At 45.6% G+C, this 63937-nt stretch overlaps 1 protein-coding gene across 1 annotated transcript; it reads right to left on the bottom strand.

Annotated features, from left to right (window-relative positions):
- Positions 1–23106: 23106 nt before the first annotated feature.
- LOC309554669 (14 kDa phosphohistidine phosphatase-like) lies at positions 23107–37744 on the bottom strand (the record flags this gene model as incomplete). Its single annotated transcript, XM_082256378.1, has 3 exons — positions 23107–23353; positions 29009–29133; positions 37606–37744. The coding sequence occupies 3 exons, from the start codon at positions 37742–37744 to the stop codon at positions 23264–23266; spliced, it is 354 nt and encodes a 117-aa protein (XP_082112504.1). The 3' UTR covers positions 23107–23263.
- Positions 37745–63937: the final 26193 nt, after the last annotated feature.

The following is a 63937-nucleotide window of genomic DNA, read 5'->3' as shown; positions in this document are numbered from 1 at the left end:
AAAAATAATTCAATAAAATACCAAAAAAAAAAAAAACTACTGACACCAGTGGGTGAACTTCCAGGATCGCAAAGGTCACACCGGCCCTGGCATTCCACCACTGTCTTGGGAGGCCCCAAGATGGCAGGAAGGGGGCCCACTGCAGAGCCTGTGAAAGGTTCCCGCTGTGGGACCGTAATAAAGGGCCCCTCAACGAGAGTAAAGGGCCCCAGGATCAGTGGGAAGAGCCCCAGGCTTGAAGAGAATAGCCCCGGCTAAGGGTCCGGGGGTCCCTTCATGGTTTCTTGCACTGGGGCCCTGTAGGTTCTAGTTACGCTTCTGCCACACTGCCAAAATTACCAGCAGATGACAACATGGTTCCCCAAATCATCAGGGACTATGGAAAATTCACACTGGACCTCATTAAACGTGGTCTCTGTGCCTCCCCACTCTTCCTCCAGACTTTGGGATCCTAATTTGCAAATAAAAGGCAAAATGTTCCCCAGTCAGTGATGATTTGGGGAGCCATGTCATCTGCTGGTGTTGGTCCACTGTGTTTTATCAAGTCCAAAGTCAGCGCAGCCCTCTACTAGGAAATTCTAGAGCACTTCATGCTTCCCTGCTGACCAGCTTTATGAAGATCCTGATTTCATTTTCCAGCAGGACTTGGCACCGCCCACACTGCCAAACCTACCAATACCTGATCACATGATCATGGTATCACTGTGCTTGATTGGCCAGCAAACTGGCCTGACCTAAACCCCATAGAGAATCTGTGGGGTATTGTCAAGAGGAAGATGAGAGACACCAGACCCAACAATGTAGATGAGCTGAAGGCCAACATCAAAGCAACCTGGGCTTCCATAACACATCAGCAGTGCCACAGGCTGATCGCCTCCATGCCACACCGCATTGATGCCGTAATTCATGCAAAAGGAGCCCCAACCAAGTATTGAGTGCATATACTGTACATGGACAGACTTTTCACTAAGCCAACATTTCTGTATTAAAAATCTTTTTCTTTTTTTTTTTTTTATTGGTCTTATGTAATCTTTTTTTCTGAGACTGAATTTGGGGTTTCATTACCTTTAAGCCATAAACATCAAAATTACCAGAAATAAATGTTTGAAATATATCTCTCTGTGTGTAACGCATCTATATAATATGAATTTCACTTTTTTAAATTTAATACTGAAAAAATTTTTTTGATGATATTCTAATTTTATGAGATGCCTCTGTATGTCCTTTAAAATTGTAAAATGAATGTACATCAGTTATGGATAAGGTATCTGGCGCATAAAGCAGTCACTAAACTTGTCTGGGCATCTAGGCAACAATGACCTCTTAGTTATAACAGGGGTAAACCTTTTTGGTTCTCAAGGCCTATGCCAAAAAACTAAAACTGCCGCAATTCTGGATTTTCAGATCATTTGTAATAGGAAACATAAAAAGATGTATGGGGAATGGGAACACCCCAAGGTGGACAGGAGCAAATCCAGATCAATATATAAATAAATCACAAGCAATAATAGCTTAAGAAATTCAGAATAAAACAGTGACTTATGGTGCTTAGTTATAAATATACAAATGTCCTTAGTGAAGGTGATTTTTCAAAGTTCAAACAAAAGTGCTCGTGCTCAGGCTTGATTGATATAGTCTCAGCTGTTTCTGATCCCAAGTGGGTAATAGGTTGGGTCACTTACCAAATGAAGTGGGTACTGAATGCCATACGGCACCAGGACCAAACGAACTTTGTAAGCCCCCTGGGCTAGATGGATCTCCTCTGGACGTTATCCCGTGGGCTGGCAACGGCCCCCTAGGCTCCAATAGTATACGGTCAGATCCAATGGGGAGGGAGAAAGAATGCACCAAATAGTGTAGTATTAGGTTTATAAGCAGTTTATTTACCCAATTTTTGGGTTAAAGCATTTAAAAATATGTAGACAATAGCATTGGTGGTCAGCGGTGCGGGCTGCACGTCCTCCTCACGGAGCTGGCTTCCGGCTTCCGGTTTGCTCTCCACCAACGTATCGTAATGACGCTATGCGTTCCAAGCTGACGCGTTTCGTCAGCTCTGAGGACGTCACCGGCTTCCGGTTTGCGTTTCACCAAAGTATCGTAACGAAGCTATGCGTTCCAAGTTGACGCCTTTCGTCACTTCCGGTGACGTCCTCAGAGCTGACGAAACGCGTCAGCTGGGAACGCATAGCGTCGTTACAATACGTTGGTGGAGCGCAAACAGGGAGCCAGCTCCGTGAGGAGGACGTGCAGCCCGCACCGCTGACCACCAATGCTATTGTCTACATATTTTTAAATGCTTTAACCCGCAAATTGGGTAAATAAACTGCCTATAAACCTAATACTACACTATTTGGAGCATTCTTTCTCCCTCCCCATTGCATCAGACCATATACTGTTGGAGCCTAGGGGGCCGTTGCCAGCCCACGGGATAACGTCCAGAGGGGATCCATCTGGCCCAGGCGGCTTACAAAGTTTGTTTGGTCCTGGTGCCGTATGGCATTCAGTACCCACTTCATTTGGTAAGTGACCCAACCTATTACCCACTTGGGATCAGAAACAGCTGAGACTATATCAATCAAGCCTGAGCACGAGCACTTTTGTTTGAACTTTGAAAAATCACCTTCACTAAGGACATTTGTATATTTATAACTGAGCACCAAAGTCACTGTTTTATTCTGAATTTCTTAATCTATTATTGCTTGTGATTTATTTATATAGTAATCTTAATCCAACACTGATGCACTTTATATTCACTGAAAGCTCATGATTTATAGGATTTATACTATTTGTTTTTATATACAATCACAATTTATTTGCTACCAGTATATTTAGTAATTATCACAGCAAGCGCTGTATTTGGTCCTTTTAGACCAATCACTTACAACTACCTCATCATTTTTTACAGCAGCTTCTACCTCACTTATTTATGTATTTAATTATAACCATTTAAATAGATTGCACATTATACTAAATTCACCCCTTCCCAGTGGCGCGTGGTAATATACTAAGTATATTTTTCTACATAAATCCAGATAAAGCTGGGAGATTGAGGCCACTGGAGGACGAATCCAGTAGGTGACAAAGCCCACCAAGCTCCACATAAAGCTGAAAGGTTGTTTTTGGTGGACTGACCCTTTAAACCAGCCTCTCTCAACCAGAGTGCCTTCTTCAGGGGGGATTTAGCAAAATGCCTAAAAATTGGCCAAAATTTGTATACAAGCCCTTGTGTGGATGAAGGCTGCCTTTTTTGTTACACTAAGTCACAAGCTTTCATTGTACACAATTAAAACCTTCTAGCTGCTGGTGTTCTAACAACCAATGGCGTTATCAGTTGATAAGGAGGATGTCAGCCACCTGCATAGAATCCTTTTTTGACCCTCCCCTGCCCCTCTCCATCAGTGGTGGGGGTCACATTAGCTAAGTGATGGAAACATTGGAATACTAGTCAGTACCAGTTTGCAAAAGTATATACTGTGTGTGTGTGTGTGTGTGTATATATATATATATATATATATATATATATATATATATATATATATATTTTTTTTTTTTTTTATTGATTTTGAAACACACATATACAAAAGAACAACAAACAAAAATAACTTAACATACTACTACATACCGCACCTAGAGGTGCAAAAATTACACCCCCCCCCCCAGCCCTCCCTGACCCCAGTGCAATGCCGTGTAGTTCAATGCATACAAGGAAATACAGGTGGAAACCTTCCCGGAGAACCTTAACACGTTGTTGTCTCCCCCACATGGGCTTCAGACCAACAAGTCAGCCTCCTCTACCCATTCCCAACTGTGTAGTATCTGCTAGGCTTAGGTTCAGTTTGCTACCTCCCCAAGTAACGGAGGAACACAACATATTCCCCCAAAGGCACCCACCACCCACACCAGTGATGGACCACAACTACTTCAACGAAGAGTAGATGGGTTCTCTGTCCAACTCTGCCATATCTTTTGAAACTTTTTGAAGCATCCCCTGTTCAGATATGTTGCCTTGTAGAATGGTAGCACTTTGTTCACTAGTGCCTTCCAATACGCCATCGATGGCGCCTCGGCCCCCCTCCAATGCAGAAGAATGGCCTTACACTCATAGAACAGGGTAACTGATAGCAGAATTCTTTGTGCCCGTAGAGGTGCCAGATCCTCCACCAGACCCAGCAGACACACTGTCATATTTAAGGGCACTTTAATTGTAGTAATATCCTCAAGAGTCCCCACTACCCCCTGCGCAAAAGTTTATTTTTTTAAATACACTTTATAATTCACCTCTAACATTGGGTATCCTACTTGGACCTGTAGATGTAGTTGCATTGTGTAAAACTAGTAGAATAGTTTTTTACAGTTTTAGAATATGGTGTTTCAAACCTGTCCATAATTTTTATAGGGGGCCTTAGCTGAAAAAAGGTTGAGAAACACTGCTTTAAACAACTATGAAAACCTTGGAATGTAAACTTTGCCTGACAAGCCATAAATCTCATCACCTGAGGCAGCAGATGTCTTGCAAGACTTGTGGAATATGAATACCGTGACCAAGGGTCACAGTTCTTGGGTATGTTGTATCCTCCATATTGGTGTCATACAGCAGAGCTCTTACTTGTGAAACGTTGATGGATGGAATGCCTTCAATGCAGGACAGAAGATAAAATATTAAGAGGCGGTTGATTACATTATTTGCAAGGTGAAACACCTGACCAGCCATGTTTTGTTAATGAAATAAATTTTCTCCCTTCCCCTTCCAGGGCGGCAACACATGGGAGATGAGAGGCTCCACCCTACAGGAAACACAATCAGTTCACAACTGTTAAAAGGCCCCACCCTTCCCCTTGTCCCTCAGTATTGATTGTGTTTCTCCCACAGCAAAACATTTGTTTTTTTTCTTTGACCAGAAGACCTAGAGCACATGTTTCAAACACAAGGCCCGCGGACCGAATCTGACCCTCCAGGCCATTTTATGTGGCCATTTCACCTCTCATGCAATGCCTCCAGCTTCTTCCCAGCAGCAGCACAAGGTAAGAGGAGTGCAATGTGATTTAAGGGAGGGCGGGGGACCCAAGTTCTGATGGTGGGGAGGCTGGAGGGCGGGGGACCCAAGTTCTGATGGTGGGGAGGCTGGAGGGCGGGGGACCCAAGTTCTGATGGTGGGGAGGCTGGAGGGCGGGGGACCCAAGTTCTGATGGTGGTGAGGCTGGAGGGCGGGGGACCCAAGTTCTGATGGTGGGGAGGCTGTAGGGCGGGGGACCCAAGTTCTGATGGTGGTGAGGCTCTTGACATCCTATGTAAGGGTAGGGGATGCTCTGGACATCTAGTCCTACAGATACATCTGGCCCTTTTGAAGGCAATCATAATGCCGATTCGGCCCGCGATTAAATTGAGTTTGACACCCCTGACCTAGAGAATCGGATGGTAATCCTGAGAAGCAGGTTCAGGAATGCCGGTGAGGGCCGCACTCTCCCTGCACGCCTTTTGGGCTTCTCACAGGTCGCCTCTTGTGGCACAGGCAATTTGGACACATCATGGTTGTCCCTCCGCTTGTTGCCCCACTCAGCAGCTCGGGTCTCCTCCTGTCCTCCCCTGCAAACAGTGGGCGCCATGCTGTAAAGGATCGGCCACATAACATCAGCGATGAGGGGAGGACTCAGTGCGCTCCAAGCCTCGTTCTGAAACCAGAACTTCCCGTCTGAACAGGGAAGAGGCGGAGCATGCACAGCGCAACCCAGGAGTGGGTGTAAGGTGCGGAGGAGTCACCGGACCCGCATAACGGCGGGAAAGTAACAGGCTCTTCAGCTACCAAGAGCCAGAAGGCTCCTAAGAGTGTGAACCTCTTCTGGACCCACCTCATGGAGAAGGAGGATGGAAAGATAGCACAGTTGGCTGCAGGCAAAAGCAAATCGGGGGCCAGGTAAGTGCCTTTTCTGAGATGAGTTCAGAAAACGGTAGAATGCCTTAGAGGGACAGCAGAAGAGGAGAAAGGTTGTCTGCTAGCACCCCCCCCCCTTTCAAAATAAGGTGGTATACCAGAAGGGGTGTATGCTGCTGCTGCAGTGTGAAGCACACAGCCTAATTTTGCAGCTCCCCAGTCGGGACAGCAACTTGCGAAGGGGTGATTTTGGCCGCTATCCTCCTTATGTGACCTTGAGGATAGAACAGCAAGCCCTGTGGCTGTGGTAAAGGGGAAAAACAGTGGTGAGTACTTCCCTTTGCCTTGGGAGCTTAGCAGCAGTACCCCTTATAGCAGCCAGGTGGTTTATTGGGCTTTGACATAGTACTCCCTCCCTTAATGAGGGTGCTACTATCCTTTCCCTTAGACCCAGAAGATTCAGCTAGACCAATGTCCACAGCTTCCTTTTAACTCAGGAGATGCTGTGGTTATTGCAACATTAAGTTGCTAGTCTCTCACTATGCACAGGACTGCATAATACACAGAGCGCTGGGCACAGGACTGCATAATACACAGAACGCTGGGCACAGCACTGCATAATACACAGAGCGCTGGGCACAGGACTGCATAATACACAGAACTCTGGGCACAGGACTGCATAATACACAGAGCGCTGGGCACAGGACTGCATGATACACAGAGCGCTGGGCACAGGACTACATAATACACTGAGCGCTGGGCACAGGACTGCATAATACACACAGCGCTGGGCACAGGACTGCATAATACACAGAGCGCTGGGCACAGGACTGCATAATACACAGAGCGCTGGGTACAAGACTACATAATACACAGAGCGCTCGATACAGGACTGCATAATACACAGAGAGCTGGGTATAGGACTGCATAATACCCAGAGCGCTGGGCACAGGACTGCATAATACACAGAGTACTGGGCACAGGACTGCATAATACACAGAGAGCTGGGCACAAGACTACATAATACACAGAGTGCTGGGCACAGGACTACATAATACACAGAGTACTGGGCACAGGACTGCATAATACACAGAGCGCTGGGTACAAGACTACATAATACACAGAGCGCTGGATTGTAAGATTCTGGTACCTTTGGTACCCTTATTGCCCATTTTCCTTTTCATATTGCGTCCCACCTTTTTAGTTAGGTGGAACGCATATACCTTTAAGCCGGATGACATCATCGCTGAGCGCCGCTCTGAGCGGCTATTTCAATCGCCGGCTTTCTCTCTCACATTGTTCGTTCAATGTTACCGCATGCTCACAAGCCTTGTCTTATGCTGCCGGAGCCTCCAGCTATTCTCTTTACCTGGAACAGACCGGAACCTCGCTACTGATCCCGTATCTCGCTACCGGATCACTCCCTCACTACCGGACCCCTCTACTTACTAACCTTACTAGTGATAAGTACCCCACAGGGGATTCCTCCATAACTAACTTACACTATCTACCTCTGCACATTAAGGACTGTTACTATCTATGCATACTAATTCTATCATCTGCACTGTTACATAGATTGCTAGCTCTTGAGTCTACTACCATCTATCCTTGCACTGGGTTAGTCTATCCTGTATATGTCATCTGCTGTCCTCACCACCTGTTACCATACATGATTACTAACCTATCTGCATTCTACCTATTACCATCTACTACTCTCCTGAACATTACTATCAAGTGCTTATCATTACTGTCACTGCTCACACCTGTCCCTTCGGCACATCACCTCCATACTATCATATACATCCTATCACTCCAGGAACATCTTATTGAGTGTGTGTATATCTGTATGCTGAAGCAGACAGGCCCACAGTGATGAGTCTGGAGAGTTGGATCTGGTATTTCAACACATCTCTACATGACTACTGAGTGGAGATTCTGCAGCTGCAAATCCAGCTTACTATAAAAACTCAGGAGCGTTACAGATTGAACGAACCTAAAAAATGGATTCAGCAGAATTACCCACTCAAGTGACACAATTAACACAACAAGTAAATGCATTAATACTTGCTCTTACTGAAGTAAAAGATGAAAATCAGACTCTGAGACAGCAGGTAACCCGTCTTTCACAGCTTACTGCTGCTCAGCCCCCTGAACCTAAAATAAACCCTCCTCTAGTGTTTACAGGTGATCGGAAAAAATTTTGTGAATTCAAAAACGCGTGTCAATTGCTTTTTTTGCTAAAACCTCGTACTTACCCTACTGATCAAATTAAAGTTTGTACCGTTATTTCATACTTAACGGGTGATCCACGGGCCTGGGCAGACTCTCTCTTTGAGAAAGATGATCATCTTCTCAACTCCTATCCTTTATTCCTAGCGGAACTCGCTAGCTTATATGAAGACCCCAATAGGCAGAGTACTGCTGATATCCAATTGAGGGCTTTAAAACAAGGAAGGAGACCTGTAGAAGACTTTGTAGCTGAGTTCAAAAGATGGACCCTTGATTCAGGGTGGAATGATACATCTCTGCGAACTCAGTTCAGACTCGGGTTGTCAGAAGCCGTTAAAGACGAGCTCGCCCGAGCGGATTTACCTGGCACTTTGGATGCCTTAATACAACTCAGTATCAACATTGACAGGCGACTGCGAGAAAGAAAGGCTGAGAAAATGGGAATGCCATTGTCTAGTCCTTCTCGGATTTCGGCCGTTGACCCTACTCCTATGGAGGTAGGAACCATACGCCCACCTTTATCAACTACTGAACGAGCCAGGAGAAGATCCAGAAACCTCTGCATGTACTGCGCATCCCCGGATCATTTGATAAGCGTCTGTCCCCTTGTCCGCAAAAAAGAGGGTGAGTGTTCACATGTCTTGCTAGGGGGATTAACGACTTCCTTTTCTAATCCCTATCTCTGTTCATTTAACATTACAGTGGGACCAGACTAGGATTACCACCAAGGCTATGATCGACACAGGATCTTGTGGGAACTATATCGATACACGTTTTGTTACTTTAAATAAAATACCTATTATTTCAAAACCTAAACCTGTCTCTGTTAGTTTCATTAACGGTATTCCGTTATCTTCTGGTCCAATCACCAATCAGACACAAGCACTCCTTGTCACTGCTAACGAGTCTCATATGGAGACCACCACTTTTGATGTACTATCTTCACCCCATTTTCCCATTATTTTGGGACTTCCCTGGTTACACACACATCAACCAACCATAGATTGGAAAACACGGACTCTAACTTTCCCTTCTCACTATTGCGAGATTACGTGTAACCTCCCATCTTATGGAAAGATCCTGTCTGTGGTGTCAGATGAGATTGCACCACTATGCTATCAGGATCTGTCCGAAGTTTTCCTTGAGAAAAATGCTCAAGTGTTGCCTCCCCATTATGATTGCACTATCGATCTACTCCCTAACAGCAAATTGCCTTTCGGTCATGTCTATCCTCTTTCACAGGATGAACTCTCTCATCTCAAGGAATACTTGGATGAGAATTTGACAAAAGGGTTCATCAGACCCTCTACTTCTTCCACAGCTGCAGGACTTTTCTTTGTCCGCAATAAGGATTCAAGTCTTAGGCCTATTATCGATTATAGGCAATTAAATACCATTACGATAAAGAATCGCTATCCTTTACCGCTCATCCCTGAACTCATTGAACAAGTGGCTGGGGCTACCTACTTCTCTAAATTGGACCTAAAAGGGGCATACAACCTAATCCGAATCCGTGACGGAGATGAGTGGAAGACAGCATTCAGAACCAGATACGGATTATTTGAATATCTTGTGATGCCATTCGGGTTGTGTAATGCTCCCGCAGCTTTTCAACGGTTCATAAACGACATCTTTAGAGACTTACTTGATGTCTGTGTTGTGGTATATCTGGACGATATACTTATTTATTCTCGATCTTTGTCTGAACATATAAAACATGTAAGACTTGTGTTATCCAGATTACTCGCACACAATCTATACGTGAAATTAAAAAAATGCCTATTTCATAAAGAAGAAATATTATTCCTAGGATACATCATATCCAAAACCGGAATCAAGATGGATATGAGCAAGATATCCTGTATTCTGGACTGGCCTATACCAACAACTCGTAAGGCATTACAGCGATTCCTTGGATTTTCAAACTTCTATAGGAAGTTCATCAAGAACTTCTCTGCTATTGTGAGACCTCTCACACAACTTACAAGTATAAAGAAACCATTCAAATGGTCAGAAGAAGCAAATGGAGCTTTCCGCTTGTTAAAATCAAGCTTTACTTCTGCTCCCATACTACGCCATCCAGACCCATCCCTCCAATATATTCTGGAGGTAGATGCGTCAAACCTGGCAGTAGGAGCAGTTCTCTCTAAACGACCAACAAATACTTCACCACTCCACCCAGTTGCTTTCTTCTCTAAATCACTAAGCAGCCCAGAGGTGAATTACCCAGTGGGTGAAAAGGAGTTGCTTGCCATAAAACTGGCACTGGAGAATTGGCGACATCTACTTGAAGGTACCCGATTACCAATACTCATATATACAGATCATAAAAACCTTCAATACCTCCAGACTAACAAAACTCTTTCCCACCGGCAGGTACGATGGTCATTATTCTTCCTAAGATTCAACTTCCTAGTGACCTACACGCCTGCAGACAAAAATAAAAAAGCGGATGCGCTATCACGATTAACCGAAGATAACTGCGCCGAAATCCCTTCTATTCCTATAATACCCTATGAACGTGTATTATTGGTGTTGTTCGTTCCCTGAAGGAAGAGATTTTGCACAGTATAGGATTGGATTCACCTCCACCACAACTAAGTACTGATGCAGAAGGCTTCCTCTATTACAACGGCAAACTCTACATACCCCCTACTATGCGCACCAAGATCTTGGAGTTGTCACATGATGTGCCTATGGCAGGACATATGGGTATGACGAAAACTCTTAATTTGCTTACCAGGCAGTTTTGGTGGCCTGATATGAAGACGTCTGTACAAAAATTTGTTTCTTCATGTGACATCTGTGCAAGGTCCAAAATTGACACTACAAAACCATCTGGTCTACTCTGCAGTCTACCAATACCCCAGGTTCCATGGGAAGTTGTGTCCTTAGACTTTATAGTAGAACTACCACCTTCCAAAGGATTTAATACCATTCTAGTGTCAGTGGACCATCTGACAAAGATGGCACATTTCATTGCTATTCGCAGACTACCTTCTAAACAAACAGCGGAACTACTAATGAAACATGTGTTCAAGTTACATGGAATCCAAAGACTCTTTTATCCGACCGTGGTTCACAGTTTATTTCCAAGTTTTGGCAAGCTCTATGTCAAATATTACGGATTGAGCGAAAGCTCACTTCTCCTTACCACCCTCAGACCAACGGACAGACTGAAAGAGTCAACCAGTGTATAGAACAATATCTGCGTTGCTACACATCATACCTACAGGATAATTGGGTGGACCTCCTCCCTCTGACGAAATTTGCTTATAACAACGCAACCCACAGTACTACTAAGCAAAGTCCGTTCTACTTGAACTATGGGTTTCATCCCACACTTCTTCCACCACGCATCCTACCATCAAGTAACCCAGTAGCCTCGGATTATCTTACCCAAATAAAAGACTCTCTGTCTGGGTTTACTTAATACCACCATCTCACACGCTCATAGTCAACAAAAAAGGTACTACGACCTTCGTAGAAGACCTTCTCCGCAATATGCTATTGGGGACCTCGTTTGGCTATCGACAAAAAATTTAAGGTTAAAGATCCCTAGCAAAAAGCTTGGACCTTTATTTCTGGGACCCTTCCCAATTAAGAAACTCATTGGAAAAGCTGCAGTGCAACTCACCTTACCGGCAGATCTCAGAATACATCCCATCTTTCATGTGTCGCTACTGAAACCACATGTTCCTAACCAAGGAATAAGGCCTACCATCTTGCCTCCACCTCCAGTACAAGTTGAAGGCGGAGAAGAATATGAGATTAAGGAGATTTTGGATTCTCGTATCCACAGAGGAAGCCTCCAATATCTCATAAGATGGAAGAACTATGGACCCCAAGACGACACCTGGTTGGATACTTCTGATGTTCACGCACCTAGGCTTATACGAAGATTTCACTCTAAATACCTGGAGAAACCAGTGCTATAGGCCTTCCGGAGCCGGCCTTAAGGGGGGTACTGTAAGATTCTGGTACTTTTGGTACCCTTATTGCCCATTTTCCTTTTCATATTGCGTCCCACCTTTTTAGTTAGGTGGAACGCATATACCTTTAAGCCGGATGACATCATCGCTGAGCGCCGCTCTGAGCGGCTATTTCAATCGCCGGCTTTCTCTCTCACATTGTTCGTTCAATGTTACCACATGCTCACAAGCCTTGTCTTATGCTGCCGGAGCCTCCAGCTATTCTCTTTACCTGGAACAGACCGGAACCTCGCTACTGATCCCGTATCTCGCTACCGGATCACTCCCTCACTACCGGACCCCTCTACTTACTAACCTTACTAGTGATAAGTAGCCCACAGGGGATTCCTCCATAACTAACTTATGCTACTAATTCTATCATCTGCACTGTTACATAGATTGCTAGCTCTTGAGTCTACTACCATCTATCCTTGCACTGGGTTAGTCTATCCTGTATATGTCATCTGCTGTCCTCACCACCTGTTACCATACATGATTACTAACCTATCTGCATTCTACCTATTACCATCTACTACTCTCCTGAACATTACTATCAAGTGCTTATCATTACTGTCACTGCTCACACCTGTCCCTTCAGCACATCACCTCCATACTGTCATATACATCCTATCACTCCAGGAACATCTTATTGAGTGTGTGTATATCTGTATGCTGAAGCAGACAGGCCCACAGTGATGAGTCTGGAGAGTTGGATCTGGTATTTCAACACATCTCTACATGACTACTGAGTGGAGATTCTGCAGCTGCAAATCCAGCTTACTATAAAAACGCAGGAGCGTTACATGGATACAGGACTGCATAATACACAGAGAGCTGGGTACAGGACTGCATAATACACAGAGCACTGGGCACAGGACTACATAATACACAGAGCGCTGGGTACAGGACTACATAATACACAGAGCGCTGGGCACAAGACTACATAATACACAGAGCAGTGCCATCTTAAGAGCATTGAAGGCCCCCGGGCAATGAAGTGCACTGGGGCCCTGCCTACACAATCACCCACGGGAATAAAAATGTAAATTATCACACACATGGATGGTAGTCAGACTCGACTGTCCTGTGTGTGCCTATTCCTGTGGAGGCAGACCGGCATTCCTGCAGTTGTGGGCTCCCCCTCCATGGCCCAAGTGGCCTGACAGCAGCGGAGGGCCAATAGGTGCTTGCCACCTGCTAAGTTCGGCAGCAGGATGCACACAAGAGTCGAGACCAATGCTTGGCTAGGGCTGAGTCCCTGGGCAGGTGGGGCCCCCCGAGCAAGTGGGGCCCCCGGGCAACTGCCCAGCGTGCCCATTCGGTAAGACAGCCCTGACACAGAGCGCTGGGTACAGGACTGCATAATACACAGAGCGCTGGGTACCGGACTTCATAATACACAGAGTGCTGGGCACAGGACTGTATAATACACAGAGTGCTGGGCACAGGACTGTATAATACACAGAGTGCTGGGCACAGGACTGTATAATACACAGAGTGCTGGGCACAGGACTACATAATCCTAAGAGCATTGGGTACAGGACTGCATAATACACAGAGCACTGGGCACAGGACTACACAATACACAGATCACTGGGCACAGGGCTATATAATACATAGAGCACTGGGCACAGGACTAAATAATATACAGGAGGATATTAGACATAGAGTGCAGGGTTCAGAGGTTTGCTATGCACAGAGGACACTTCTGCCCCCACATCCATAGCTCACCTCTGCACCCTTCTCTCACAGATTATCTCTGCAGCCACCTCTTAACCCTTCCTCCACAAAGGCTAAACTCTACATCTCTCCATGCAGCTGCCCCGACCCCTGCTTCCCCACTGCCCTCACCTGTGTACAAACACCCCCTCCCCCCCCTCTACTCACCTCCCGGTCTCAGCCCTCCGCACAGTCAATTTATGGCTCTGCCTCTCCTCCACTGAACGGCAGCAGAAGAGGCAGTGAGATCGTCCAGCAGGGGGCATCTGCATCTGAGCCACCAGGCTGTTTCTCAGCCAGCATGGAATGCCCTGTCTACATTAATCCAGCCCTGAATCCGGGGACAGACTTGGATCGGGGACAGTGTCCTCCAACCGGGGACGTCTGGTCATCCTATCTTACGGGCTATTTCTGCCACAGAACAAGTTAGAGATTTCTAAAGGGTTAATTGAAGGGGATGTAAGGTGGTCTGCAGGAACCTTGAGATTCCATGAGTAATACCACTGATTTTTCCCTGGTTCACAATCCACACCAGATAATCTGAATGTATTAGATCAGCTGCTATGATCCTGGCACATATCTCCAAGAGTCTTCTTGCTCTTTAAAGCCTGCCTCCTAAGTTTTTCCACATATGGTGGAGAGGCAGAGTAAAGGGGTATCCTTGGGGAAAATTTTCTTCTTATGGGGTTGCTTGCTATGTGTAACATCTTAACAAGCTCCAACCTTATAACATAACAGGGAGGAGAATCCTCCATCAATTAAGATGTAATATCCCACACCTCGTGTTTAAACGCTGGTTAGTGGACAGGAAGGAGGAGGTAGGGAGGGAGGGAGTGGTCTGTCATTTACCACTGTGTATACACCCACATTTGTGACTCTATAGTCACATGGGCTGCTCAGATTGATAGGGAGGAAACACTCAGCATAGAAAGTCACTGAAAACTGAGCATGTGCAAGGCAGCCAACACTGCTCTGCAAAATCCCTAGTTGAATTGGGGACATGGACAGAATTTGGAGATAGAGAACAGCAGGATCCCCTCATTGCACAACCAATATATGTATTGGCAATTACGTCATGCTAAAAAACAAAACAAAAAAGAAAACAAAATAATTAAAAAGTTGTTTCTTTACATGAGGCATTGTCCCGAGAATGGTACATGCCTCCATCCCTAATGTATAAATGTGGAGGGGGGGGGGGGGATAAACATGGTTGGTACCAGGTAAAAGGCAATCAGCATACTGAGTAAAAATTATATTGATAATTGATATATGATATATATGTAGTATCTGTAAAATAAACTTAGTATATAGCCGATAGGCCAGAAGGTACTGACAGGAAAAATGGGAAGAGGGGGGGGGGGGGAACGGGACTTTGTATGAGGTGTGTGAGGACGGTTGGCAGATAGACAATAAGATATTTAGTACAAAAAGAACAATTTAATAACGAATCTCATCATGATATATAACATAAACAATAAATGCATGTTCTACATATGTGACAATTCATAAAAAAAGTACATGGTATTGGACAATTGATGCAAATCTTGTAGGATGCACATTGGAGAGGAATGTAAAGTAGCAGTCATTGCCGTGTAAGAGATCCAAATATTGGAAGGTTTAAAAAATGCACATTAGTAAGCTCGACGCGTTTCGTGGATCAATTCCACTTCATCAGGAGAAAGTGCAACCCTAATCCCACTTAACAGTGGAGCCATATGGATAAGGTAAAAATATTTAGTGAAAATGTTGTATTATGGACGTCTGTCCAGATCGGCAAGGAGTCTTTATCGGAAGCTGTGGTAGCCTCATCTGCGGCCAGGAGGCACTCCACATGGACATCCCAAGAAAAAGGGAGCATCAGTGGCCGGGGTAAATGAATGGTGGAGATGTCGCTTGGAATAATCCCAAGGGATTGCTGTGTAGATAAAGTAAAGGGTAGAACGTTACCAAAAGATATTGGGATGTTGTAGTGACAATTAGGATGGGAATAGCACTCCAAATCCAAAGTGAAGAATAGACCTGTGATAGCCGCCCCCCTCCCCCCAAAAAAAAAGAAAAAAAAGATTTAAAAAAAAAAAGATAAAAGAAAAAAAATTCAATTTTTAGCCCACTAGGGGGGGGGTTCCACCCCACGTGCAGCAGGCAGAGGCGCCGATTGGCAGCCTTCTGGGGGTCACCGGGGCGCAGAGCAATGCGCCCCGACACTCCCCACTTTTGTGATGTCCTGGCTGTGATTGGTCCAGACTCCAGCCTGGACCAATCATCATTCATCCTGACCGTGCTGACGTAGTTGGGGGCGGTGCCAGTGCGTGCGTCAGTCAGTCACCGTCACCGCCCGATCTCCTTCCCGCCGGACCAATGTAGCATGACGATCTGCCAGAGAGAGGTGGTTTGCCTGCCCGCCGCCGTAAGAAAAGAAGAAGGAAGAAGAGGACTCTCGAGGAGAGGAGCAGCGCTGTGGACGTCTCACTCACCGCCCGATCCGATCTCCGTCCCGCCGGACCGGTTCCCGCCGCCGTCAGAAGAAGGAAGAAGAGGACTCGAGGAGAGGAGCAGCGCCGCTGACGTCTCGCAGGCAGCCCAGGAGAGCAGGTAAGTGATTGAAGCCGCTGCAGCGTGATGCCATGACCTGTGACATGACCTGTGACATGACCTGTGACATGACCTGTGGCATGCCTGTGACATGACTGTGACATGACCTGTGACATGACCTGTGGCATGCCTGTGACATGACTGTGACATGACCTGTGACCTGACCTGTGACATGACTGTGACATGACCTGTGACCTGACCTGTGACCTGACCTGTGACATGACTGTGACATGACCTGTGACCTGACCTGTGACCTGACCTGTGACATGACTGTGACATGACCTGTGACATGGCCTGTGACCTGACCTGTGACATTACCTGTGACATGACCTGTGACATGACTGTGACATGACCTGTGACATGCCTGTGAGATGCCTGTGACATGACCTGTGACATGACTGTGACATGACCTGTGACATGACCTGTGACATGCCCTTACCATGACCTGTGACATGCCTATACCATCACCTGTGACATGCATGTACCATGACCTGTGCCATGCCCTTACCATGACCTGTGACATGCCTGTACTATCACCTGTACCATCACCTGTGCCATGCCTGTGTCATGACCTGTGCCATGACCTGTGACATGCCTATACCATCACCTGTGACATGCCTGTACCATCACCTGTGACATGCCCTTACCATGACCTGTGACATGCCTATATTATCACCTGTGCCATGCCCTTACCATGACCTGTGACATGCCTGTACCATGACCTGTGACATGCCTGTACCATGACCTGTGCCATGCCCTTACCATGACCTGTGCCATGCCTGTACCATGACCTGTGCCATGCCTGTGTCATGACCTGTGCCATGACCTGTGACATGCCTGTACCATTACCTGTGCCATGACCTGTGATATGCCCTTACCATGACCTGTGACATGCCTATACCATGACCTGTGCCATGCCCTTACCATGACCTGTGCCATGCCCTTACCAGGACCTGTGCCATGCCTGTACCATGACCTGTGCCATGCCCGTACCATGACCTGTGCCATGCCCTTACCATGACCTGTGACATGCCTGTACCATGACCTGTGCCATGACCTGTGACATGCCCTTACCATGACCTGTGACATGCCTATACCATCACCTGTGCCATGCCCTTACCATCGCCTGTGCCATGCCTGTACCATGACCTGTGCCATGCCTGTGTCATGCCCTTAACATGACCTGTGACATGCATGTACCATGACCTGTGTCATGCCCTTACCATGACCTGTGTCATGCCCTTACCATGACCTGTGACATGCCCTTACCATGACCTGTGACATGACTGTACCATCACCTGTGACATGCCTGTACCATCACCTGTGCCATGCCCTTACCATGACCTGTGCTATGCCTGTACCATGACCTGTGCCATGCCTGTGTAATGACCTGTGACATGCCCTTACCATGACCTGTGACATGCCTATACCATCACCTGTGACATGCCTATACCATCACCTGTGACATGCCTGTAACATGACCTGTGCCATGCCCTTACCATGACCTGTGTAATGCCTGTACCATGACCTGTGCCATGCCTGTACTATGACCTGTGCCATGCCTATACCATCATCTGTGCCATGCCTGTACCATGACCTGTGCCATGCCCTTACCATGACCTGTGCCATGCCTATACCATCTCCTTTACCATGACCTGTGACATGCCTGTACCATCACGTGTGCCATGCCTATACCATCACCTGTGCCATGCCTGTGCCATGCCTGTACCATGACCTCAAAGTCACGCAATTTTTTACCGCGTTTTTTGCCGCAAAGCAATACCGATTACATTTTTCTTTTTGCGCCCCCCAAAAATGTTGAGCACCAGCCGCCACTGTATATATATATATATATATATATATATATATATATATATACACACTGACTCCTATGTGTTATATATACACTGATTTCCCCCCCCATCACCCCATGTATTATAGATACACTGACCCCCCATATATTATATATACACTGACCCCTATGTGTTATAGATACACTGATTCCCCCCCCCCCATCACCCCATGTATTATATATACACTGACCCCCCTATGTGTTATATATACACTGACCCCCCCCATCACCCCATATATTATATATACACTGACCCCCCTATGTGTTATAGATACACTGATTCCCCCCCCATCACCCCTTGTATTATATATACACTGACCCCCCTATGTGTTATATATACACTGACCCCCCCATCACCCCATATATTATATATACACTGACCCCTATGTGTTATATATACACACTTATCCCCCCCCCATCACCCCATATATTGTATATACACTGACCCCTATGTGTTATATATACACTGATCCCCCCCCCATCACCCCATGTATTATATATACACTGACCCCTATGTGTTATATATACACTGATCCCCCCCCATCACCCCATGTATTATATATACACTGACCCCTATGTGTTATATATACACTGATCCCCCCCCCCCCCATCACCCCATGTATTATATATACACTGAACCCCAATATATTATATATATACACATTGACCCCCATAGTATTATATATATACAATATATATATATATATATCCAATATATATATCCAAATATTAAATATACACTGACCTCCCATGTATAATATGGGTCTTTTTGGGGGCGCCAGACAGATTTTACTCCAGAACCCAGTCCACCCTTATAAGACCCAGGGGCATCTTTTGTTGGGCACCTCCTGGAAAGTGCCGCCCTAGGCCTGGGCCTTGTCGTCCTAGGCCAAGATACAGCGTTGCCTAAATGAATAAATGGATTTTACTAGACCCCCCCCCCCTCCCCCTCCTCCTCCTACTCTCTTACCAGGGCTTACATTACATTTCCCTAGGCCCCATCAGGTTAACAGGGGAGCAGAGGAGGGACTTTAATTTTTATTTTCGGGGAGTAGATGGATAGTCAGTGCTGCTTTTCTGCCATACCCCTTGAGGGTAGGTGGGGGTAAGCATGGTTGAGGGGGCCCCATCAGGAGTGTATGGGGCCCCATGATTTCTAATAGCGGCCCTGATCATATGTATCACATACAAACTTGGATTAAATTGGATTATTTGCATTCTAGGTGGTCTAGTTTAGACTTCTATCCTCCTCCCAATTATGTTGCACTTATCAGGCTGCATTGGTTAGCTAGAAAACGAATAGCAATATTCTGCTAATCACTTCAGGCCCCTACATGTCAGCAGTGGATCCAACCGGTTAATGACATAGTAAGCTGGAAAAAAAACATGATTCAATTTAGGAACACGCCTAAAAAATTCCCAAAATTTTTGCAGGAATGGCTCCCAGGGTGGCTCCTTCACAGCTTATTCTTACCAGATTGCTTCATATCTGAAGATGATCCGTGAGCCGGAGAAGGAGGTTGAATGTTAACCACTTCAGCTCTGGAAAGTTTACCCCCTTCATGACCAGGCCATTTTTTGTGATACAGCACTGCGTTATTTTAACTGACAATTGAACGGTCGTGCGACGCTGTACCCAAATAAAATTGTCCTTTTCCCCCCCCACAAATAGAGCTTTCTTTTGGTGGTATTTGATCCCCTGTGCGGTTTGTATTTTTTGCCCTATAAACAAAAAAATGACCAACAATTTTGAAAAAATAAAAAATAATTTACTTTCTGCTATAAAACATATCTAATTAAAAAATCTAACTTCTTCATCATTTTTCTGCTGCCTATTTTTGGTAAAAAAAAAATCCCACTAAGCGTACTGTATTTTCATTGGTTTGGAATTTATTTTTTTTTCTACTAGTAATTGCGGAGATCAGTGATTTTTAGCGGGACTGCAACATTGCGGTGGACAAATCTGACACTTAACCATCTGCCGACCGCCTCTTGTATATTTATTGCCGCAGGCTGGCTCGTACAGGCAAAGCGACGTAGGGATACGTTGCCCGCCTGGGAGGAGCTAGGGGGCGAGCGCACGTCAGCGGGGAAACCGATGCGGGTGTCAGGTGGCTCCGATTGCCGCCTGACACCCGCGATCGCTCCCCACTGAGAGAGGATGACGGTCAGCTGTTGTAAACACAGCTCACCGTTCTCTCTAGAATGATCACAGAGCCCCTGTGATCCTTCTATATAGGATCACATGTCTCTATGGTCATTTCACAAGTCTCTTCCCCATACAGTTAGAATCACTCCCCTCGGGTCACATTTAACCCCTTGATCACCTATACTGTTAACCCCTTCCCTGCCAGTGTCATTATTACAGTAACAGTGCATATGTATAGCACTGATTACTGTAGTAATGTCACTGGTCCCCCCAAAAGTGTCAAAAATGTCAGTCAGGGGTCCGATCTGTCCGCCGCTATGTCAAAATCCCACTAAAAATCGCAGATCACCGCCATTACTAGTAAAAAAAGAAAAACACATTAAAAATTACATAAATCTTTCCCGTAGTTAGCAGACGCGATAACTTTTGCGCAAACCAATCAAAATAGGCTTATTGGGATCTTTTTTTTTTTTTTTTACCAGAAATATGTAGCAGAAAACAAATTGGCCTATAACGTTAAATTTAGATTTTTTTTTTTTTTGAGAATGTTGTATAGCAGAATGTGTAAAATATTTTTTTTTTCAAAATGGTTGCTCTTTTTTTGTTTATAGCGCAAAAAAAAAAAAAAAAAAAAAAAAAAAAAAAAAATCGCAAAGGTGATCAAATACCACCAAAATAAAGCTCTATTTGTGGGGGGAAAAAAAAAAAGGATGTCAATTTTATTTGGGTACAGCGTCACACGACCGTGCAATTGTCCATTCAAGTAACGCAGTCCTGAATCGCAAAATAGGGCCTGGTCATTAAGGGGGCAAATCCTTCCGGTCTTAAAGTGGTTAAGTGACACTTTTTGGGGGACCAGTGACACTAATACAGTGATCAGTGCTAAAAACAATGCACTGTCACTGTACTAATGACACTGGCAGGGAAAGGGTTAACATAAGGGGCGATCAAAAGGTTAGATGTCCTCCTAGGGAGTGCTTTCTAACTGTGTGGGGGGTGGTTTGGCTGTGAGAAGACAAAGATCCGTGTTCCTGCTTAGCAGAAACGCACGATCTTGGTCTCCCTTACTAGCAGAACGGCAATTTGCCTCTCTCGGTAAGGCTCCATTCACACCAATGCGTTTTTGTTTTTTTCACGCTTTTTGCAGAAATGCAGGGTGTGTGTGTGTATATATATATATATATATTTTTTTTTTTTACCATGGGTTCCCACCAACAACATGCATAAGTGCAAATCGAGCCTAACCCTTTGCGGGTCCCAGCGGATGCGCTGATTGGCTCCCACTCTGTCCAATCACAGTGGCAGCAGGTCGCCGGCAGCAAGTGGTTAGTGCCAATGGAATGTCATCTTATTATGGGCAAATTCAGCATATTATAGATATCAGTAATGGCAAGCCTTGGCACCCCAGATGTTTTGGAACTTCATTTCCCATGATGCTCTACTACACTGCAGAGTGCATGAGCATCATGGGAAATGTAGTTTCAAAACATGTGGGCGCCAAGGCTCGCCATCACTGATATATATGCTTATATGAGGAATGCACACACTGAACAAATTTGTTTCATTTATTTTTTTCTGTTTGTTTAGATTGGTATTTTTTCTTAACTGAACACATATGTTGATGAATGGTACGTACTCCATATAGAAGGGAAACATTTTCCTAAATTATCTTTTTTCTACTTATGGAGTCTATACTTGGAATGTTTGTATTTTATACTATTATGTACAATAAAACTTTTTTTCAGATAAAAAAAAAAAACAGCAGGATCAACCAGGTTTTTTGCAGAAACAGAAAATGAATCTCACAGGGAGTGAGAAATGAACAGCATGGATTGGTAAAAACAACATTTAGGCTCCGTTCACATTATAGCGTATGGATCACGGGCAGAACCGCCGCGGTTCCGCCCGCGATCGGGAGATTATTGCAAATCGCGGGACGCCTGTGCGTTGCCCGTTGATTTGCAATAGACCCCCAAACGCTGAGCGATGTTGCCGCGATTTCCGCCTGCCGAATCGCGGTAACATCGCGCAAAGTAACATCGCGCAAAAAAAAAAATCGGGGGACGCAATACGACCAAAAAAGTACAAGAGCTTCTTTGGATCGTATTGCGTCCCGCGATTTTTTTTGCGCGATGTTACCGCGATTCGGCAGGCGGAAATCGCGGCAACATCGCTCAGCGTTTGGGGGTCTATTTCAAATCAACGGGCAACGCACAGGCGTCCCGCGATTTGCAATAATCTCCCGATCGTGGGCGGAACCGCGGCGGTTCTGCCCGTGATCCATACGCTATAATGTGAACGGAGCCTTATTGGTAGTTTTTATGATGTGGTTTTAGTGACACTTTAACTGCCTTTGAGAAATGTGAGGTCTCCAACTTGGCTGTCCTGTTTGGATCAGAAGACTAACTAAACAGAAATGACAATTCTATTGGCAGAGAACAATTCTGATATATGCATGGCAGTGGTGTGATGATCTCTTTGCCTTCTTTTATGACGGTAACATTGTCATTCTTTTATGAAGAAGGTAACATTGTCATTCTTTTATGAAGGTAACATTGTCATTCTTTTATGAAGAAGGTAACATTGTCATTCTTTTATGAAGGTAACATTGTCATTCTTTTATGAAGAAGGTAACATTGTCACTCTTTTATGAAGAAGGTAACATTGTCATTCCTGTTCTAGATGTGGGCAGAAGACTGAAGGTGAAACAAGCAAGATCCAAGGATAAATCATTCTCACTGTTCATTTTATTAACATGATCAATGTTTAACTTCTTATGTAAATCTTTATACAATGTTTAGAAATAATTGCAGGCAAAGTGGTGCTGAAGGTCTCACTTCTGCCAGGCACATGGTATGGTGGACAGAGAGCCAGGGGCGGTGTCACTTCTTGTCCTCCCACACCACTTCATAGTCCTTGTAGGCGTGTCTGAGTTTTTCCACTGTGACGGAGTGATCTGCTCTGCCGTATCCCTAGGAAGAATTAAAAAAAAAAATCTGTTTTTTTCATATCAGTGCATGAGGACAAACAAAAATAAACAAACTAAACAAAAAACAAAACACAAAACAAAAACTAAAAAAAAAAAACAAAATAAAACAAAAAAATAAACAAAACAAAAAATAAACAAAACAAAAAAATAAACAAAACAAAAAAATAAACAAAACAAAAAAATAAACATTTTGTAGTTGTTTTATTATTCCTACTGCAATAATGGTTTTCTTCAAGCTGGATTTATGCTTGCCCTTGGGCTTTCACATACCAAAATGTTTATGACTTGGTTAGTCATTGCCTTGTTCTTATGTACGGTTTGTTTTTTGTACCTGTAAGGATTCCTTTCACACGAACGATCCGATCCGATCGTCAGATTTTTAGGCGGACCTGATCGGATCCTCCATGCATCCCTATGGGGCAGCGGATGTCAGCTGTGACATGTCCGCTGATACTCGCTGCCATCCGCATCTGATCCGGTCCATGAAATCCGGACGGATGGAAACCATATTTTCCATCCGTCCAGGGGATGGGATCGGATGAGAACCCAATAGAGAGCAGCGGGGCTCTGACACCTCCCTCTCTGCACACAGTGCGGAGACGGAGCTGTCATCCGCCTGCTCAGCGGGGGATCGGCGGATCGATCCCTGCTGAGCAGAGAACGGTCCACACAGGACAGCGGACCGTGTGAAAAGGAGCCTAACTTAATTTGCAATAAAAATGTACTATTGTGTTAAAAAAAAAAAAAACTAAAACTGTCAGGTGAAAATAAAGGAAAGAAAGCCTAGAAAAAAAACCAAAACAAATGCAGCAATCCCATCTAAGAATTTGCTTAGCTGCAATAAAATAAATGTCTGCTTTTAGCTTTAATACCACTTTAAGCATGTAGCAAGTGAAGTCAGAAAATCTCAGAGGCAGTGTCTAAGAAAGCCTTGAATTCTTTGGATCAGCATGACAGACAAGCCACTAACATGTATAGCAAAAACAGCCTACATCTCTAGCAGCGCTGCAGCTTGTTTTAATACTGTATTCACCTTTTAAATGTGCACTGCGGGCCCAATCACACTATAGTGTTCAATTTTGCAAATGTGTTAAATCAGTCTATTCATTATGATCCTTTTTTTGGTTATGCAGCGTTGTGGCACACCATAGTCTGTCATGTGTTGGAATTTACTGTACAATGCATTGGGGTTCCATTTATAATGATTGGCGCCACAATGCAACACATGTGAAGTGATGCTTTGTGGTAACACTCGTTAACACATTTTAGTGTGCCTTTCCCCAAGCACAAAGGTGAATGGGCCCTTAAACTTGTGCACTTGGCATGCATTGTTTTTTTTTTTTTTAGTGGACCATCCATAGGTATGCACACCCAAAAGTTCAAATGACCATGTGTGTGTGAGTGTGTGTGTGTGTGTGTGTTAGAGTGTATGTACACTGCTCAAAAAAATTAAAAGGAACACTTTGAAAACACATCAGATCTCAATGGACAAAAATCTCATGCTGGATATCGAAACGGATATGGACTGGGTAATGTGTTAGGATCTACACTGGTATGGCCTGGGTATTGTGTTAGGATCTATACTGGTATGGACTGGGTAATGTGTTAGGATCTATACTGGTATGGACTGGGTAATGTGTTAGGATCTATACTGATATGGACTGGGTAATGTGTTAGGATCTATACTGGTATGGACTGGGTAATGTGTTAGGATCTATACTGGTATGGTCTGGGTAATGTGTTAGGATCTATACTGGTATGGAGTGGGTAATGTGTTAGGATCTATACTGGTATGGACTGGGTAATGTGTTAGGATCTATACTGGTATGGTCTGGGTAATGTGTTAGGATCTATACTGGTATGGACTGGGTAATGTGTTAGGATCTATACTGGTATGGACTGGGTAATGTGTTAGGATCTATACTGGTATAGACTGGGTAATGTGTTAGGATCTATACTGGTATGGACTGGGTAATGTGTTAGGATCTATACTGGTATGGACTGGGTAATGTGTTAGGATCTATACTGATATGGACTGGGTAATGTGTTAGGATCTATACTGGTATGGACTGGGTAATGTGTTAGGATCTATACTGGTATGGTCTGGGTAATGTGTTAGGATCTATACTGGTATGGACTGGGTAATGTGTTAGGATCTATACTGGTATGGACTGGGTAATGTGTTAGGATCTATACTTGTATGGAGTGGGTAATGTGTTAGGATCTATACTGGTATGGACTGGGTAATGTGTTAGGATCTATACTGGTATGGACTGGGTAATGTGTTAGGATCTATACTGGTATGGACCGGGTAATGTGTTAGGATCTATACTGATATGGACTGGGTAATGTGTTAGGATCTATACTGGTATGGACTGGGTAATGTGTTAGGATCTATACTGGTATGGTCTGGGTAATGTGTTAGGATCTATACTGGTATGGACTGGGTAATGTGTTAGGATCTATACTGGTATGGACTGGGTAATGTGTTAGGATCTATACTGATATGGACTGGGTAATGTGTTAGGATCTATACTGGTATGGACTGGGTAATGTGTTAGGATCTATACTGGTATGGTCTGGGTAATGTGTTAGGATCTATACTGGTATGGAGTGGGTAATGTGTTAGGATCTATACTGGTATGGAGTGGGTAATGTGTTAGGATCTATACTGGTATGGACTGGGTAATGTGTTAGGATCTATACTGGTATGGACTGGGTAATGTGTTAGGATCTATACTGGTATGGACTGGGTAATGTGTTAGGATCTATACTGGTATAGACTGGGTAATGTGTTAGGATCTATACTGGTATGGACTGGGTAATGTGTTAGGATCTATACTGGTATGGACTGGGTAATGTGTTAGGATCTATACTGATATGGACTGGGTAATGTGTTAGGATCTATACTGGTATGGACTGGGTAATGTGTTAGGATCTATACTGGTATGGTCTGGGTAATGTGTTAGGATCTATACTGGTATGGACTGGGTAATGTGTTAGGATCTATACTGGTATGGACTGGGTAATGTGTTAGGATCTATACTTGTATGGAGTGGGTAATGTGTTAGGATCTATACTGGTATGGACTGGGTAATGTGTTAGGATCTATACTGATATGGACTGGGTAATGTGTTAGGATCTATACTGGTATGGTCTGGGTAATGTGTTAGGATCTATACTGGTATGGACTGGGTAATGTGTTAGGATCTATACTGGTATGGACTGGGTAATGTGTTAGGATCTATACTGGTATGGACTGGGTAATGTGTTAGGATCTATACTGGTATGGACTGGGTAATGTGTTAGGATCTATACTGATATGGACTGGGTAATGTGTTAGGATCTATACGGATATGGACTGGGTAATGTGTTAGGATCTATACTGGTATGGACTGGGAAATGTGTTAGGATCTATACTGGTATGGTCTGGGTAATGTGTTAGGATCTATACTGGTATGGACTGGGTAATGTGTTAGGATCTATACTGGTATGGACTGGGTAATGTGTTAGGATCTATACTTGTATGGAGTGGGTAATGTGTTAGGATCTATACTGGTATGGACTGGGTAATGTGTTAGGATCTATACTGGTATAGACTGGGTAATGTGTTAGGATCTATACTGGTATGGACTGGGTAATGTGTTAGGAAGGAAAGGATGCCATATTGTTTGATGGAAATTAAAAATGATCAACCTACAGAGGGCTGAATTCAAAGACACCCCGAAAATCAAAGTGAAAAATGATGCAGCAGGCTAGTCCATTTTGCTGAAATTTCATTGCACCAACTCAAAATGGTCCTCAGTAGTTTGTATGGCCCCCACGTGCTTGTATGCATGCCTGACAACATCGGGGCATGCTCCTAGTGAGAAGACGGATGGTGTCCTGGGGTATTTCCTCCCAGATCTGGACCAGGGCATCACTGAGATCCTGAACAGACTGAGGTGCAATCTGTCGGCATCAGATGGACCAAAACATAATGTCCCAGAGATTTTCTATTGGATTTAGGTCAGGCGAGCGTGGGGGCCATTCAATGGTATTAATTCCTTCATCGTCCAGGAACTGGCTACATACACTCACCACATGAGGCAGAGCATGGTCGTGTACCAGGAGGAACCCAGGACCCACTGCACCAGTGTAGGGTCTGACAATGGGTCCAAAGAGTTCATCCCAATACCTAATGGCAGTCAAGGTGCCATTGTCTAGCCTGCAGAGGTCTGTGTGTCCCTCCATGGATATGCCTCCCCAGATCATCACTGACCCACCAGCAAACTGGTCGTGCTGAACGATGTTTCAGGCAGCATAATGTTCTCAATGGCTTCTCCAGACCCTTCCACATCTGTCACATGTGCTCAGGGTGAACCTGATCTCATCTGTGAAAAGCACAGGGTGCCAGTGGTGGACCTGCCAATTCTGGTGTTCAATGGCAAATTGAGCTCCACAGTGCCGGGCAGTCAGCACAGGGCCCACTAGAGGACCTCAGGCCACCATCATGAAGTCTGTTTCTGATTGGTCAGAGACATTCACACCAGTGGCCTGCTGGAGGTCATTTTGTAGGGCTCTGGCAGTGCTCATCCCGTTCCTCCTTGCACAAAGGAGCAGATACCGGTCCTGCTGATGGGTTAGGGACCTTCTACGGCCCTGTCCAGCTCTTCTAGAGTAACTGCCTGTCTCATGGAATATCCTCCATGATTTTGAGACTGTGCTGGGAGAAACAGCAAACCTCCTGGCTATGGCACGTATTGATGTGTCATCCTGGAGTTGGACTGCCTGTGAAACCTCTATAGGGTCCAGGTATCGTCCCATGCTACCAGTAGTGACACTGACCCTAGCCAAATGCAAAACTAGTGACAAACAGTCAGAAAAGATGACTAGGGAAAAAAAAAATGTTAGTGGCCTCCACCTGTAAAACCATTTCTGTTTTGGAGGTTGTCTCATTGTTGCCCATCTAGTGCACCTTTTCATTAACACCAAAGCAGCTGAAACTGATTAACAACCCCCCTCCGCTACTTAACTGACCAGATCAATATTCCAGGATTTTAATTGAGTTTATGCTATACTCTGATTAAAAGGTGTTCCTTTAATTTTTTTGAGCAATATGTATATTTTAATACTGTATATAATTTGAGCACATGCTCCCTTTTGAATTCTTCCGCTCAGTGCACACGACACACAACCAGAAGAAGGCGGGCTGGGCGCAGCCTCTGAGGCCGGGCATATCCCCATCCTGCCCACTCAAACTTAATTGCAGTACTAGAAGAAAGCAAGGAGGAGGCAGGGTCCATCTTGGGAATGTTCCTGCAGTCCTCCTGAAACTGCTGGGGGAGGAGGTAGAGGAAAGGAGATTTGTCCAAATGAATGTGCATGTCATTCAAAACAGTTGGCAACTATGGGTGATTAGGGTGTGCCTAGGCACACCTGGCACACCCTGTGCGCATGCATATGGGACCATCAATGTCCACATACAGGCTAAAAAACAAAACAACACACACCTGTCTTAAAAAATGCATGCTCACATTCTTTATTCTGGGGGTCTGCTGCGTTTGATGAGCGTGTATGCATGTTTGGGTGCCATGGGCACACACCCCCTTTTATATTGCTTTAGCATGCACGGCAGTACAGCCATAAACATACGTACAGTAGATTCGCCGTACACCCGGATCTTCTTCTCCGCGCTGTTGTGTTCGATCTTCCCTCCTCCAAGGCATTTACATTGCAGACCCAGTGCTTGCATCTCAGGGTTCACTTTGTCAAAGATGTGATCTACGGAGAAGGCAGAAAGTCTGAGTTTGTAGTGTGGGACGCCATAACAAGTTGACACTTGCGGTTGGGGGTGGTAAAAAATAGCCAGTTGAGCCGTGTTTTTTTGTAAACATTCCTTGTAATAGAAATAGGCACGACAGGACCTGTTTTTTGTGAGATCTGGGGTCAAAAAGTCCTCAGATCTCACAAGTACACTAAAAAAGATAGAAATAAAAAAAAAAAAAAAAAAAAGGGACCTTTAAGTCGGTTGCTAGGCAACTACGTTTGCCGTCGCTCCGGTCCTCCAAGACAATAGAGTCGAGTGAGGGCAAGCTTGCCCTCACTCGACATCCTGTCTGTGAGGATCCGGGACCCGATCGTTTTCCCCGCTCCGGTAAGCGGGGAAAAGGACCGGGACGCGGCGGGAGGGGGGGGGGCACCTCTTCTGCCATCCTGGAGGGTGATCTCGCAGTGAATCCACCACTGGGACCACCCTTATTGGAAAGCCGATCGCCTGCAGTTTAAAAAAAACACCAGGGTTATGGCAGCTATCTGCTGCCATAACACCGGTATTTAGCTTTAAATGCAGGACGTATATATACAGTGGCCGGTAGGGAGGTGGTTAAATACAGCAGGACATCCATGGTCCCTAAAACTTCATACATGTACAAAAAAAGGATTTGAAAACCTAATTTACAGGTATTATTCAGAACGAAAGTGTGAGTATATACTGCATGGTCTACGCGTTTCACAGAAATCACCGCCTGCTCAGGACCCAATGCACCCTAAATGAAGATATCGGTACTTGTGCTGGAATATAAACCCAAATAATGCATAATAAAATTAACGTAATTATAGCAAAAAGTAAAGAAATTAACGCAAAGTGTGTGTAGTCATTACATATACAGTGGATATAAAAAGTCTACACACCCCTCTTAAAATGTCAGGTTTCTGTGATGTAAAAAAATGAGACAAATAATTTCAGAACCTTTCTACCTTTAATGTGCCCTATAAACTATACAACTCAGTTGAAAAAAAATGAAATCTTTTAGGTGGGGGGGGGGGGGGGAGAAATAAAATTAAAAAACTAAAAATAATAGAGTTGCATAAGTGTGCACACCCTTAAAATACTTTGCTGAAGCACCTTTTGGTTTTATTACAGCACTAAGCCTTTTTGGGTATGAGTCAATCAACATTGCCCATCTTGCCTTGGCAATATTTGCCCACTCTTTGCAAAAACACTCCAAATCTGTCAGATTGCGAGGGCTTCTCCTGTGCACAGCCCACAGATTTTCAATGGGATTCAGGTCTGGGCTCTGGCTTGGTCATTCCAAAAAACTTTATTCTTCTTCTGGTGAAGCCATTCCTTTGTTGATTTGGATTTATGCTTTGGGTCGTTGTCATGCTGAAAGATGAAGTTCCTCCTCATGTTCAGCTTTCTAGCAGAAGCCTGAAGGTTTGGTGCCAACATTGACTGGTATTTGGAACTGTTCATAATTCCCTCTACCTTTACTAAGGCCCCTGTTCCAGCTACAGAAAAACAGCCCCAAAGCATGATGCTGCCACCACCATACTTCACAGTGGGTATGGTGTTCTTTTGGTAATGTGCAGTGTTTTTTTTGGGTCAAACCTATCTTGTGGAATTATGGCCAAAAAGTTCAACCTTGGTTCCATCAGACCAGAGCAAATTTTCCCACATGCTTTTAGGAGACTTCAGATGTGTTTTTGCAAAATTTAGACGGGCTTGGATGTTTTTCTTGGCAAGAAAAGGCTTCCGTCTTTCCACTCTACCCCATAGCCCAGACATATGAAGAATACAGGAGATTGTAGTCACATGTACCACACGGCCAGTACTTGCCAGATATTCCTGCAGCTCCTTTAATGTTGCTGTAGGCCTCTTGGCAGCCTCCCTGACCAGATTTCTTCTGGTCTTTTCATCAATTTTGGAGGGACGTCCAATTCTTGGTGATGTCACTGTTGTGCCATATTTTCTTCACTTGACGATGACTGTCTTCACTGTGTTCCATGGTATATCTAACGCCTTGTGAATTCTTTTGTACCCTTCTCCTGACTGATACCTTTTAACAATGAGATCCCTCTGATGGTTTGGAAGCTCTCTGCAGACCATGGCTTCTGCTGTAGGATGCAACTAAGAAAATGTCAGGAAAGACCTACTAGAAGAGCTGAACTTTATTTGGGGTTAATCAGAGGCAATATAAATGATTGCGGGTGCATACTGACTCCTATTTAACATGAGTTTGAATGTGATTGGTTAATTCTGAACACAGCTACATCCCCAGGTTATAAGAGGGTGTGCACACTTATGCAACAAAGTTATTTTAGTTTTACCCCCCCGCTAAAAGATTTCAGTTTGTTTTTCAAATGAGTTGTACGGTTTATAGGACACATTGAAGGTGGAAAAAGTTCTGAAATCATTTATCTATGTCTCTGTAGCGGGCGCCTCGCATGTACCAGGTTAAGGACTGTTACTGCCTTTGGAGGACCAAAGGTTCTTTGGTGGGGGGATGTGTTTCCGTGCCAGGCTGACCAAGGCTCTCACTGAAGGGACAAAGTGCCTGCCAGCACCTGCGGGGGGAATTCCCCCCCCCCCTCTATTTCTCACTGTGCAGTGAGTGAGAGGAAGTCACAGACACTTAGAACCCTCCCCTGTTTCTCATTTTCAGAAGGAACTAGCTAATACAGGGAGGATTGAAGAGCTGCAAAGAACTCTGGGATGTGTAGTTCCCAAAATAGGTGGATCCATTCTTATCACTGGGGATAGAACTACAAACCCCTGGATTCTCTGGCAAGGAAGGGATGAAGTACACCATCTTATCTGCTGGGGCAAACTCAGTCACCAAAAGGTAGGGAGAAGAGACTGGACCTAGGGGAGAGGTGTTGCCTCCCAGGTAAGTCCCTTTCTGTGCTCCAGACATCCAGCCTGATTAAAGGGGGATCCCGGGTGCCTGTCCAGATGCACCTGCATCGGCTGAGTGAATCGCTTCCGTGTGAGGTGACCAATCGGGTTACCAGAAGAGCCTGCCTGTTCCAGGATATTCGTTTGGGCCCTGACCGCAAGATTGGTGAGAGGGCACTTACCCACCTGCAGGAAACAAGGAAACTGCACACAGTTATTTCACTTTGCCCTCACTTGTCAGAACCTGGGTCTTATTGAAGCCCCCGTTGGAGCAGTCACAGCGTCTGCCTTGCTATCCCGGATATTGTCATTATACCACAGTTACATTTTGCCAAGCAGGAGTTCTAAGTGCACCAACTTAAAGTGGTAGCCGAAGATACAAGGCCTCACCCTTCTTCCAAGGGACTGAAGTTACCGGTGCCATATGGGCACGCACACACATGCTCAGGGCTCTGTCTATGTAGTGTATGTGCAGTGTAGTCTGACTTAGGAGTTAAGTCACTTAGCACTGAATTGGGTACAATGTTGGTGATTGGGCCTGTGGTGTCAGGGGAGAGAAGAGAGAAGTCTGACATAGAAGAAAGTCATCCTTCTGCGCTCCTCCTGCCTGGACTCATAGCGCTAATTTGAGTAGAGGTCACCCAGTTTGTGTTACTGTTATATTGTGATTTATTGTTGTTTTAAGTGCTCATCTCTGCTTCTGGGGTAGTTCACGGATGAGGAATCCCATACTTGCCAACTGTCCCTTTTTTCCTGGGACAGTCCCTGCAAATAGGAGCCTGTCCCAGGTAATTTATATTGTCACTGGAAGCGCCTGTTAACCACTCTGCAACCGCTCACAGTAATACTACTGCGGCAGAGTGGTTCGTTATCGTCCAGCCACGTAGTATTAACGTGACTGGACAATCCCCCTTCTGGGCGGCGCTTGCGCGCCGCCGGAGGCTCGCTCCCGCTGTTTTCATTCACAGCGGGAGTCGGGCCAGGGGAGGAGCAGCGGCGATCGCCGCTGCTCTTACCCGATCGTCAGGGAATCGAGTCTGGAGATCCGCCCGCTGTGTGTAAACACAGCGGGCGGATCTCCATAGTGACAGGGAGTGACAGATCGGACTGTTCAGCATAGCTGGACATCCAATCTGTCCATGAATCACATAGTCACCTCCCCCCCTACACGTCAGTAAGCACCAGGCATACATTAACCCCTCCCTCTCCAATAAAATTAACCCCTTCCCTGCCAGTGTCATTTTTACAGTAACAGTGCATATATATAGCACTGATTACTGCAGTAATGTCACTGGTACCCCCAAAAGTGTCAAAAATGTCAGTCAGGGGTCCGGTCTGTCCGCCGCAATGTCGCAGTCCCGCAAAAAAAAAAAATCGCAGATCGCCGCCATTACGCGTTAAAAAAAAAAACACCAAAAATGACAGAAATCTTTCCCTTTGTTAGTAAACGCAATAACTTTTGCGCAAACCAATCAAAATACGCTTATTGCGATTTTTTTTACCAAACATATGTAGCATAAAACAAATTGGCCAAAAACTTTTAAAAAAATTGGTTTTTACATCTTTTTTGGGGGGAATTTCATATAAAAAAATGTGAAAAATATTGTTATTTTTTCAAAATAAACGCTCGTTTTTTGTTTATAGCGCAAAAAGTAAAAATCGCACAGGTGATCAAATACCACCAAAAGAAAGCTCTGTTTGTGGGAAAAAAAGGACGTAAATTTCGTTTGGGTACGGCGTCGCACGACCGCGCAATTGTCAGTTGAAGTCGCACAGCGCCGAATCGCAAAAAGTGGCCTGGACGGAAGACAGCAAAATCCTCCGGTTGTAAAGTGGTTAATCAGGCTGCCCATAAATGTTACGCAGAAGTAGTGCAGCTGAATGGGAGAATTATTCCAACTCCGCTACTGTGGCCTTAAGTTTGAAATTCCCTTTTTAATTTCCTGTAATTCTCTCTATATTGAGTAGACTCTATAATCTGATAAATAGGCGAGATTAATTATGCAGAGTGGGTGGAGCTTCAGGGAAGTGGGTGTGGTAATTGATAGCTGTGCTGCAAAGTGTCCCTGGAATTTTTTCTTTAAATGTTGGCAACTATGGAATCCCCTAGAATCAGTCTGATATAATACATTGAGTTATATTGCTCTTGATCTCAGTGATTGCGAATTCATTCAAGAATACACTATTACTGTCTGTTATTTTACACAGAGACTTTATAGTAAAAAACATTTTTATCATAACGTGTGTGTTTTCATTGGTCTTGCACTTACACTATTGCCAGATGTGCCAGAGGGGCGGAGCTTGTTCTTGGAGTTGAGAGGCAGAGTACGAAACCAATCATACTCAAGCGGCTCCTGCGGGGGTAGCGCTACATCTCATTGTTTTACATCACAGAAACCTGACATTTTAACAGGGGTGTGCAGACTTATTATATCTACTGTATACTGGTAGCTATAAAGGCAACATTGTCACCAGAAAAAAAAAAAATAAAAAAAATATATATTTTAAATAAACACCCTGCAAAAGAAGAATAGTAATAAGTACCAGCCTAGCGGATGCCGACTTCTCTTCAGTAACGGTGAATAAGGAATCTTCTGGGATTTAAAGTAGTTAGACATGAGATATGAACAAAGCACATCCTTCTATAGTGTGTACTTGTTCCAATCCAGAGCTCTAAGTGTCATTTCTGTCTGCTGCCTCATTCATCTGCTATCTGCATGAATCACTTCTGACAAGTTTTCCTGACACCAAGAGAAAAGATGGGTACAGGGGAGGGACCTCCATCTGATTGAAAGCCTCAATCAGCCTGTGAAAAGGGGGGGGGGGGGTGTCACGTCCCGAAAAGGGGGGGGGGGGTGTCCCGTCCCAAAAAGCATTAAAAAATTGCATTAGTGTGACTGGAGCCTAAGGTACTATAGGCAAAACTTTTTTTTTATCATTCTGAATAGAGTAAGAGGGTTATAAACCCCCCCATTTTTGCCATCTGTTTCTCATTGGGGAGATTTTTCTTCATTTCCTGTCCCAGAGCTGAAACAGGAAAAATATATACAGGGAGTTAAACCTTCAGAAGTGATAAATCCCTGGTTGTCACCCGAACTAGTGTCCTCATTGGAAGATTTCCCTTCGCTTTTGGTGATCACATTAAACAGGACAAATAGAGAGGGGGGACACAGAAAGCAATGAAAACCGACAGGGGTTCTAATCCCTCTCCACTGTCCAAAACTAAAAAGAAAAAATCTTGCTTTTAGTTATTCTTGAAACACTAAAAAAAAAAAAAGAAAAGAAAAAGAAGAGTAGCACTATGTTTGGCATCATGCCTCACTTTTTTCTAAAGCACATCATTTTTGTGAAACGGTTACAAAGTTTCTCACCTGGAGATCCTGCCAGTAATGGCACTTCCTGCCGCAGGCTGACCCGGAGATCGAGCCAATAACGGCACTTCCTGCCGCAGGCTGACCCGGAGATCGAGCCAATAACGGCACTTCCTGCCGCAGGCTGACCCAGACATCCTGCCAGTAAAGGCACTTCCTGCCGCAGGCTGACCCAGAGATCCTGCCAGTAACGGCACTTCCTGCCGCAGGTTGACCTGGAGATCCTGCCAGTAACAGCACTTCCTGCCGCAGGCTGACCCAGAGATCCTGCCAGTAACGGCACTTCCTGCCGCAGGCTGACCCAGACATCCTGCCAGTAACGGCACTTCCTGCCGCAGGCTGACCCAGACAACCTGCCAGTAACGGCACTTCCTGCCGCAGGCTGACCCAGACAACCTGCCAGTAACGGCACTTCCTGCCGCAGGCTGACCCGGAGATCCTGCCAGTAGCGGCACTTCCTGCCGCAGGCTGACCCGGAGATCCTGCCAGTAGCGGCACTTCCTGCCGCAGGCTGACCTGGAGATCCTGCCAGTAGCGGCACTTCCTGCTCCTCCCCCAATCAGCATCAGCTTGCTGTATGTCTTCCTTGAGTTGGCCCCTGGGGCTGGCAGGTCTGTGCATGCATTCTGCTGAACAGACAGGCAGTCTCATGGAGAACTGAGTCAGCAGCTTAGCGTTGTCAGCTTCCAACAGGAAATCATTATCACCCTTCACACACAGCACACATACATTATAATAGCCTGTGTGCAGGTCAGCCTGCGACAGGAAGTGCCATGGCTGGCAGGATCTCCGGGTCAGCCTGCGACAGGAAGTGCCGTTACAGACACAATCTCCAGGTAAGCATGCGACAGGAAGTGCCTGTATGGGCAGGATCTGCAGGTCATCAGCCTGCGACAGGAAGTGCCGTGGCTGGAAGGATCTCCGGGTCAGCCTGCGACAGGAAGTGCCGTGGCTGGAGGGATCTCCGGGTCAGCCTGCGACATGAAGTGTCTGAATGGGCAGGATCTGTGGGTCAGCCTACGACAGGAAGTGCCTGTATGGGCAGGATCTGCAGGTCAGCCTGCGACAGGAAGTGCCGTCGCTGGCAAGATCTCCGGGTCCGCCTGCGACAGGAAGTGCCGTCGCTGGCAGGATCTGCAGGTCGGCCTGCGGCAGGAAGTGCCCTCACTGGCAGGATCTGCGGGTCGGCCTGCTACCGGAAGTGCCGCCGCTGGCAGGATCTGCGGGTAGGCCTGCTACCGGAAGTGCCGCCGCTGGCAGGATCTGCGGGTAGGCCTGCTACAGGAAGTGCCAGTAAGGGCAGGATCTCCGGGTCGGCCTGCGACAGGAAGTGCCAGTAAGGGCAGGATCTCCGGGTCGGCCTGCGTCAGGAAGTGCCGTGGCTGGAGGGATCTCCGGGTCAGCCTGCGACATGAAGTGTCTGAATGGGCAGGATCTGTGGGTCAGCCTACGACAGGAAGTGCCTGTATGGGCAGGATCTGCAGGTCAGCCTGCGACAGGAAGTGCCGTCGCTGGCAAGATCTCCGGGTCCGCCTGCGACAGGAAGTGCCATCTCTGGCAGGATCTGCAGGTCGGCCTGCGGCAGGAAGTGCCCTCACTGGCAGGATCTGCGGGTCGGCCTGCGACAGGAAGTGCCAGCGCTGGCAGGATCTGCGGGTCGGCCTGCGACAGGAAGTGCCGCCGCTGACAGGATCTGCGGGTCGGCCTGCGACAGGAAGTGCCAGTAAGGGCAGGATCTCCGGGTCGGCCTGCGACAGGAAGTGCCAGTAAGGGCAGGATCTCCGGGTCGGCCTGCGACAGGAAGTGCCAGTAAGGGCAGGATCTCCGGGTCGGCCTGCGACAGGAAGTGCCAGTAAGGGCAGGATCTCCGGGTCGGCCTGCGACAGGAAGTGCCTGTATGGGCAGGATCTGCGGGTCAGCTTGCGACAGGAAGTGCTGTCACTGGCAGGATCTCCGGGTCGGCCTGCGACAGGAAGTGCCGCCACTGGCAGGATCTGCATATAAGAGACTTTGAAGCAGGAAATCTATAAGAAGACTGTATACAGGGAGGTGTGATGTCAAACATACAGAAATATAGATGTCCGGTGTATATAATGGATGGCATTAGATAATCCAGGACAGGTTGATTGTCCCCTGGCATGGCGCAGACCCCCCCATTGTCTGAGCACACGTCTATACATCTTATAGTTCCCCGTTTCCACTCACTGTGGTACTCTGCGCTCTTTGTCCCCCGGACCACATCTCGGTGGGCTTCTGATTGGCCGGCGCTCACCCTGATGAGAATATATTTGAACACCCCCTCCGGGTCTATCTGCACCTCGGCCACCGAGTCCAGCTCAGCCATGGCAGCTCCGGATCCCTACAGAGGAGGGGGGAGGAGCCCAGAGAGGGACTTCTATTTATAGCACGCCTGCCAAATTTCATAGGAGGTGGCATTAAAGGGACAGGGCCAGAAAATAAAACACCTGTGTGATTAGGCTCTGGTGGAAGCAGCTCTGCCCTCACATAGTAGATCTATAGAAGTCATCCCGTCTTTTTATTTACCCTCACAGCCCCGGACGCCGTATCCCAGATGGAGAACAGCGTTTCGTGGTTCCTTTTTCACAGATTCCCTTTAAACTGGATTAAAAAAAAAAAGAACTTTATCCTAAAACTTAACCCTTCACCTGACCGTAATAATCCTCCTAAACTAGTTAACCTGACACTGGGTTAACCCCTTAACCTCCACCCAAGGCAACACATGTAGCAACGTCGTCATTTGATGTGACTAATGATGACCATAGATGTAACGATCAGATCGAACGATCCTTCACACCATCAAACAATGGGATTTAACCACTTCCACCCCAGGCAAATTCCGGCACTCAACTCCTACATGTAAAAATCATCATTTTTTTTTGCTAGAAAATTACTCAGAACCCTCGAACGTTATATTTGTTTTTTTAGCAGAGACCCTACAGAATAAAATGGTCGTTTGCAACTGTTTTTGGGGAAAAAAAACTGTTTCATGTAGTAAAAAAAAAAAAAGCAAAACACTAAACTTAGCCCAATTTTGCTGTAAAATGTGAAAGATGATGTTACGTCGAGTAAAAATGTCACACTTTAACCACTAAACAACCGGTGGCCGCAGTTTTACTGCGGCAGGTTGGCTCTGTCCCACTAAACGACGTACCTGTAAGTCGCTTTGCGGGACCGCTAGAGGGGGCGTGCACATGCCCATTCACCATAGGTGAAGTTGATCGGCGGGTCCAGCAGATGAGATTGCCGCCAGGCACCCGCGATCGCTCCCCGTGGAGACAACAATGGTCTGCTGTTGTACACACGGCAGACCACCATTCTGTCAGTTATGAACACAGGAATTCTGTGCTCCTCTTATTTAGGAACACAGGTCCCCCCACATAGTTAGAAACCACCCCCTAGGGGACACATTTAACCCTTTGAATGCCCCTGGTGTTAACCCCTTCCCTGCCAGTGTCATTAGTACAGTAACAGGGCATATTTTTAGCACTGATTACTATGGTAATGTCACTGGTCCCCCAAAAAGTGTAAAAAATGTCAGTTAGGGGGGTCCGATCTGTCCGCTGCAATGTCGCAGTCTCGCTAAAAAAAAAGAAAAATAAATAAAAATGACATAAATCTTTCCCCTAGTTTGTAGAAGCGATAACTTTTGCCCAAACCAATCAAAATACGCTTATTGGGATTTTTTTTTTACCAAAAATATGTAGCAGAATACAAATTGGCCTAAAATGATGGAAAAATTTGATTTGTAATTTTTTTTTTTTTTTATTGGGAATGTTATATAGCAGAGATAGCAGAGAGTAAAAAATATTGTTTTTTTTTTTTTTTCAGAATTGTCGCTATTTTCTTTGTTTATAGCGCAAAAAATAAAAATCGCACAGGTAATCAAATACCACCATAAGAAAGCTCTGTTTGTGGGAAAAAAAAGGACGTCAATTTTATTTGGGTGCAGCGTTGCACGACCGCGCAATTGTCAGTTCAAGTAATGCAGTGCTGTATTGCAAAGAGTTGCCTGGTCATTAAGGGGGCAAATTCTTCTGGTCCACAAGTGGTTAAAATTGCGCACACATGGAATGGCGCCAAACTTTGGTACTTAAAAAATCTCCATAGGCAACACTTTAAAGTTTTTTTACAGGTTATCAGTTTAGAGTTACAGAGGAGATCTAGTACTAGAATTGTTGCCTTTGCTCTAACGTTCGCATCGATACCTAACATGTGTGGATTAAACGCAGTTTACGTATGTGGGTGTGACTTACGTATGCCTTCGTTTCTGCGTGCGAGCGCGTGGGGACGGGGGCACTTTACTTTTTTTTTTTTTTGTTGTGTTTATTTTTTTTTTTTATGTTTACACTTTCCCTTTAAATTTTTGTAAACATCCCTTGTAAGCCCCCGTTCACACAAGTCGCTCCGACTTAGAAAAAGGGTCCGGAGCTTCTTTGGGGCGACCCGGAGCGACCTGCATAGACTTCAATGTTATGAAGTCCGTGCCGGCCGCTCCGAGGTCGCAGGGCGAGCAGCGCGCCGCGACCTGTGAGGTCGCCCGGCGAAGAAGCGTCGCCCCAGTGTGAACGGGGGCTTATAGGAATAAAGCATGACAGGTCCTCTTTATGGAGAGATCTGGGGGGTCTATAAGACCCCACATCTCTCCTCTAGGCTGAAAAGCTAGAGACAAAAAAAAAAAAGATCTCAGCTTTCCAGCCAAATACACTGCAGTATTTACAACTGCCAGGCCGGACCTGACGTCATAGTGTCATGCCCAGGCCTCGGAGAGTCATAGAGACTGCTTGGGACCATCTGGTTCTTGGTATTCTCTATAGTGAACTTCCGCTGCCGGCGGGTTCCTTCTCTGGCTCACCAATCGCATGGGCGAGTCGGTAGACGCCCCCCTCCCGCCGCCTGTTAGAACAATCACACGGCTGAACAGACACTATGATTGTTCTTACTTTGCAGGGAATTGTTGGCACAAAAAATGATCTAAATCTGGCGCTGAACTGGAAAAGAATTCCCCTTGGACATGGGACTTTTTAGGCAATAACCCATCACTGAGTAAACTTAGTAAAGCATAAATATAATTTTATTAATATTGTACAAATTACCCTAGAAAAAACATGTAAAAAAAAAAAAAAACCATTTACAATACATTGGAATGAACAGCATGAGACTTCCAACTAGTGATCTGACGCGTTTCGAACTTTTTCAGAGGTCAATGGAAATGCATCTCAGGCAGTCATGCCAATCCATGTTATGTATATAGCCACTGTGTTAAAAAACACTGGAATTGTTGTGCATCCAATGAAGGACTGCTACAACACTAATAAGACCAGAGGGTATATAAAGAAACAAGATAAATTTGCCAGGACTTAGGGAGAATAGTGCAATAATGGGAGTACATAGCATCATTCCATGGCAAATGCGACCATTCCCCACCAATGATTCCCACGAGGATCCCAAAGGATGGTCCCCAGAGGGGCGTTGTATTCAAGATACAGGTATGTCTTACTCTTGAAAGTATATGGAACTTTAAAGTGTAAATGGAGTAGATAGTATCCTGTAGTAATCCCTGTGCGGGTAGGTGGAATGCAGTCTCCTGGTGGCGGTAAGCAGCAGAGAATCTGGCGCTGCACCCATCATTCACATTTGACGAAACGCGTCGGTTCGCATGTTTCTGTCTGTAATCACTTCACATGCTTAATGCTGGTTACCCGCAGATGCTTGTAAGTGTTTTTGATCATTTTAAATAAATTCTTTGAAGCAGTTTTACACTGTGTGTGTGCACTCTGGCTTGTTTTCCATATCGGTTTGTTGCTGGGAGACAAAGCCATCATAGTCCTGCAGCATACAGACACAGCCTGATCGATCGTTCCTCAAGATTGGATTCCACCTACCCATGAGGATCACATGGCTTGTTTGACCAATTTACTAAAAGGTATCTGGGTCCATATTTTCTGGTGAGCGCATATACCCTTACTGTTGGTGCTGGGTTCTATCTCACCGATGATTATTGGAATCAGAACACTTCGGCTTCTCCTCTGGTTTTCCAATCTTCTTCACACATTTTAATTATTATGGACTCACCTATTGATTTTTTTTTCTCATGCACTTTTGTGATTATTGATTTTCACTTCTATACATACAGTATCTCACAGAAGTTAGTACACCCCTCACATTTTTGTAGATATTTTATTATCTTTTCATGTGATAACACTGAAGAAATGACACTTTGCTACAATGTAAAGTAGTGAGTGTACAGCTTATATAACAGTGTAAATTTGCTGTCCCCTCAAAATAACTCAACACACAGCCATTAATGTCTAAACCGCTGGCAACAAAAGTGAGTACACCCCTAAGTGAAAATGTCCAAATTGGACCCAAAGTGTCAATATTTTGTGTGACCCCCCATTATTTTCCAGCACTGCCTTAACCCTCTTGGGCATGGAGTTCACCAGAGCTTCACAGGTTGCCACTGGAGTCCTCTTCCACTCCTCCATGATGACATCACGGAGCTGGTGGATGTTAGAGACCTTGCGCTCCTCCACCGTCCATTTGAGGATGCCCCACAGATGCTCAATAGGGTTTAGGTCTGGAGACATGCTTGGCCAGTCCATCACCTTTACCCTCAGCTTCTTTAGCAAGGCAGTGGTCATCTTGGAGGTGTGTTTGGGGTCGTTATGTTGGAATACTGCCCTGCGGTCCAGTCTCTGAAGGGAGGGGATCATGCTCTGCTTCAGTATGTCACAGTACATGTTGGCATTCATGGTTCCCTCAATGAACTGTAGCGCCCCAGTGCCGACAGCACTCATGCAGCCCCAGACCATGACACTCCCACCACCATGCTTGACTGTAGGCAAGACACCCTTGTCTTTGTACTCCTCACCTGGTTGCCGCCACAAACGCTTGACACCATCTGAACCAAATACGTTTATCTTGATCTCATCAGACCACAGGAGATGGTTCCAGTAATCCATGTCCTTAGTCTGCTTGTCTTCAGCAAACTGTTTGTGGGCTTTCTTGTGCATCATCTTTAGAAGAGGCTTCCTTCTGGGTTGACAGCCATGCAGACCAATTTGATGCAGTGTGCGGCGTATGGTCTGAGCACTGACAGGCTGACCCCACCACCCCTTCAACCTCTGCAGCAATGCTGGCAGCACTCATACGTCTATTTACAAAAGACAACCTCTGTATATGACGCTGAGCACATGCACTCATCTTCTTTGGTGGACCATGGCGAGGCCTGTTCTGAGTGGAACCTGTCCTGTTAAACTGCTGTATGGCCTTGGCCACCGTGCTGCAGCTCAGTTTCAGGGTCTTGGCAGTATTCTTATAGCCTAGGCCAGTGATGGCGAACCTTGGCACCCCAGATGTTTTGGAACTACATTTCCCATGATGCTCAACTACACTACCGAATGCATGAGCATCATGGGAAATGTAGTTCCAAAACATCTGGGGTGCCAAGGTTCACCATCACTGGCCTAGGCCATCTTTATGTAGAGCAATTCTTTTTTTCAGATCCTCAGAGAGTTCTTTGCCATGAGGTGCCATGTTGAACTTCCAGTGACCAGTATGAGAGAGTGAGAGCGATAACACCAGATTTAACACACCTGATCCTCATTCACACCTGAGACCTTGTATTCCTAACGAGTCACATGACACCGGGGAGGGAAAATTGCTAATTGGGCTCAGTTTGGACATTTTTACTTAGGGTTGTACTCACTTTTGCTGCCAGTGGTTTAGACATGAATGGCTGTGTGTTGAGTTATTTTGAGGGGACAGCAAATTTACACTGTTATACAAGCTGTACACTCACTACTTTACATTGTAGCAAAGTGTCATTTCTTCAGTGTTGTCACATGAAAAGATAGAATAAAATATTTACAAAAATTTGAGGGGTGTACTTACTTTTGTGAGATACTGTATATTGTATTTAGCGCTGGACTTTTACTTTATATCATCATTCAGATATCCTCACTCAAAGCCCAGGAGGTCATATGACGTACTGTACCATCAACTTGATTTCAGGCAAAGCCGATCAATTTTCTTGCAATTTTTCTGATCGATCAATCGGTAGGGTTGTTAGGTGTTTGGTGCATCAAACAATCTTTTTAGTCTTTCCAACATCTAATTGTAATCTTCTCCCAAACATGTAAATCGATCGACAATACAAACATATATAAAATCATTGCGTGCATGGCCGCAATAGATGGCCACAATAAATGGCTGCACATGATGATCATCCAATCATCTCAAAATGATTGAACTGAATAAGAACTGTAAACAACAGAGCCTCCATTCAATCGATTTAATGAGCTTTTGATCAATTTCAACGCTGGCAAGTTGGATCGGTCACAGCGGCATGCTGTAGACCGTTTCTAGTTGATCGAAGAAATATCTGCATGTGCATCAGGCAACTGATCGTAATACAGATCCATTTAATGATCAATTTTAACCAGTTGCTGTCCAGTGCAATTTTTGGATTTTTCCCCCCACACGTTAAAATCAGCATTTTTTTTCTTTTTTTTACAAAATTACTTTGAAATCCAAATCATGATATATTTTCGGCAGAGGCCTCAGAGAACAAAATTGTGGCTGTTGAAATTTTTGTATATCACGTGATGCGCGGCCATTTATCAAAAGCAATTTTTCAGTAAAAAAAAAATACACTAAAATTAGTTTTACTGCACACAAACACAATATTTTACACACTTTTTGGTAAAATGTAAAAGATGATGTTGCTGCGAGTAAATGGATACCAAACATGTCAAGACTTAAAATTGCGCGTGCTTGTGAAATAGAGACCAGCTACAGTACCTAAAATTGTCTGTAGGTGGCGCTTTAAAAGCCTTTACGGGTTTTCAGTTTATATTTAACCACTTGCCGACCAGTCACGCTGACTGTACTGCGGCAAAGTGGTTCGTTATCGTCTGGCGACGTAGACCTACGTCACCAGACATTCCCCTCTCTTGGCGGCGCCGGAGGCTCGCTCCCGCTGTATTCAGTTACAGCGGGAGTCAGGCCAGGGGAGGAGCGGCGGTGATCCCCCGATCGTCAGGGAATCGAGTGTGGAGATCCGCCCGCTTGTGTAAACACAAGCGGGCGGGTCTCCTAAGTGACAGACAGTGACAGATTGCAGGTTTCAGCATAGCTGAACCTGTGATCTGTCCCTGTGTCACACAGTCCCCTCCCCCCACACACGTCAGTAAGCACCAGGCATACATTAACCCCTCCCTCTCCAATAAAATTAACCCCTTCCCTGCCAGTGTCATTTTTACAGTAACAGTGCGTATGTATATAGCACTGATTACTGTAGTAATGTCACTGGTACCCCCAAAAGTGTCAAAAATGTCAGTCAAGGGTCCGATCTCTCTGCCGCAATGTCGCATGTCCCGTTAAAAAAATCGCAGATCGCCGCCATTAAAAAAACACCAAAAATTACATAAATCTTTCCCTTAGTTAGTAAACGCGATAACTTTTGCTCAAACCAATCAAAATACGTTTATTGCGATTTTTTTTTACCAAAAAATATGTAGCATAAAACAAATTGGCCTAAAATGGTAAAAAATTCTGATTTTTACATTTTTTGGGGGGGGAATGTCATATAAAAAAATGTGAAAAATATTGTTATTTTTTCAAAATTTACGCTCTTTTTTTGCTTATAGCGCAAAAAGTAAAAATTGCACAGGTGATCAAATACCACCAAAAGAAAGCTCTGTTTATGGGAAAAAAGGACGTAAATTTCGTTTGGGTACAACATCGCACGACCGCGCAATTGTCCGTTAAAGTCGCACAGTGCCGAATCGCAAAAAGTGGCCTGGACGTAAGACAGCAAAATCCTCCGGTGGTAAAGTGGTTAAAGTGGTAATAAACCCAAAAGCAAACATTTATTATATTGCAGCTATTGAATTCTTAGATGCGACGGGTTTATTCGTTGTCTTTATTAGGCTTTTTTTCTTCTAATTTTATCTGGTGATCCGGCCAGTAAGTCTGTTGTTTTTCAAAAAAGCTCTCCAGCAGAATGTATCAGTTTACAGGGATGACACAACCATTTACCACTGGCAGGAGTGCTTACAATAATTTGTTTTTATTCATGTAAAACCTTTATCCCAAAAGGAAAAAATGTTTGCTGTACCTGATTATATATACATCTAACAGTTCTCTCTCCCCCAGACTGACAATACTGCTATGCCCCCTGTGCTCCTTCATCCAGAGTGGGGTTACTCTAATACAGGAGGTGTGTTACTGATCACATCTCCAGGTGAAAACAGAGAGAAAAAGGCAAAAAACCCGCCAGCACATCCAATAATTGGGTAGGCTGCAATATATGAAATTTTTTTGGTTTTATTTTAACCACTTAAGGACCGCCCACATACATTTACTACGGCAGCGCCGCTCTTAACCACTTAACCCCCGGAAGATTTGGCTGCTAAAAGACCAGGGGGTATTTTGCGATTCGGCACTGCGTGACTTTAACGGACAATTGCGCGGTCGTGCGACGCTGTACCTAAACGAATTTGGCGTCCTTTTTTTCCCACAAACAGAGCTTTCTTTTGGTGGTATTTGATCACCTGTGCGATTTTTTTGATCACGCGCTATAAACAAAAAAAGAGCGTCAATTTAGCAAAAATAACAATATTTTTCACATTTTTTTATATGAAATTCCCCCCAAAAAAAATGTAAAAATCAAAATTTTTTAACATTTTCGGCCAATTTGTTTTATGCTACATATATTTGGTGAAAAAAATCACAAAAAGCGTATTTTGATTGGTTTGCGCAAAAGTTATCGCGTTTACTAACAAAGGGAAAGATTTTTGTCATTTTTGTTGTTTTTTTTTTTTTAACGCGTAATGGCGGCGATCTGCGATTTTTTTGCAGTACTGCGACATTGCGGCGGACAGATTGGACCCTTGACTGACATTTTTGACACTTTTGGGGTTACCAGTGACATTTCTACAGTAATCAGTGCTATACATATGCACTGTTACTGTAAAATTACACTGGCAATGAAGGGGTTAACTTTATTTGAGAGGGAGGGGCTGTGTGTGTCCCTAGGGGCGTGATTCTAACTGTGATTGGCTGTGGCTTGAGCTGTAGGAACAGTGATCAACGGTCCTACATAGTAGAACCATATGATCAGTGTTTCTACACAGGGGAGAATGACAGGCGGCTTGTTTACATTAGCTGCCTGCCTTTCTCCCTCTCCCCCGACGATCGCAGAGTGAACGGCGGACATCGGGTCCACCGGTCACACGCGCGGGGGGGTCTGTGACCGTGTGGGAGCGCGCCGCCGGCGGCGCACGCTCGCTCCCCAGAGCCTCACAGGCTAGTGACGTATATATACGTCACTTTGCCTGTGAGGCGCTGACCACCGCAGTATATCTACTTGCGGCGGTCGGCAAGCGGTTAAAGCGGAGTTCCACCCAAAAGTGGAACTTCCGCTTTAGGGAGTCCTGACCCCCCGACATGCCACATTTGGCATGTCATTTTTTGGGGGGGGGAGCGGGTACCTAGTTTTGACAGGTACCCGCTCCCACTTCCGCTCGGAGCGCCGCGGCGCCCTGAGCGGAAGTTCTCCTCTCCCCCTCCCTCCCTGCAATCTTCTGGGACACGTCAGAGGTCCCAGAAGATTGCCGGCCAATCACGGCGCGCAGCGCGACTCGCGCATGCGCAGTGGGTACCCGGCTGTGAAGCCGCAAACTGTAACAGCCGGGTGCCCACAGCAGTGATGCCGGCGCCGAGGGAGAGGATCGAGGCTTCCGGCGGCCGCATCGCTGGACCGTTGGACAGGTGAGTAAATGGCTGGAACTCCGCTTTAAGCGTTCTTAGGGGCAGGCACGCGCCGCTGAAGCCACGCTCCCGCTGTGATTGGACACAGCGGGACCCAATCAGCGGATCCAGTGGCCTCGATGGCCGCAGACCTCCGATGATCGTTCAGGAGAATGACAGAACTTTGTTGCAGATTTCTACATTTTGTTATTCTGAAGAAATCGTTGTTTGTTCCTCTGTGCTGAGTGGGTCTAATGGGAGTGGTTTCATAATTATCTATCAGCTGTGCAGCTGCAGAGCTCTATGAGGAAATCTGCTGGGTCTGCATCCCTTTAGGCGTGTTACTATTGGGAGTATCTCACCAGAAATTACATTTTTATTGCAGGGGATGCCAGAAATCTGACTTGTATCTTAGTGCAGACTTCTGGGAAAATTGGTGAGCCAATCACACAAGCAGGAAATGATGTTTCTGGGGGTGTGGTCAGTATACATTCTGTGTACAGAACAGCTCCAGGCGGCCATATTGCATTGCATTTTCAGAAAATTACAACAGCTGCAGATTGAAAAGGAAAGCTTGAATGTATAGCGCTGTTTTGTCAGACAGGAAGAGAGAAATCGTGTGTTCCTACTAATCAGGAACACGAATCTCTCTCTTCCTGCAGTCAGTCCATCCCCCATCACTCCCTAGGAGCACACTTAACCAGTTGATCGCCCCTGATGTCAACCCCTTCCCTGCCAGTGTCATTAGTACAGTAACAATGCATATTTTTAGCACTGATCACTGTATTGGTGTCACTGGTCCCCAAAAAGTGTCACAAAGTGTCAGATTTGTCTGCCGCAATGTCACAGTCCCACTAAAAATCTCTGATCGCTGTCATTACTAGTAAAAACAATAGAAAAGAAATAATAATAAAAAGTCTACGGCACAGTGATGTAGTGGTTAGCACTTTCACCTAGCAGCAAGAGGGTCACTGGTTCAAATCCCAACCACAATGCTACCTGCCTGGAGTTTGCATGTTCTCCCTGTGTCTGCGTGGGTTTCCTCTGGCTACTCTGGTTTCCTCCCACACTCCAAAGACATGCTGGTAGGTTAATTGGATCCTGTATAAACTTGGCCCTACTATGTATGTATGTGAGTTAGGGACCTTAGATTGTAAGCTCCTTGAGGGCAGGGACTGATGTGAATGTACTATGTATATGTAAAGCACTGCATAAATTGACAGCACTATATAAGTACCTGAAATAATAATAAATCTATCCTATAGTTTGAAAACGCGATAACTTTTTCGCAAACCAATTAATATACGCTTTTTGGGATTTTGTTTTACCAAAAATATGTAGCAGAATAGAATTGGCCTAAACTGATGAAGAAATTAGATTTTTTAAATTTTTTTTTATTGGATGTTTTTTATAGTAGAAAGTAAGAAATATAGTTTTTTTTATTTTTCAGAATTGTTGCTCTTTTTTTGTTTATAAAAAAACGCAAAAAATAAAAACTGCACAGGTGATCAAATACCACCAAAAGAAAGCTCTATTTGTAGGAAAAAAAAGCCTTCAATTTTATTTGGGTACAGCGTCGCACGACCGCGCAATTGTCTGGTAAAGTAACGCAGTGTCGTATTGCAAAATATGGCCTGGTCATTAAGGGGGAAAAACCTTCCGAGGCCGAAGTGGTTAATAACACCTTAATCAAGAATTAGGCCTCATGCACACAGGGCGTTTTTGCAGCTTAAAAACGCCCCTCCATGTTATTCTATGGCCTCATGCACACACAGACGTTTTGCAGCTGTAAGTGGCATATGCGTTTTCAAACTGCAAATAAAACCCAGGACATGTGTGTTCTGATGACCAGTGGCAGAGCTGTAAAAAAGTCTGTTACTGTTAAAGTCTACTTGACTTTGCTTATACAGCATTAAGCCATGTTATATGTTTTTTTCATGTGAAAATCAATGGTTCCCTATGGGAGCCCATTGATTTGAATGGAAGTCGCATCCAAGTTGGATCAGGATGATCCGACTTGTGGTGCGACTTGCGCTTTGAGGATCTTGAGGGGGAACTCCATGCCAAAATGGGAAAAAAAGGGTGTGAGGGTCCCCCCCCCCTCCCCCAGGTTCCAAACCAGGTTACAAACCCTCCCCTTTCCTGACCTGCTGGGCTGCATGCTCAGATAAGGGTCTGGTACGGACTTTAGGGGGGACCCCACGTTGTTTTTTTTGCATGGGGCTCCCCTCAAAATCTATACTAGACCTGAAGGGCCTGGTCTGGAACCTGGGGGGGACCACCACCGCGTTTTATTTTCCCATTTTAGTGTAGAGTTCCCCCTCAAGATCCTCAGAGCGCAAGTCGCACCGCAAGTCGGATAATTCTAAACTGATTTTGATGCAACTTCTATTCAAATCAATGGGCCTAAAGCCCTATCAAAAATGGCTCGTAGGCAACCATTATTTTGAATAGAGGCAGAAAGACGCTGCTAAAAGCTAACGTGGCCAAACGTGCATTCCGCCAATGGAAAAAGCTACTAAAAACACGTTTTTACAGCTGCTTTTTCCTGGCGTTAGCAGTGGCTCTGCAGCTCGTTTTTTTTTTTTTCTAACACCCTGTAAGCGTGGGGCCTTATGGTCATTCTGACAGTCATGGCGATACCTGACATAAGCAATCAGGAAGTGCTGTTACTGGCAGGATCTCTTTTTAAAATAATTTTTATTGCTGCCCGTTTTTGCCCACTCTTGCATTGTGTGCGGCTACGGGGAGCGATTGTGGCGCTTCCCCCGTTTGCTTGAATGTATAGCTGCTGTTTGCTACATGTCGGGTAAGTGTTCCCGAGGGTGCAAGGCATCACGACTGCAGCATGTAAATATCCCTGTCCACTGCCTATTATAGGGCAGCTTAAAGGGTAACTCCACTTTCATGGGGAAATAAATCAGCAAATACAGCGATGCAGATCCTTCGCAATCACCTGCCCACCTGCTAAAAAAAAACAACTGCCGACCACTGTCAGGAAGTGTCACCTGGGCTAAGAATTATACCGCATACATCCCTTTGATCCCAATTATTCCACAGTTAGTGAATTTTTTTACGTTCAAGCGCAAAATCTGCTAACTAAAAGACAGTAGGGGAATGATAATTATAATGTTTGCATGTAGTACCCAGTATCAGCCCACAGGTGGCGGTATGAGCCTTGACATCTGTTACCTGTATATGGTATCCTTATACAACTACAAGGTGTCTCCAGGATTTACATTTTTAAAGGGCACTGCGTTAAAATGTTAAACTTACCAGATCCAGCCAGATAACACCGTACTGTCTTAAAGCAGTGTTCTGCCTGCCCCCCCCCCCAGTCTAAAAATTACATATACTGTAGCTGCTGACCTTTATTATTAGGACACTTACCTGTCCTGGAGTCCAGCAATGTTGGCACCGAAGCCGATTGCTTACCGCTGCCATTGCCAGTAAGCAGTGGCGCCGCCCCCCCCCATCCATGCGTCCAGCCCCCTAATCTACATGCAGGGCGCCGGTTGCATGTATTCCAATGGGGAATTTTTTTTTTTTTTTTTAAGCACGTGATTAGAGCCAGAGGCTCTAATAGGCTTCAAAAAAGGGTGGACTCGGGGCGCGGAGCACTGCGCCCTGAGCCCACCCAGTTGTGTGACAATAGCGAATGAATATTCGCTATCACCACACTGATTCTCCTCCCGGCCAACCAGGGAGCGGGTCCTGAGACCTGTTTCCCAATTGGTCGAAAGGAGAAGGCGACCTATTGGCCAAGAAGGAGGGAGGAGATGACCTCCGAGAGGGAACATGGAGACTGAGGGGGAAGCCGCCGCCGCTGCCTGTCATTCCCGCGAAGCAAGGTAAGTAAACTGGCACAGGGGGGGATATAGTGGTGCGGGCTGGAGTGATTGGGGGGGGGGGGTCCGCCTGCCGCCCCCCCAACTGATGGAGCACCAGCCACCACTGCCAGTAAGGAATTCTGGCAGTGAAGCCTTGTGGCTTCACAGCCAGGTCCCTACTGCGCATGCGTGAAGCGCGCTGCGTTCTCTCACTGGCCTTGAAGCAGGGGAAGGAGGAGGAGGGGGCCGAACTTCTGACGTACCTCGCCGCGGTGAAGTCCGATGGAGGTGGGGACATGGTACCTGTCAGAAACAGGTAACCGCCCCCCCCCCCCAAAAGGAAGGGAGGAGGAGACATATAAGCGGAAGTTCCAATTTTGAGTGGAACTCTGCTTTAAAGATGGAGATTGGGACTCTTATGTAAGGGAGGCCTCTGATGGTAGCTCTGATGTAAGAGAGGACTCTGCTGGGGACCCTGGTGTAAGGGAAGACTCTGATGGGGACACTGATGTAAGGGTGGGCTCTGATGGGTACTCTGGTGTAAGGGGGGACTCTGATGGGGATGCTCATGTAATGAAGATTCTGGTGGGGACCCTAATAAAGGGGGGTTCTGATTGGGACTCTTATGTAAGGGTGGCCTCTGATGGTAGCCCTTATGTAGAGGACTCTGATTGGGACCCTGGTATAAAGGCAGACATTGATGGGGACACTGATGTAAGAGGGGGACTCAGGTGAAAGGGGGGACTCTCATGTAAGGAACTCTGGTGGGGACCTTAATGAAAAGGGGGGGGGGCTCTGATTGGGACTCCTATGTAAGGCAGGCCTCTAAAGGTAGCTCTAAAGTAAGAAAAGATTCTGATGGGAACCCAAATGTAAGGGGGGGGGGGCTCTGATAGGAACTCTGGTGTAAGGCAGGACTTTGATGGGGACTTTCATTTAAGGAAGACTCTGGCGGGGACCCTAAAAAGAAGAGAGGGGCTCTGTTAGGGACTCTTATTTAAGGGAGACCTCTAATGGGGACTCTTATGTAAGGAAGACTCTGATGAGGACCCTAATGAAAGGGGGGGGGGGCTCTGATTGGGACTCTTAAGTAAAGGAGGACACTAATAGTAGCTCTGATGCAAGAGAGGACTCTGATGTAAGGGGGGACACTGGTGGGAGCTCTCTGGCATAAAGTAGGGGGGGGTACCTCTGATCTAAGGGAGAGGAGGGACTGGTGGTGTCTCTGATCTAAGGGGGGGGGGGGGGTTATGATGTGATGGCTCTGATCTACGGGGAGATCCTAATGCAAGGGCAGATTTTAATGGGAACTCTGGTGTAAGGGGGGACTCTAATGGGGACTTTTAAGTAATGGGAGGGACAGTGATGTGGACTGTAATGTAAGTGGGTTTTTGATGGTGGTTCTGATCAAAGGGGAGTGGGGCTCTGATGTAGGGGAGACTTTGATGGGGACCCTGATGTAAGAGGGGACTCTGATGGGGACCACAATGTAAGGGGGACTCTGATGGATGCTTCGATGCAAGGGGGGACTCTGATGTTAGGAGGGACACTGATGTAAAAGGGGACTCTTTTGGCAACGCTGATGGAAGGGTGGACTCTGATTTAATGGGAACTTTGATGGAAGCCTCTCATGTAAAATAATTTCTTATTGGGGAGGAAGGGGGAACTCTCATGAGGACCCAAATGAAAGGGGGGTTCTGACTGGGACTTTCATGTAAGGGGAGACTCTGATGGGGGAGCTTTAATTTAAGGGGGGACTGATGAGCAGCTTTTTTGTAAGGAGGGACTCTGATGGGGGGCTTTAATGTAAGGGGGAATCTGATGGGGGCTTTGATGTAAGGGGGGACTGATGGGAGGCTTTGATGTAAGGGGGAATTCTAAGAGGGGGCTTTGATGTAAGGGGGGACTCTGATGGGGGCTTTGATGTAAGGGGAAACTCAGATGGGGGGCTTTGATGTAAAGAGGGACTCTGATGGGGGCTTTGGTCTAAAGGAGGACTCTAATGGGGGGGCTTTGATGTAAGGGGGGACTCTGATGATGGGGGCTTTGATCTAAGAAAGGACCGTGATGGGGGCTTTGATGTAAGAGGGAACTCTGATGGGGGCTTTGATGTAAGGGGGAACTCAGATGGGGGCATTGATGTAAAGAGGGACTCTGATGGGGGCTTTGATGTAAAGGGGGACTCTAATGGGGGGGGTTTTGATGTAAGGGGGGACTCTGATGGGGGCTTTGATGTAAGAGGGGGACTCTGATGGGGGCCTTGTTGTAAGGGGAGACTCTGATGGGGGGCTTTGATCTAAGAAGGGACTGTGATGGGGGGCTTTGATGTAAAGGGGAACTCTGATGGGGAGGGGCTTTGATGTAAGGGGGAACTCTAATAGGGGACTTTGATGTAAGGGGGAACTCTGATGGGGGGCTGTGATGTAAGGGGAACTCTGATGAGAGCTTTAATGTAAGGGGGAACTCTGATGTGGCCTTTGATGTAAGGGGGGACTCTGATGGGGGCTTTGATGTAAGGGGCATTCTGATGAGGGGGCTTTGATGTAAGGGGGAACAATTATAGGGGGCTTTGATATAAGGGGGGCTCTGATGGGAGCTTTGATGTAAGGAGGGACTCTGATGGGGCTTTCATTTAAGGCGGGACTCTGATGGGGGGCTTTGATGTAAGGGGGGGATCTGATAGAGATCTTTAATGTAAGGGGGGATTTTGATGAGGGGCTTTGATGTAAGGGGAGACTCTGATGGTGGGCTTTGATGTATGGGGGAACTCTGATAGGGGTGCTTTGATGTAAGGGGGCCTCTGATGGGGGGGCTTTGATGTAAGGGGGGGGGGGCTTTCATGTATGGGGAAACTCTAAAGGGGGTGCTTTGATGTAAGGGGGGCCTCTGATGGGGGGCTTTGATGTAAGGGGGACTCTGATGGGGGGGCTTTGATGTAAGGGGGACTCTGAAGGGGGGGCTTTCATGTATGGAGGAATTCTAAAGGAGGTGCTTTGATGTAAGGAGGGCCTCTGATGGGGGGCTTTGATGTAAGGGGGGCTTCTGATGGGGGGCTTTGATGTAAGGGGGAATCTGATGGGGGGACTTTGATGTAAGGGGGAACTCTAATATGGGACTTTGATGTAAGGGGGAACTCTGATGGGGGGCTGTGATGTAAGGGGAACTCTGATGAGAGCTTTGATGTAAGGGGGAACTCTGATGTGGCCTTTGATGTAAGGGGGGACTCTGATGGGGGCTTTGATGTAAGGGGGACTCTGATGAGGGGGCTTTGATGTATAGGGGGAACTCTTATAGAGGGCTTTGATGTAAGGGGGGCTCTGATGGGAGCTTTGATGTAAGGAGGGACTCTGATGGGGCTTTCATTTAAGGCGGGACTCTGATGGGGGGGCTTTGATGTAAGGGGGGAATCTGATAGAGATCTTTAATGTAAGGGGGGATTTTGATGAGGGGCTTTGATGTAAGGGGAGACTCTGATGGTGGGCTTTGATGTATGGGGGAACTCTGATAGGGGTGCTTTGATGTAAGGGGGCCTCTGATGGGGGGGCTTTCATGTATGGGGGAACTCTAAAGGGGGTGCTTTGATGTAAGGGGGGCCTCTGATGGGGGGCTTTGATGTAAGGGGGACTCTGATGGGGGGGCTTTGATGTAAGGGGGACTCTGAAGGGGGGGCTTTCATGTATGGAGGAATTCTAAAGGAGGTGCTTTGATGTAAGGAGGGCCTCTGATGGGGGGCTTTGATGTAAGGGGGGCTTCTGATGGGGGGCTTTGATGTAAGGGGGAATCTGATGGGGGGACTTTGATGTAAGGGGAGCCTCTGATGGGAGGACTTTGATGTAATATGGGCTTCTGATGGAGGGCTTTGATGTAAGGGGGAATCTGATGGGGGCTTTGATGTAAGGGGGAACTCTAATATGGGACTTTGATGTAAGGGGGAACTCTGATGGGGGGCTGTGATGTAAGGGGAACTCTGATGAGAGCTTTGATGTAAGGGGGAACTCTGATGTGGCCTTTGATGTAAGGGGGGACTCTGATGGGGGCTTTGATGTATAGGGGGAACTCTTATAGGGGGCTTTGATGTAAGGGGGGCTCTGATGGGAGCTTTGATGTAAGGAGGGACTCTGATGGGGCTTTCATTTAAGGCGGGACTCTGATGGGGGGGCTTTGATGTAAGGGGGGAATCTGATAGAGATCTTTAATGTAAGGGGGGATTTTGATGAGGGGCTTTGATGTAAGGGGAGACTCTGATGGTGGGCTTTGATGTATGGGGGAACTCTGATAGGGGTGCTTTGATGTAAGGGGGCCTCTGATGGGGGGGCTTTGATGTAAGGGGGGGGGGCTTTCATGTATGGGGGAACTCTAAAGGGGGTGCTTTGATGTAAGGGGGGCCTCTGATGGGGGGCTTTGATGTAAGGGGGGCTTCTGATGGGGGAGGGCTTTGATGTAAGGGGGAATTTGAAGGGGGGCTTTCATGTATGGGGGAACTCTAAAGGGGATTCTTTGATGTAAGGGGGGCCTCTGATGTAAGGGGGGCTTCTGATGGAGGGGCTTTGATGTAAGGGGGACTCTGAAGGGGGGGCTTTCATGTATGGAGGAACTCTAAAGGAGGTGCTTTGATGTAAGGAGGGCCTCTGATGGGGGGCTTTGATGTAAGGGGGAATCTGATGGGGGGCTTTGATGTAATGGGGGCTTCTGATGGAGGGCTTTGATGTAAGGGGGAATCTGATGGGGGCTTTGATGTAAGGGGGGAATCTAATAGGTTCATGTTTATTTGTAATTTCTTAGCTTTGTTTTACTGAAGTTCTTTCTCTGTTGTTTGAAATCTGATAAAAAATAAAAAATCTCCAGATGAAATGTATTCTTTGATTTACATTTTATTCCTTCTTTTATAAAAAACAGTTTTTTTTTTCAGCCCAAGAATATCTGTAAATCATACAATGTGACCCCAGTACTGAATATGACCCGGGTCGGTACTGAATATCACCCAGTACTGAATATGACCCGGGCCGGTACTGAATATGACCCAGTACTGAATGTGACCCGGGCCGGTACTGAATATGACCCAGTACTGAATATGACCCGGGCCAGTACTGAATGTGACCCCGGTACTGAATATGACCCAGTACTGAATATGACCCGGGCCAGTACTGAATGTGACCCCGGTACTGAATATGACCCGGGCCGGTACTGAATGTGACCCCGGTACTGAATATGACCCGGGTCGGTACTGAATGTGATCCCGGTACTGAATATGACCCGGGCCGGTACTGAATGTGACCCGGGTACTGAATATGACCCGGGCCGGTACTGAATATGACCCAGTACTGAATGTGACCCGGGCCGGTACTGAATATGACCCAGTATTGAATATGACCTGGGCCAGTACTGAATGTGACCCCGGTACTGAATATGACCCGGGCCGGTACTGAATGTGACCCCGGTACTGAATATTACCCGGGTCGGTACTGAATGTGATCCCGGTACTGAATATGACCCGGGCCGGTACTGAATGTGACCCCGGTACTGAATATGACCCGGGCCAGTACTGAATGTGACCCGGGCCGGTACTGAATGTGATCCCGGTACTGAATATGACCCGAGCCGGTACTGAATGTGATCCCGGTACTGAATATGACCCGGGCCAGTACAGAATGTGACCCGGGCCGTTACTGAATGTGATCCCGGTACTGAATATGACCCGGTACTAAATGTGACCCCGGTACTGAATATGATTTCGGTACTGAATATGACCCGGTAATGAATATGACCCGGTACTGATTATGAACTGGTACTGAATGTGACCCCGGTACTGAATATGACCCGGGCCAGTACTGAATGTGACCCGGGCCGGTACTGAATGTGATCCCGGTACTGAATATGACCCGAGCCGGTACTGAATGTGATCCCGGTACTGAATATGACCCGGGCCAGTACAGAATGTGACCCGGGCCGTTACTGAATGTGATCCCGGTACTGAATATGACCCGGTACTAAATGTGACCCCGGTACTGAATATGATTTCGGTACTGAATATGACCCGGTAATGAATATGACCCGGTACTGATTATGAACTGGTACTGAATGTGACCCCGGTACTGAATATGATTTTGGTACTGAATATGACCCGGTAATGAATATGACCCAGTACTGAATATGACCCAGTACTGAATATGACCCAGTACTGAATATGACCCAGTACTGAATATGACCCGGTAATGAATATGACCCGGTACTGATTATGAACTGGTACTGAATATGACCCAGTACTGAATATGACCCGGTAATGAATGTGACCCCGGTACTGAATGTGACCCCGGTACTGACTCTGACTCGGTAATGAATGTGATCTAGTTTTCGGATTAATGTCAGGAATGGTACTCTGCTGTCTCTGTATTAGCCCCCCCCCCCCTGTTGCCATGGTAACCTGTTGTCTCCAAACATGTCCAGTCGGTGCAGCTTCCTCCGCACGCTTTGCACCCCTTCCTCCACCTCCGTGCCCACCCCCTCCCCCCTCTGTATATGTGAGTGCGGGGGTGACACTGAATCACAAGGACAAGCTTCTTCCTGGTCCGTCACCCCCTGTCCTCCTCCCGAGTGACAACCAGCCGCACACATCTTCCCGTCTTCCTGTATACAGCGTACATTCCATTCATCCCTGCCGCCTCCTCCATACAATACCAACCTACAATCCTCTATTCCCCAGCCAAAACCTGTCTCCCCCCGCTTCTGGATGGAGGTGTCGCAGGGTTAGAGCCTCTGTCAGGTTTTCCATTGCCCTGTGTGTCACAGAGACAGGAAGTGAAGGGAAATCTCCCCAGTGTAAATATTTTATTCTATCTTTTCATGTGACAACACTGAAGAAATGACACTTTGCTACAATGTAAAGTAGTGAGTGTACAGCTTGTATAACAGTGTAAATTTGCTGTCCCCTCAATATAACTCAACACACAGCCATTAATGTCTAAACCGCTGGCAACAAAAGTGAGTACACCCCTAAGTGGAAATGTCCAAATTGGGCCCAAAGTGTCAATAGTTTGTGTGGCCACCATTATTTTCCAGCACTGCCTTAACCCTCTTGGGCATGGAGATCACCAGAGCTTCACAGGTTGCCACTGGAGTTCTCTTCCACTCCTCCATGAAGACATCACAGAGCTGGTGGATGTTAGAGACCTTGCGCTCTTCCACCTTCTGTTTGAGGATGCCCAACAGATGCTCAATAGGGTTTAGGACTGGGGACATGCTTGGTCAGCCCATCACCTTTACCCTCAGCTTCTTTAGCAAGTCAGTGGTCATCTTGGAGGTGTTTGGGGTCGTTATCATGTTGGAATACTGCCCTGCGGCCCAGTCTACGAAGGGAGGGGATCATGCTCTGCTTCAGTATGTCACAGTACATGTCGGCATTCATGGTTCCCTCAATGAACTGTAGCTCCCCAGTGCCGGCAGCACTCATGCAGCCCCAGACCATGTCCTTAGTCTGCTTGTCTTCAGCAAACTGTTTGTGGGCTTTCTTGTGCATCATCTTTAGAAGAGGCTTCCTTCTGGGATGACAGCCATGGAGACCAATTTAATGCAGTGTGCGGCGTATGGTCTGAGCACTGACAGGCTGACCCCCCACCCCTTCAACCTCTGCAGCAATGCTGGCAGCACTCATACGTCTATTTCCCAAAGACAACCTCTGGATATGACGCTGAGCATGTGCACTCAACTTCTTTGGTCGACCATGGCGAGGCCTGGTCTGAGTGGAACCTGGCCTATTAAACTGCTGCATTGTCATTCACAAAGCACAGCATGCCTCGCGCATGCGCAGTAGGGAACCGGCTGTGAAGCTGTAACGCTTCACTGCCGGTTTGCCATACAAAGTATGGCAGCGGCAGCACCTGAGAGCCAATTGAAAAATCGGCTGGGGTGCCGACATCGCTGGATCCCTGGACAGCTAAGTGCCCTAATATTAAAAGTCAGCAACTACAGTATTTGTAGCTGCTGACTTTTAATTTTTTTTTGGGGGGGGGGGGGGCATGAGCTCCGCTTTAAGCTGCTTTCTCATCTGAACAAAGGTTTCTTATATTGTGGGTGGTAGTAAGATAATGCATTATGGCCACTAGAAGGCGCTAAGAAGCATTTTATAACAAGGGATACAATGTAACAATTCTAGAGAACACTAGAGGGAATTACAAAAATACACGTAACCATTTCACACACAACGAATGTATGTGCAGATTCGTTAGACAAATGCCTACATTAAGCTACTTTCTCATCTGAACAAAGGTTTCTTATATTGAGGGTGGTAGTAAAATAACACATTATGGCCACTAGAAGGCGCTAAGAAGCATTTTATAACAAGGGATACAATGTAACAATTCTAGAAAACACTAGAGGGAATTACAAAATACACGTAAAAATTTCACACACAGCAAATGTATGTGCAGATTCGTTAGACAAATGCTTACATTAAGCTACTTTCTCATCTGAACAAAGGTTTCCCTTTATTGTGGGTGGTAGTAAAATAACACATTACGGCCACTAGAAGGCGCTAAGAAGCATTTTATAACAAGAGATACAATGTAAAAATTCTAGAGAACACTAGAGGGAATTACAAAAATACACGTAACCATTTCACACGCAACAAATGTATGTGCAGATTCGTTGGACAAATGCCTACATTAAGCTACTTTCTCATCTGAACAAAGGCTTCTTATATTGAGGGTGGTAGTAAAATAACACATTATGGCCACTAGAAGGCGCTAAGAAGCATTTTATAACAAGAGATACAATGTAACAATTCTAGAGAACACTAGAGGGAATTACAAAATACGCATAAAAATTTCACACACAACGAATGTATGTGCATATTCGTTAGACAAATGCTTACATTAAGCTACTTTCTCATCTGAACAAAGGTTTCCCTTTATTGTGGGTGGTAGTAAAATAACACATTACGGCCCCTAGAAGGCGCTAAGAAGCATTTTATAACAAGGGATACAATGTAACAATTCTAGAGAACACTAGAGGGAATTACAAAAATACACGTAACCATTTCACACACAACGAATGTATGTGCAGATTCGTTGGACAAATGCCTACATTAAGCTACTTTCTCATCTGAACAAAGGTTTCTTATATTGAGGGTGGTAGTAAAATAACACATTATGGCCACTAGAAGGCGCTAAGAAGCATTTTATAACAAGAGATACAATGTAACAATTCTAGAGAACACTAGAGGGAATTACAAAATACACATAAAAATTTCACACACAACGAATGTATGTGCATATTCGTTAGACAAATGCTTACATTAAGCTACTTTCTCATCTGAACAAAGGTTTCCCTTTATTGTGGGTGGTAGTAAAATAACATATTACGGCCACTAGAAGGCGCTAAGAAGCATTTTATAACAAGAGATACAATGTGTAACAATTCTAGAGAACACTAGAGGGAATTACAAAATACATGTAACAATTTCACACACAACGAATGAATGTGCAGATTCGTTAGACAAATGCCTATGCAATTTTTTTTTATTTTGTTTTAAGAAATAGACCCCAAAATGTATCCAATAAGCGTTTAGATTTGCTTTAGGCGTATATCTCTTAATAAAAAATTACGATTCATGTGTTACCGCAATTATTTTTTCTGTTTTTAAATTTGAGGAGATAAATTGACTGATTTCTGGAGAACTTGTTATATAGACGTGAACCACGAGAGATCACGACAACAGAGATTAGTCTAATGTTCTGCCTCCTTACCGGCCGCTACAGTAATTATACCCGCCGCTTGACGGGATGCGGCAATCCATTTTGCAGCGGTTTTTACCAGGTGAGGGTACACAAAGAGCACTCACCTCTCCATTATATCACCATGGCACATTCTGATGGGAACACTTTGCCATCTATTAAATTGCAGCATCACGCTCCTACTTTATGAGTTTTATTAATAGACTTATTCCTGCCGGTTACGAAGTATCGCTGGCGCCCGGACTTGGTAAAGTCGTGACTTGAATCACTTAGGACAGTTTAAAGTGAGTTGTTATTTATACAACGAAAGAAATATAGACCCGTACAAATCGTCTTCTTCTCCATTTCCACTTGCAAGCGAGTTGGGTTCAATTTGGACAGTCTACGTGACGACGCAAAAATCTAGCGTCCGTTCCTGGGAGCCGCTGTCTCCGGTTTTCCTGTGGTCCAAATGAAAGGAAACATTTTGTACAAAAGCCTGAACAACGGATGATTTTAAATCGTTCAATCACGCTTCTAAATTCACTAGCCAATAATTAATAAACACAGTGATCCATTACTAATCATACAGAACAAATGTCTCTCTATTATGTAAGCTACACAAGTATTAACCACTTCTGGACCGGAAGATTTCCCCCTTAATGACCAGGCCATTTTTTGGGATTCGGCACCGAGTTACTTTAGCTGACAATTGCGCGGATGTGCAACGCTCTACACAAATAAAATTGATGTTCCTTTTTTTCCCTACAAATCTCTCTCTCGGTGGTTCCTGTCTATATAACAAGTTCTCCAGAAATCAGTCAATTTATCTCCTCAAATTAAAAAAAAGAATAAATAATTACGGTATCACAACAATCCTAATTTTTTATTAAGAGATATACGCCTAAAGCAAATCTAAATGCTTATTGGATACATTTTGGGGTCTATTTCTTAAAAAAAAAATTTAAATTGCATAGGCATTGGTCTAACGAATCTGCACATACATTCTTTGTGTGTGAAATGGTTACGTGTATAATGTTATTCCCTCTAGTGTTCTCTAGAATTGTTACTTTGTATCTCTTTCGTTATTAAATGCTTCTTAGCGCTTTCTAGTGGCCATAATGTGTTATTTTACTACCACCCAACATATAAGAAACATTTGTTCAGATGAGAAAGTAGCTTAATGTAGGCATTTGTCTAACGAATCTGCACATACATTTGATGTGTGTGAAATTGTTACGTGTATTTTTTAATTCCCTCTAGCGTTCTCTAGAATTGTTACATTGTATCTCTTGTTATAAAATGCTTCTAGGCGCCTTCTATTGGCCATAATGCATTATTTTACTACCACCCACAATATAAGAAACCTTTGTTAAGATAGGAAAGTAGCTTAAAAAATTAAAAGTCAGCAGCTACAAATACTGTAGTTGCTGACTTTTAATATTAGAGCACTTAGCTGTCCAGGGATCCAGTGATGTTGACGCCCCAGCCGATTTTTTAAATCGCTTTTTTAGTGCTGCCGCTGCCATTCCTTGTAAGGGAAACTGGCAGTGAAACGTTGCAGCTTCACAGCCGGTTCCCTACTGCGCATGCGCGAGGCATGCTGTGCTTTGTGAATGACACGGCAGCTGTTTAATAGTACAGGTTCCACTCAGAACAGGCCTCGCCAGGGTCGACCAAAGAAGTTAAGTGCACATGCTCAGCGTCATATCCAGAGGTTGTCTTTGGGAAATAGACGTATGAGTGCTCCCAACATTGCTGCAGAGGTTGAAGGGGTGGGGGGTCAGCCTGTCAGTGCTCAGACCATACGCCGCATACTGAATCAAATTGGTCTGCATGGCTGTTGTCCCAGAAGGAAGCCTCTTCTAAAGATGATGCACAAGGAAGCTCACAAACAGTTTGCTGAAGATAAGCAGACTAAGGACATGGATTACTGGAACCATCTCCTGTGATCTGATGAGACCAAGATAAACTTATTTGGTTCAGATGGTGTCAAGCGTGTGGAGGCAACCAGGTGAGGAGTACAAAGACAAGTGTGTCTTGCCTACAGTCAAGCATGGTGGTGGGAGTGTCATGGTCTGGGGCTGCATGAGTGCTGCCGGCACTGGGGAGCTACAGTTCATTGAGGGAACCATGAATGCCAACATGTACTGTGACATACTGAAGCAGAGCATGATCCCCTCCCTTCGGAGACTGGGCTACAGCCTACAGGGCAGTATTCCAGCATGATAACGACCCCAAACACACCTCCAAGATGACCACTGGCTTTCTAAAGAAGCTGAGGGTAAAGGTGATGGACTGGCCAAGCATGTCTCCAGACCTAAACCCTATTGAGCATCTGTAGGGCATCCTCAAACGGAAGGTGGGAGAGCGCAAGGTCTCTAACATCCACCAGCTCTGTGATGTCATCATGGAGGAGTGGAAGAGAACTCCTGTGGCAACCTGTGAAGCTCTGGTGAACTCCATGCCCAAGAGGGTTGAGGCAGTGCTGGAAAATAATGGTGGCAACACAAAATATTGACACTTTGGGCCCAGTTTGGACATTGTCACTTAGGGGTGTACTCACTTTTGTTGCCAGCGGTTTAGACATTAATGGCTGTGTGTTGAGTTATTTTGAGGGGACAGCAAATTTACACTGTTAGAGTCGGTTCACACTATGGCGACGCGACTTCGGGGGCGACTAGTGAAGTCGCCGTGCACCGCGACTTCGGCACAACTTGCACGAACTTCACATAATGGAAGTCAATGCAAGTCGCTCCGACTTCTGTCAAAAGTAGTACAGGAACTATTTTCTAAGTCGGAGCGACTTGAGTCGATCCTATTAAAACGGTTTCCATAGCACTGAATGGACTGCGACTTGTCAGGCAATCAAGTCGCCTGACAAGTCGTGGTAGTGTGAACCGGGACTTATACAAGCTGTGCACTCACTACTTTACATTGTAGCAAAGTGTAATTTCTTCAGTGTTGTCACATGAAAAGATAGAATAAAATATTTACAAAAAATGTGAGGGGTGTACTCACTTTTGTGAGATACTGTGTATATATATATATATATATATATATATATATAAAAATATATATATATACAGTATATATATATATATATATATGAGATTATTTATGTATCGCATACATTCAGGGCAGGTACATATCATACATTAAAAGGAACTCAAGTTCTCCATCCATCCCCACACCTTCCTGAACACGGGTATGAGCGGCTAGGTG

This window comes from Pelophylax lessonae, assembly GCF_965119305.1.
Source record: "Pelophylax lessonae genome assembly, chromosome: 1".
NCBI lineage: Eukaryota > Metazoa > Chordata > Amphibia > Anura > Ranidae > Pelophylax > Pelophylax lessonae.
Note: the sequence above shows the minus strand (reverse complement) of the source record. Positions and strands in the feature narration are given on the sequence as shown.